At 42.4% G+C, this 61,964-nt stretch overlaps 2 protein-coding genes across 2 annotated transcripts; one reads left to right on the forward strand and one right to left on the reverse strand.

Annotated features, from left to right (window-relative positions):
* The first annotated feature begins 13,920 nt into the window (after positions 1–13,920).
* Positions 13,921–31,878, forward strand: CDC23 (cell division cycle 23). Its single transcript, XM_056854510.1, has 16 exons — positions 13,921–14,066; positions 14,626–14,698; positions 15,893–16,030; positions 16,989–17,031; positions 23,917–24,022; positions 24,213–24,345; positions 24,680–24,857; positions 24,956–25,053; positions 25,925–26,006; positions 26,459–26,612; positions 26,839–26,958; positions 27,638–27,713; positions 28,233–28,294; positions 28,661–28,739; positions 29,309–29,428; positions 31,702–31,878. The coding sequence occupies exons 1-16, from the start codon at positions 13,939–13,941 to the stop codon at positions 31,870–31,872; spliced, it is 1,761 nt and encodes a 586-aa protein (XP_056710488.1). The 5' UTR covers positions 13,921–13,938; the 3' UTR covers positions 31,873–31,878.
* A 2,942-nt stretch (positions 31,879–34,820) lies between these two features.
* KIF20A (kinesin family member 20A) lies at positions 34,821–45,757 on the reverse strand. Its single transcript, XM_056859781.1, has 18 exons — positions 45,605–45,757; positions 44,080–44,166; positions 43,809–43,928; positions 43,263–43,401; positions 42,976–43,163; positions 42,741–42,885; positions 41,940–42,140; positions 41,112–41,223; positions 40,885–40,956; positions 40,307–40,450; positions 39,931–40,096; positions 39,336–39,497; positions 38,812–38,951; positions 38,585–38,687; positions 37,984–38,185; positions 37,036–37,127; positions 36,275–36,412; positions 34,821–35,141 (listed from the first exon to the last, which is right to left on the reverse strand). The coding sequence occupies exons 1-18, from the start codon at positions 45,755–45,757 to the stop codon at positions 34,821–34,823; spliced, it is 2,685 nt and encodes an 894-aa protein (XP_056715759.1).
* Between the last annotated feature and the right edge of the window lie 16,207 nt (positions 45,758–61,964).

A 61,964-nucleotide genomic window follows, 5' to 3' on the forward strand; every position in this document is an offset into this window, starting at 1 on the left:
CTAAAAGAAGAGCTAGCATGGATCCCATGCTTATGTCTACCAAAATAATCAATGGTTAAGGTGTAATCTAGTTATCTCTGGACAGAAGAGGAATTTAGAAACACAAGAGGTTTCTATAAAAACCCATTAAAATGAAGACAACTAACAAAAAACACAGATTGCAGACATAAATGTGCATTACCAGCTGCTATAAAACGACAAAGTTTCTCCCCCCAGTCCTCTTAGGAAATAAGAATTTGTCCGTGAGGAAAAAGTGTAGTGTTGCCCACTTCTGCAAAGTGCTCTTTGCCATGCTCATAGATTATTCCTGGCTGAATCTTTTAGCATAAGCCGTGGGCTTGAGGACTTTAACCTTACAAATAAACCCTTATAGCCCAATAATTGTTGTATCTTCGCAATTTATTCATGTAATGGGCACATTAGCCTTCATCTTTTTATTGATCCTTAGCCGCTTTCTTGCTAGCAGGTTATTCCAGAGGAGAGCAGAGATTATTAGTCTAAAATCAGACTGCTGTGTAATGATGTGATGAACTAACTCCTGCTTTTCCAAGGGCTCCTCACTTAATGTCAGCTAAGTTAATCTGCAGCTCTCTCAGATGTTATCGGCTTCATGCACAGAGTATTTAATTAGCCTCCTGCTTTAAAAGCCAGCCCTGGGTGTCACTTAAAAGATGCATCTATTACACAGCAGAGTGACAGAATGAATTATGAGCTCTCATTATGAAGCCAGTCTGGAGAAATTGGATTACTGAACTCTTAGCAATCAGTACCCTTTCGCCCTTTTCACTCCGGTTTTCAAGGAAAAGCCCAAAGCGCCATCTTCTGCTCAGTAACTGGAACCAAAAATTATGTGAGCACTCAGCTCTGTCCAAGGGGAATTGCTAAGAGAATGGCCTTATAGATTTAGAACTAGCATCTTGACTGTCAGTTGAATCACTTACCTTTTCTGCTTACTTGTATAAGCCAGTTGAGCCAAAACCTTCAAACTAGCTGCCTATGTGGGAGTTAACCAGGGAGCTGATGAAAATGGGCAGAAGGCCCAAGGTTCTTTCTATTGGGGGATCGGGGCCCCAGTTCCTGTAAAGGGAACCCCGATCTTTAATTTATCTGCTACCAAATCAGAGGGAATGGATCGTTCCTCTTGAACTATGAGAATTGAGATCACACACACGCACAAAAGAGGCAAGACGCATTTGTCTTGAAGTAAAACAATCTTTACTCTAACTCAGGGTAGGGAAAAAGTCACTGGGATACAAAACAAATAATATCTGTCTACATTCTATGTTTCCTATACTTGCCAAAAGCCTTTGGCAAGGCACTAAGCTTACTTACGAGTAGGCACCCTTAGCAAAAGGAGAGCCTCTCTCCATCCTGCCTGTTCAGCAGTCAAGCAAGGAGAAAGTGATCAACTACTTTCTCTTCTAACAAAGAAATCGAAAGCAGTTGAACATGCAAAGTAGTTGTATACGTGACCCTCGGGGCACGACTGCAATGGCCACTACACTGACCAAATGGTCAGTTACAATATTAACCCTTTAACTGTCTGACATGTAACAAAGCTCGCTCTCTAATACCCAACAATCCCCTTTTCGAGGTTTAGTTACATTCAGACATATAAACACAATGCATCACGTAAGTATTCAAACTGTTGTCTAGGCAGTGGCTTCATCAGGATGTCGGCCACCATCTCTTTACTTTCACAGTACTTCACTACTACGAGACCTCTTTCTTGTTTGTCCTTTACTGAGTCCATTTTGAGTCGAAGAAGTCTCTTCCCTTTCTTAGAGTTCTCGCCATTCAGTAGTGCTATACACGATTGATTGTCCTCAAACATTGTAGCAGGTGTCAGTTCATCTAGTCCAAAGTCGCGTAGCAGTTCAATTATCTCTTCCAGCTCTGTACATGCGCACTTGGCTGCTATGCATTCTGCTTCAGTTGAAGATGTTGACACAACTTGCTGTTTCTGGCTGGTCCAGGAGATCAGGTTTTCTCCAAAGTAGAACAGATATCCACTTGTAGATTTGCTGTCTGTTCTAGTACCACCCAGACTAGCGTCCATGTATCCTATCAGTTTCAGCTCAGTATTTGGAGTTATCTTCAACTTCAAATCAATAGTTTTCTTTAAGTATTGTGTGAGGTGTTTAATTGCATTCCAATCATGTTCTGCAGGTGTGCTGGTCCTTCTACTTAGGATTCCAACTGCTGCACTTATATCCGGTCTACTAACGTTGCTCAAGTATAGAAGTTTTCCAATAGCTTCTCTGTACTTGTGATTGTTAGGCAATAGTTCACCTCCGTCTAGATCCATATATGAAGGGTAAAGTGGAGTGTTCTTGGTCTTGCACTCCTTCATATTCATGAATTGTAGAAATTCCAGTATCTTGTTCCTTTGATTGATTGAAAATCCATTGTCTTGGTTTCTTTCAATCTCCATTCCAAGATAGTTCTTTACTTCTCCAAGTAGTTTCACTTCTACTGATTCATTCAGTTTGTTTGCAATTTCTTTTGCAGCTTCTTCAGTGTCAGAACAAATCAGAAGATCGTCTGCAAAGGCCAAAACAAAGTCCCATCCATCATCTTTCTTCCTTCTGAATAAGCATTTCTCTATATTTCCTTGTTCAAAGCCTTGAGCTTTCAATAATGAGGTTAGTTTGTGGTTCCATGCTCTTGCTGACTGTTTGAGCCCATATAAAGTCTTTTCAAGTTTACAAACTTGATTTTTAGTATCACAGTCCTTTAATCCTGGTGGAAGTTCCATGTATATTTCTTCTGATAAGTCTCCATTCAGGAAAGCTGTTTTGACGTCGAGTTGCAGTACCACTTTATTCCTGGAGGCGGCTATACTCAGCAAAGTCCTTATAGCCGTGTGACTAATCACAGGTGCGTAGGTTTCTGTGTAGTCAGTTCCATACTTCTGGGTAAATCCTTTTGCAACTAGTCTTGCTTTGTATTTGTCAACAGTTCCATCCGAATTTTTCTTGACCTTGAACACCCATCTACATCCCACAGTCCTTTTGTTTGGTGGGAGTTTGGTTAGTTTCCAGGTATTATTCTTCTGCAGTGAGTCTAATTCTTCTTGAATTGCCTTCAGCCATCTCGACCGCTCCCCATCGGGCAACTTTTGCAGTTCGTCCCAACTTGAGGGTTCCACGTGGCTGTCAATTCTAGTGAAAAGACTCAGTTTCTCTGCTGGTATTCCTTTTGTAGTCCTTGTAGATCTCCTTAAGGTCTGAGAGGGTTCCGCTGTTCCATCAGCACCGGGATCAACCCCTTTTGAATCTGCAGTCTCTTGCTGTTCCGCAGGAGCAGGTGGATTGCAATCCCATGCTGTAAATGGAATCTCTATGGTTTCCTCTTCACAAACCTCTGGATCATCAAAGTTATTAATTTGTTGATTATTAATAACATTTCTTTCATCTATATATACTGCATTCAATATTTGTAAATTGTAAGTCTTAATGTCCATTATCCTGTACCCTTTTGAGAAAGGATGGTATCCCACAAGAATTCCAAGTTCTGTAGTAGGATCCATTTTTCCCCTTTTCTCCTTTGGGATGTATGCAAACACACGAGATCCAAATGCTTTCAAGTGTTTCAGACTAGGCTTCCTGCCATTCCATCTTTCATATGGAGTCATGTTGATAGCACTTGAAATTGTCCTGTTGTAAAGGTAAGCTGCTGTATTTACACATTCTCCCCAGCAGGGGTAAGGCAAGCCTGCCTGTAGCATTAAACATCTTGCACTTTCCATCAGAGTTCTGTTAAACCTTTCTGACAACCCATTGTTCCTAGGGGTATATGCAACTGAGGTTGCATGCTCTATTCCTTCAGATTCAAGAATTTCTTTCATTTCTTTATTAATGTACTCACTTCCATTGTCAGTGAACAATAACTGTATACCTCTGTCATGTTTATTCTTCATCAGGGCAACATAAGCTTTAAACTTTTCAGCTACTTCAGTCTTTGATTTCAACAAATACACATATGCAAATCTTGAGGCGCTGTCTATGAAATGCAGAACATATTTTGCCCCTCCTGCTGAAGCCTTGAGTGGGCCAATCAAGTCTGAGTGCACTTCTTCCAAAATTTCTGCCTTAACACTGCTTGGCCTCTGCACGTGCTTAGGCGCTGTTCCCTTTCCTCTGAGACACACTTCACAACGTTCTTTGTCCTTAAAGCATTCCTTAACTGGCATTCCACAATCAATCAGCAGTTGCTTCACTGACTTAAAGTTTTTATGAGCTAGTTTCACGTGCCATTGGTACAAACAGTCCTTGTGGTTACAATCTGCAGCCTTCTGCTCTGTCAATCCTTTATTAAAAGCAACTAGGCATTTTGATTCTTCCTCAACATTATCTTCATTTCCATCAAAATCACTTTCATCAGAATCAACATTGCTCTCAAAATCACTACAAGCATATTCCTCCAATTGACTTGCAACATTCTCCAGGCAATAGTGCGAGCCTACTGATAGCACTGGGTATTCTCTCCCATCAGAATCAAATAAGCGACATTTGTCTTTTGTTATAGACACTTCAAAGTCTGCATCCACTAATTTATTCACGGACAGTAAATTTTCATCTGAATTAGGCATTAGGAATACGTCTTGTAAGGTCAAATGCATTACATTTCCACAATAGCTTTGAATTGCAATAGAAACTTCTCCTTTCTGAGTGCATAGAAATCTTTCTCCACAAGCCATAACTAATGTTTCATCACAAGGCTCTAGAAAGTCAAAAGCTGATCTCAAGCCAGACACATGTACATCTGCACCACTGTCCAGAACAAATGTATTTACACGCCTTAAATAATCTTTGGTTGAAGCTGTATTCGAGACTAGATAAGCCTTTGGGTGACTGTGCCATCTGGGCTTCCCTTGGCTTGTACTTGGGCTCCCTCTTGTGGACGATTGGGGCTGTTGCCTCCCATTTCCATCCCTCTCCCTTTGTGAGGATTTGGCGGGCTTTTCTTCCCGGCGAGAGGGGGGGGGAATTTCTCCCTTTGTTTCACGTCTCTCACATTGAAACGACCGGTGACCATGCCTTCCACACAAGAAGCATCTGATTGTGGATTTGTCATTTACACGCAGTACAGACACTCCACGAGACAATTCCCTCTCTTGGCTCCTGTCTGCTTCAAACTGTTTAAGTGCAGTCACCAGCTTAGTAAGGGTTAAGTCCTCTCTACCCAAAAGATTCCTTTTTTCAGCGTTATATTTAAAATGCAAACTTCCCAGAAATAGTACAAGAAACTCTTCTTCACCGATTTCCCCTCCTACAGCCTTTAACTCTGATTCCATATCTTGCATTTTCTTAAGGTGTTGCAAGAGGGTCATATCACCAGACATTTTATTTGCATACAGTCTAGTTTTTAAAATCATTTTCTGGGTTTTTGACACAGTTCCAAATTTCTCATTGAGTGCATTCAGCATTTTTCTGCTGGTATCATTATTCAAAATTATTGCAGTTTCTTCGGGATTAATCGCATTGGAAATCAAATTCATTGCCTGGGCATCTGAAATCTTAAATTTCTTTAGGGCTTCTCTATCTGTGTCAGCTGGCGGGTCTTCATTCAAAACGTGATTCACCCCAATTGCTGTTAAAGCATTTTCCACCATTCTCTTCCATACTGGAAAGGAGGCTTGGGTGATATGGGGGACAGAAACGGATTGGGGTTGTTTTGAATTCATACTTTCCTTATCGTTGCTCATTCCAGTGGCTCAGGGCTGCTTTCTTCCTCACAGGATTCAAGCGCGGCGCGCGGGGTTAAGTTTCCTGCCGTCCTTTGCAGACCAGGCTGCTGGCTCCGTCACAGGAAAAATTCCCTCTGGGCGTTTGTAAATCCTTTCGTCTCCAGTGAAGATCCCAAAAGCAAAAAAAAGGAGTGCGGTGTGATCCTATCTCAATAGCCAAAATAAAAACCAAGCGTACTCAGCTACCACTTATTGGGGGATCGGGGCCCCAGTTCCTGTAAAGGGAACCCCGATCTTTAATTTATCTGCTACCAAATCAGAGGGAATGGATCGTTCCTCTTGAACTATGAGAATTGAGATCACACACACGCACAAAAGAGGCAAGACGCATTTGTCTTGAAGTAAAACAATCTTTACTCTAACTCAGGGTAGGGAAAAAGTCACTGGGATACAAAACAAATAATATCTGTCTACATTCTATGTTTCCTATACTTGCCAAAAGCCTTTGGCAAGGCACTAAGCTTACTTACGAGTAGGCACCCTTAGCAAAAGGAGAGCCTCTCTCCATCCTGCCTGTTCAGCAGTCAAGCAAGGAGAAAGTGATCAACTACTTTCTCTTCTAACAAAGAAATCGAAAGCAGTTGAACATGCAAAGTAGTTGTATACGTGACCCTCGGGGCACGACTGCAATGGCCACTACACTGACCAAATGGTCAGTTACAATATTAACCCTTTAACTGTCTGACATGTAACAAAGCTCGCTCTCTAATACCCAACACTTTCTCCTGCCATATAGTTTTGTAGTTGGTGTAAGATGTTCAGTCACTAAAGGGGTAATTACACAATCAACTTAGGATCAGTATTTACAATACTAATCAGTGGCTATATGATTGTACCAAAATGTTTGTATAATCCAGTTTCACATGTGTTACTGATCAGACAAAAAAAAAAAAGTCAGGAGCATTCAGGCATAGTGTGTTGTTTGGTCATGTAACAGGACTTACTGAAAATGAAATGTGCGTGGTTACTAACCTCCAACAATACTGAAACTGGATGCAAGATAGCCCCAACTTTAATCACTCAGTTCACACACAGTGCCTGACCTCCCCTCATTTGATTCCCTGTTTGACTGATATTTTATTTATATAAATATATATATATTCATATCCTGCTTTTCTCTCCAAAGTAGCTTACTTGAATCTCCTCTCCTCCATTTAATCCTCACAACAGCCTTGTGATGTAAGTTAGGCTGAAAGAAATTGACTGGCTCAGAGTCACCCAGTGGTTTCCATGATAACGTGGGGATTCAAACCTGGGTCTCTCAATCACTACACCACACTGGCTCTCCAGTATTTAGCCTACTGAAAACTAAATAACTGTATGAAAAGGGGGAAAAAACTAGGAGAAAGCCATGTTCCTATCCTCAGCTACAACAATTACAGCACTGAGAAGGGTTGTGTGGCATTCTAAAATGCAAGTACAGTAACAATCACCTTAACGCTCCTACCAGCGCAAAGATAATCAACACCTATTAAAAATTACAATACAGATCAATTAAACATGTGCTCGTATCTTTATGTGCTGAACAGAAAGTGACATTTCCAGAACAGATAGCTTTATCCTCTACAGAACTTGAAACAATGAATGTTGAAATGTAACAAAGATATGAAAGAAAAAGCATATATTAAAATGGTCCCCACCATTCAAAAGGCTGTCACCTGCTTACACACCTAAACTTATTGAAATCAATGGGCATAGGCATAGCTAGTTATGCAGAGGAATATGCTTTGAAAGCCTGGGTTTTTTTGTTTGTTTTGTTTTTGCCTTGAAGATAGATTAAACCATCAATTTCTTTCAAAAGAAGGCAGAGGAACCAAAATTATAGCCCCACCTTATGCACAGTCAGGCATGTCTAAACCAATTGAAATCAATGGGCTTATTAGGCCTTTTAGGATCAGGGTGTAAATCACACAAACCATCTGTTTTTAAAAAATATCTAGTAAGGTGGGTTTGAATCATAGCACTCTTTGCGAATACAGTATCAGTGTACAGCTCTCAGATAGTCCACATAGATTCAGATACATGTTTGATATTCAGCAATAGGTGCTTTAAATGATCACAGAATATTCCCCCATAATGATAATTATAAGCCAGCCTGGTGACATCATGCTAATCAATGTTCTTCTTTTAATGGAAGGGATCTTTAACCCAAATGAACACACCTGTGACCCTGTGATGGTGTTAAATTAGAATTTTTATGACAGTGATAAGGCGATGACAGTATCAACATCATTTCTGAAGCAATGTGAGGAAGGGAAATTCATAATGTTATTTCTTCTGTCTCTATGGAAACACTGATATTTGCCAGAGGTTGCAAAATCAGCCAGTACTCTCTAAGATGAAGACTGCCTTTCGGATGAGACAGAGTATGGGTACTTTAAAATATAAATATATGGAAGAAGATTTTTATAGGTGGCATACAAAAGTTGCCCCACCCAGCCAGTCCTTAGATACTCATTTGCAGCTTTACAAAGAAATACTCTCTAGTCTAGGCCATCTGCTGACACTTCTAGGCAAATATGAAACCACTTAACCCCATATGTATCCTCTAAGAATGTTATGGACAATATAAAACCAATGTTAGATGAAGAGAAGAACAGAAAAGGAAACCAAAATCAGTCCATGCACATTAACTTTCTGGACACACGCTGAAATTCTGCAATAGCCATATATAAGACAATTTATATCACGAACCCAGTAAATGCTACCAGCTCCCCCAGGGCAAACTCCATTATACATTTGATGCACCAAAATGTTATTATGTTTTATTTACAAAATTACATTATAAAACCATTAAAATAAACCTCCCTCCCAAGCATACCTCATTAAAACAACTTTTAAAAGAGTTAAAAAACAGTTAAAATCTATATAAAACCGTTAAAATACATATAAAACATAAAACATTGGTTAGGAAGGAGGGATCATTGAGGGAATGCCAAAAGAAACAAAAAATCTTCACCTATTGGCAGAAGATGGCAACAGAGGGGGAAAGACAAACCTCCTTAGAAAGAGAGTTCTAGAGCTTTGGTGCCATGATAGAGAATGCCCTCATCCGAGTTGCCACCCACCTAATCTCAGAAGGCTGGGGCACCCAAAGATGACTGTAATGGGCAGGTTTCTAAGGGATTCGGTGGTTCTTCAGGTATGTCCCAAGCCATATATTCCTGCTATATCTAATCAATGGGTTTAAAAGAAGATTGATATGGCCAGATTGATACCAAGGGAAGATTTTGTGCAGCAGGTAGAACACTTCATATATCCTAAAGTAGTTAAGATTCTGAACTCAAGTACTTGACAACAGTGAAAACAGGGCAGGTGTGAATAAATGGAAACTTAATCCAGACAAGACAGTATTGTTGGTATGTAATGTAACTAGTGCTAGTTGGGTTGCAATTCCTTTGAAGACACACTGGTTTACCATTCGGGAATGTTTCTGGACCATTTTTAGCAGGTGCAACAGGCTGACCTACCATTCCCTTTCCTTGACAGTACGGATATGAACAGTTACACAAGCTCTGGTGATTTATATACGGCTTTACTACAATATGCTATTTGAAAGGCAACTGAATAGCATTATGACTGCAACTGGCATTATGCTCATACTGGAATGTTCTTAATGCTAGGTTTGCTAACTTTTAGTTGAGAAATGCCTGGAGATGGGGGGGGGGAACCTTAGTGGGGTATAATGCCATAGAGTCCACCTTTCAAAGCAGCCATTTTTTCCAGAGGAACTTATCTCTGTAGCCTGGAGATCAGTTACAATTCTGGGAGACTTCCAGGGCCTACCTGGATGTTGGCAGTCCTATCTTAGTCTTTAAGGTGCCACTGGACTTCTGCTTTTTTTACTGCAATAGACTAACACAGATACCCCAATGGCATTATAAAATTAGCCTTATATTGACTGAATTGGCTTTCTTTTTTGTCAGTTCTGAAGTTTGATTGTAGCCCTTGAATTAATTATTTTTTTACAGTCATAAGCTGTGGCAAAACCCCAAGTGTTTAAAAAGGTGGGGCATAATATAAAATTTGCAAGTTAGGTCTAGCTATCAAGGAAGATCCAGAGCACAGACCAAATATAGCCTTGATAAAGCACCTAGAGTTTCCAGTTAAACCCACTGAATTATCCGAAGTAATTCTGGAAAAACACAATTCTCCAGAAAGACCATCATCTATTTCCATATAATGTAAAGCAGGGGTCCCCAACATGGTGCCAGCCAACAACCTTTCTGGTGCCTGCTGGAAGTGACATCACTGCATTGCTGGCCACGATGCTGAGACCCTAGTGTAGTACTCCCCTGCTGCCACTGGCCCCCCGCTGGCCAGCTGATCAGTGGGGGGGCAGGATCCCCCACCCTCAGCAGGGGGTTGCCAACCCTAGGTGGGGCTTTTGCCCAGCAAGGTTTCTGATTGAGCACCGGAGATCTGATTAGCTCTGCAGCTGCCATGACAGCACAAGAATCTTCACTGTGTGACTAAAGATAAGCTGTAGCTGCCATTTTGTGGCTGGCTGCATCTCCTGTGGCAGCCATTTTGTGACTGCGCCCACCACACTGTGTCCAAATTCTAAAGGTGCTTGTGGATTCAGAAAGGTTGGGACCTCTGATGTAAAACGACTCTGACATTTGTATATTTTCCTGTTTTCCCTTTTCTGCTCCCTCCTTTATGTTGCATCTTTCTTTTAATTTGCACTGGCATGGCCCTGTTGTAGTTTTCTTTGTATTGTGCTTTAAACAGCCTTAAGTGCTCAACAAATAAATAATGCCTGGTTGTCTGGCCAGCTGGATAGTCCCTATATAAAAAGTGAAAGGGTCCACATTCAACATGGAACAATATAGAATTTACTGGAAGAGGACACATTTCTCTCTAGGGGACTCTTGTGTGCAGCAGGCTAAACCAGATAAACAATAAAACAAATGTGGTAATTGTCACGATTCTGACATATTACATTAAATTAGTATTAATTCAACCCTGTGAGGTTGCTTAGGCTGAGAGGGAGCAACTAAAATAGGCAGAATAAAAATAGACACACTACAGCAAATAAGCCTAAACAAGATATGCTGATAATCATAGGTGATTGGAACGCAAAAGTAGGAAACAAAGCAGAATCAAATGTTGTTGGCAGATTTGGGCTAGGAGCACGGAATGAAGCAGGAGAACGCCTTGTAGAATTCTGTGAAGACAACAATCTGTTCATTGCAAACACATGTTTCAGGCAACCAAATAGACGATTGTATACATGGACATCACCAGATGGCCAGTATAGAAATCAAATAGATTATATAATTGGAAGCAGAAGATGGAGAAGCTCTATTCTCTTGGCAGGAGCCGACTGCGGTACAGATCATGAATTGTTAATATCGAAAATCCAGATAAAGCTTAAGAAAAATACCAAAGCATTCATAGCATCGAAATACAATCTAAGCAATATTCCGGAAGAGTTTAAAGACCATGTAAGGAACAGATTTGCATTACTGAGTTCAAGTGAATGTAAACCTGAAGAACTATGGGTGGTAACTAGAGATATTATCAAGGAAGAATGTGCAAAGACTATTCCTGTAGCCAAAAGAAAAGAAAAACCTCGATGGATGTCTGAGGAAACTTAAAATTGCCAGAGATAGACGAGAAGCAAAAGTAGAAGGTGACAGAAATAGAATCAAAAGTCTAAGTGCAACGTTCCAGCAACTCGCACGTAGAGACAAAGAGACCTATTATAATAACCAGTGTAAAGAAATAGAAGAGAACAACAAAAAAGGAAGAACAAGAGATCTGTTCCACAAGATCCAAGAAATCAAAGGGAAATTTAAAGCAAGGTTAGGCATGCTGAAAGATCAGCATGGAAATACATTAACTGAACAGGACAAAATAAAGAAAAGGTGGGAACAATACACTGAAGAACTATACAAGAGAGATGAAAGGATAAATGATTCTTTCCAAGAAGAATCTTTTGAAGAAGAACCTACAGTTTTAGAAAGTGAAGTGAAAGCTGCATTGAGAGCAATTGGGAGAAACAAATCACCAGGAGCAGATGGGATATCAATAGAGCTATTCCAAGCCACAGAAACAGAGTCCATCAAAATCTTGACAAGAATATGCCAACAGATATGGAAAACAAAACAATGGCCCACAGACTGGAAATGATCCATTTACATTCCAATTCCCAAGAAAGGAGACATCAAAGATTGCAGCAACTATCGGACCATCGCATTAATTTCTCATGCACGTAAAGTGATGCTCAAAATCTTACAGCAAAGGCTGTTACCATATATGGAAGAGAAATGCCTGCTGTTCAAGCTGGTTTCAGAAAAGGAAGAGGCACTAGAGATCATATTGCAAATATACGCTGGTTACTGGAGCAAATGAGAGAATTTCAGAAGAAAATCAGCTTGTGTTTCATAGATTACAGCAAAGCTTTTGACTGTGTGGATCATAAAAAGCTATGGCTGGTTTTAAATGAAATGGGTGTGCCACTACATCTGATCATTTTAATGCGCAACCTGTACTCTGGACAAGAGGCCACAGTTAGAACAGAATATGGAGAAACGGAATGGTTTCCAATTGGCAAAGGTGTCAGACAAGGATGTATTTTATCTCCCTATCTCTTCAATCTATATGCAGAACATATAATTAGGAAAGCAGGATTAGATTTAGATGAAGGTGGGGTGAAAATTGGAGGAACATTAATAATCTGAGATATGCTGATGACGCTACATTATTGGCAGAAAATAGTGAAGATTTGAAACGACTACTGCTAAAAGTTAAAAGAGAAAGTGCCAAAGCAGAACTATAGCTGAACATCAAGACAACAAAAGTAATGACTACAGGAGACAAGAAAAGTAATGACTACAGGAGAATTACACAACTTTAAGGTTGACAATGAGGAAATTGAAATTGTTCAAGACTTTCTATTCCTTGGCTCCACCATCAACCAAAAGGGAGACTGCAGCCAAGAAATCAGAAGGAGATTGAGACTGGGAAGGGCAGCCATGAAGGAGCTGAAAAATATTTTTAAGTGTAAGGATGTGTCACTGGCCACCAACACTAGATTAATTCATGCCATTGTATTCCCTATTACTATGTATGGGTGTGAAAGCTGGACAGTGAAGAAAGCTGATAGGAAGAAAATAGATTCCTTTGAAATGTGGTGTTGGAGGAGAGTGTTACGGATTCCGTGGACTGCCAAAAAAACAAATCAGTGGGTTATAGATCAAATCAAGCCTGAACTGACCCTAGAAGCTACAATGACTAAACTGAGGCTGTTGTATTTTGGTCACGTCATGAGACGACAAGAGTCACTGGAAAAGACAGTCATGCTAGGAAAAGTTGAGGGCAGCAGGAAAAGAGGAAGACCCAACAAGAGATGGATGGACTCAATAAAGGAAGCCACAGCCTTCAATTTGCAAGATCTGAGCAGGGCTGTCAAAGATAGGACATTTTGGAGGACTTTCATTCATAGGGTCGCCGTGAGTCGGAAGTGACTTGACGGCACTTAACACACACACAAGCATTCACAGCGCCAAAGACTGAACTACCATACTTACATGCACAGTGGAACAAAATACCATAGTCACTTACTAAGAAACCCACCCATTGATAGGGTGCAAAAATGTAATAACCAACATAACCTCCTGTCTCCTTATTCGGGTTGCCAACCTCCAGGTACTAGCTGGAGATCTCCTGCTATTACAACTGATCTGCAGCAGAAAGAGATCAGTTCACCTGGAGAAAATGGCCGCTTGGCAGTTGGACTCTATGGCATTGAAGACTCCCCTCCCCAAACCCCGCCCTCCCCAGGCTCCACCCCAAAAACCTCCCGCTGGTTGTGAAGAGGGACCTGGCAAGCCTACTCCTTATCCACAAAGTATTCTCTGTCTCTCTTGGCAAATATGTTGAAACTGACTATTTTGCTTGCCTCTGCCTTGTTGAATGTACTCCCAACCTATAATCTAGAATCGAGCAGAGCAAAAAAAGCACCTTCCAGGGATCCAAACCCACTGTATTCGCGCCCGCTCCCAGCGCTGTCACCTCTCAGCCAATCACCGTTTTCTCATTCTTTTGCTCCCGTTCATCTCGGGAGGAACAAAAAGCTGTTGTCCAATAGGAGCTGAGCTCTACGTCTCGCGCGCTCTGAGTGGTGTCTCGAGATGGAGGGCCGGCTCTGGTTGGCTGGAACTGGTGCCCCTGGAAAGATGGCGGCGGCCACAGTTGGGCCCGGCTCCGTAAGCGCGGATTTCTCCGATCTGCGCGGCATTAAGAAACAGCTGCTGGACGTGGCAGAACGAAGTCGAGAGCGCGGTTTGCAGCATAGTGGAAAGTGGTGAGGCTGGGTTGCGTGAAGTGACGCTCTCGTCTTTTTTTCTTGGATGCATGTTCTTAATCCTGTTCTAAACTTACTGGGGCACTGCAGGCCAAGAACGTCGAGGAGCGTGCAATATCGTGAGAGTGAGATGTCTGCTTTTAGGGGACGCAGAGTGATGGTCGTCTAAGGGTTGGATCAGCAAGTCTTCATCAAGGCTTTGGGCCCGTGGAAGTACCACATGGCACCACTGTGGTACGAGTGAGAGCATCCTGCCTCTCATAGGGAGATAATTCACAGTGGGTCGCCGTGTTAGTCTGTCTGCAGTAGTAGAAAAGGGCAAGAGTCCAGTAGCACCTGAAAGACTAACAAGAATATTTTCTGTTAGGGTATGAGCTTTCGTGAGCCACAGCTCCCTTCTTCAGACTCCCTTCAGCTCACGAAAGCTCATACCCTACCAGAAAATATTGCCCTTTTCTACTCTCATAGGGAGAGAATGTGTGTCTGTGTGCAATAAGTTACTATGAACCAGGATTGTGAAATGTGGTGCTGTCTAACATAGTGAAATCTCTTGTTTCAGGGCATCAGAGCTGGCTTTTGCCTTGGACCCACTGCCACTGAATGAATTGCCCCCTCCTCCTGTGCTCACAGAGGTATGGATAGTCAATAACAGTTCTTTGTAACAGTCCAAACTCACTGCACCCTGTCATGTTATTGTGCACTGAGAAGTTGAAATTTAAGCTGTGATGGTTGTTAAAACAATAATGTGAAATAAACTAATAGTCTCTGTGCCACCAACTCATTCTGCAAAACTCAGATTATTGATTGGTGACTTGTCTGTGGAAGGAAGGAGAAACATGAAGACTTAATACATATTACATTTATGTGCACATTTTTATTTAACACTGAGTTAATTTGGTCTTCATTTGGCCATGGTGATGCATGCTCTGATTGTATCTAAATTAGATTATAATAATTATACTATAATTATAATAAACTCCATGTGCTTTTGAAAATTGGGCCAGGGTACTGTCCAGCTCACCAGCTAATATATTCCTTACAACCCCTGCTTTCTGTGCTCCCACCTTTAGAGTTGAGGTGGGTAGTGACTAGAGACAGGTTATGTTCTGTGCTGGCTCCCTCCTTGTGGAATGCCTTTCCTTTTGAGGCTCACCTGGCACCTACCCTACTCTCTTTCAGGTGCCAGGCCAAAATATTTATCTAGGCTTTTAATTAAGAGGTTAGTATTACTCCTGTAGTCTTTTAGCCTGGGATCTGTTTTAGGAGACTTATTTTAAGATGCTTAATGTTTTGTACTGCTTTATGCTCTAGCTGGATTTTAATTGTTAACAACTATTATTGTATTTTATTATATTTTACTTCCTAACCTGCTTGGAGAAGGCATAGAACCTTTTAAAAGAAATACATAAATAATTTGTTGGTGTTTGTAGTTATGTTAGAGACCTGTAGGTGCAATTGAAAGATTAAAGATCAATTAATTTATAAATCCTTAGTAGTATTGGAAATGAGAGTCATTAGTAAGGATCTCTAATTTTATGCAAGCATTTTGCTTCTTAGATCCAAATGGTCTTTTCCTTAGATCTGATTGCTCTTTGAGATTTAAGTCAACAACAAACACCAACAACTGAATTTTAATTTTCTGTTAATTATTTGTGTAGAAGCTCAAACTTTGTTTTCCAGATAAGGGGATTTGGTGTGATATAATTGGAGCACCCCTTAAGTTTTGATGTGAGGATATTCTTGTTTGAAGTCAAAGGAAACCATTTGGTATCTTACTCTGACCATTTCATTTGAAATATAAGAGGTGTTTTTCCCCCTTTCCTTAGGAAGATGCTCGTGATTTGGATGCTTATACACTTGCTAAGTCTTACTTTGATTTGAAAGAATATGACAGGGCTGCCTACTTTCTACGAGGCTGCAAGAGTCAGAAGGCCTATTTCCTGTATATGTATTCCAGATACTTGGTGAGCCAATAGGGTGAAGCAATCTGGTTTCTTTTATTTTTCTTGTTTTTATCAAGGACCCTGATTTCTAGGTTTTTCTTTTTTTTCTGTAGCAACATCTAGGCAGCTAATCCTGTTATTTTCTTCCTTTTTGTTTCTAGTAGTTGGGTGAGTTTCACAACTAATATACAGTGCTATGAAATTGTTAGAGATGTGGGGCAGAAATGGAAATTTTTCCAGTGCTTTATTTTTCCATGGAAATTTTTCCATTTCTAAAGATTCATTGTTTCATAACATTAATAACAATTAATGAATGCTATTGCCCATACAATATTAGGCTTGGTTGGCAGTTTCAGATTTGTAATTAATGACTTTCAGATTATTAATCCCAGAAATTGCATGTAGGAGTACATGCCTATTTTGTTGATGGGGCTACATGGGTAAGGTATAACTGATAATTTTAGCTTTGATTTTGATATCTCCTCTCACATAGTGGAATGGATATTGTAATTGCCAATCTATTATGTAACTGTGAGTTGCCCCAGTGACCTCTGAGGATGAGAGTTAAATTCTGTTAAAACAGATGAATGGGCAACCACATCCAACTTACATTTAAATAGTGTTAGGGAAGTATATGTACTGTCTGTACATTTTTACAAGTATTATTCCAATAAAAATTATTTCCCCATGCTTGAATGTGTTTGAAAATAACATTTAAACCGCGCTAGATTTTTTTTGTCCTAATCAGATATTTCATATGAAGAATGTGTTACTGTGGGTACATAAAATTAACATGAGACACATTTAAAATTTATTTACTCAATATAAATAAAAAATCAGCATGCTAAATTAGATCACGCTTCATTTAGGACACCAGATGATTTCCCTTAATACCGGTACTTTCCATTTCCATTTTTTTTGGAAAAGCTCTTATCACTGGATATTGCTTTCTCTTAAATTTACTTTTTTCTTTGTGCAGTCAGGTGAAAAAAAGAAGGATGATGAAACGGTGGATAGTCTAGGTAAGGAACTAAAATAAAAATTTCATCAATGTGGTTTTGATACATGTCATAACCTATATGCTATGGTATTGTAGCAGTAAGAATCTACCCTGCTGCACTAGTATTCTAGGAATTGACAAAATGCCAGGTGTGGCATTGTACAAGGTTATGTGACACAACAGCAGACTGAAACAGGGGGAAGAAAAACTAGAAGCAATGCATCTGTGCCTCACTTTGCTCATTTTCCAGCTATCATAGATCCAGCTACATTGATGCAAGTCTATTTACTTAATTCTTGTTAGTAAAGAAACAAACCATAGTAAAATGGACCTGTCCCACTTGGATCAGACAAGATGTTGTCATGCTTGCAAGTTGTTTGGTGTGCTTGACAGAGATAAGCACATGTTTAAAATCAGAAAACAGTGATTCTAAGAAGGGTGGGATTGATAGAGCATGATTTGTAAGCAATCTTTTGTAAGCTTCTCAGGTACTTTAGTAACAGACAGAATGGGGTTAGACATACAAACAGGAGAATATATATGTTTAGTTTAATAACAGATAAAGATTTATATTAAAAGATCTTGAACTAAAAAAATACATTAAAATACAAGATGTTTATCCTAGGCTGGTGATACTCACTCACTGGCTAAGGAGCCACATGTGGCTTTTTGACATGTGGCCTGTGGCTCTTCTGAACACTGTTCCTCAACATGGCCCCTGCTCCATGTTTCAGAAAAGTAGGCAAGGGGCCCTTGCTAGTGGGGATTATGATTGGTAGGTGGTTCCCACTTTGGAACAGCTATTGACAAAAGAACAGGTAAGCGGCAAATCTATCTCAAATGCAGGATTCATCCCAGTGATGGCAATAAATGTGGCTTTTGATTAATGCTAAGTACTAATGTGGCTCTCCCCAAGCTGTGGAGTGAGTACCACTGTCCTAAGCCATTATATTATTAATGGCTTCCCCACCGTTTTTCCAAGGAGCTCAGGGCAGCATATGTGGTTCTCCCTATTATGGACCAATAGTTACAATTTTCGGATAGCCCAGGCTGTTTGAAGTGGGCAATAAGAACTCAAGCTACATTCCCATTTCCTCTGATGGATGAGGAAAAGGAGAAGTAGAACTGACGTACTGATTTTGCCCATTCGGTCATCCTGGCACTGGCACTGATTAAGTATTCCTGGTCTTCACCTTTCTGCACCCAGCACTCTGGTTTACCCATGACACTAATTTTGGTGAATAGTGCAACAAACCTTTCATCTGTACTTTTGAACTGATTTGCTCAAAATTCTTCTCAGAGGGAATTTTTGATCTATATCCCAAGTTCTGATTGGCCCAGGAAGGGAACTCCCAAACTGCGGGGAGCCCATGAATAGGAAAATCTGGGGTGCAGTTCTTTGTTCTTAACCCGTTCAAGATGTATGCATAGGCAAAGATTTTTTGAACTATTATGTTTAATAGGCAAAGATTTTTTGATCATGCTAATAAACCTGGCAAGTTGTTAGCCTGGCAGATTAAGCAGAGGGAGAAAAAGGTGCCAATAGAATAAGGAAAGAAGGCAAAACAATAACTGATAAACAGAAAATAATGGAGACATTTGTAGATTATTATAAAAATTTGTATAGAGAAAAACTAGCTTCAGATAAAGAAATGGATGTGTATCTGAAACAATTTGATTGGAAAGGTATATCACAGGAACAGAAGGATTTTTTAGATTTAATTATAACCCCTGAGGAATTAAAGAAAGCAATTGGTAAAAGTAAATTAAATAAATCACCAGGATCAGATGGATTCACGGCATTTTATTACTAAACTTTTGAAGAACAGATATCTCCACACTTATTGAAGGTTATGAATTTATGTTTACAAAATGGTTCTATTCCACAAACTTGGAATCAAGCAAATATAGCATTAATACCAAAATTGGATACAGATTTACTGGAAGTTAAGAATTATAGGCTTATTTCGTTATTAAATAATGATTACAAATTATTTGTTGATATTTTAGCCACAAGGCTAAAAACGGTATTAAATGATTATATACATGAAGATCAAACTGGTTTTTTACCTGGTAGAATGATTAGTCAAAATGTTAGAACGGTGATAGATTTATTAGAATATTCAGAGTATACTCCAACCCCAATGGCTATGATCTTTTTAGCTGCAGAGAAAGCTTTTGATAATGTAAATTGGAAATTTATGGGGGAAAATGGAATATATGGGATTGGGTACTGGTTTTAAAACAGCAATTGAGAGTATATATACTCAACAAACAGCTAGACTTATGGTTAACGGAGTACTATCACCACAATTAGAAATTCAAAAGGGCACCAGGCAAGGTTGCCCTCTTTCACCTTTATTTTCATTTTAGTTTTAGAAGTATTATTGAATAAGTTTAGACAAGATGATAATATTGTAGGTATAAGAATTGGGAGAAATCATTGTAAAGTAAAAGCATATGCAGATGATTTAGTGTGTGTTCTGACTAATCCCAATTGCCAAATGGAAAAATGGAATAACATTGTAGAGGTCTATGGAAAGCTTGCAGGATTTAAAATAAATAGGAGTAAAACGAAGATTTTGGTAAAGAATATGACTCTATCACAACAAACAGAATTAATTAAAAAAACAGGGTTTACTATTGAATCTAAAGTTAGGTATTTAGGAATATGGTTAACCCCAAATAATCTTAATTTATTTCAGGATAATTATGTAAAAATTTGGCAACAAATTGTTAAAGATCTTAAGCAGTGGGAGAAGATTCCGTTATCACTATGGGGACGGATCTCAGTAATCAAAATGATGGTATTACCAAAGATGCTTTTTTTATTTCAGAACTTGCCGATTATAAAAGGAGTAAAGATCTTTAAAGTTTGGAAGAAGGAAATTTTGAATTTTTTATGGGGAAAAGAAAGACACAGGATAGCTTATCACAACTTAATTGAATTAAAAGAAACTGGAGGCTTGGGTCTTCCAGATCTAAGAATGTATTATGAAGCAGCTTGTTTTGGTTGGTTAAGGAATTGAATATTAGAGAATACTAGGTTGTTGGAAATGGAAGGTTTTAATATTAGATTTGGTTGGCATGCATATTTATGGTATGATAAAGATAAAGTAAACAGAGATTTTAACTCTCATATTGTTAGGAATAGCTTGTTACAGATTTGGAAAAGGTATAAAAGATGCTGGGAACTTAAAACACCAGGGTGGATTAATCCTATAGAGGCATTTATGAAAAGGGGAACACAGCTTAATTTGGATATAGGTAATTATAGGGATATTATTGAGATTAGTGGTGATATTTGGACTCTTAAGAGAAGAACTCAAGATTGGAGATTGGTTTATGTATTATAAATTAAAGGATATATTTAAGAAAGATAAATTAATAGGGTTTAATAGAAATAATGGATTTGGAGAAAATGATTTGGAGAAAGGTAGTAAGGGAGACAAATAATTTAATTAATATCAAAATAAATATGGACCCAGCTGTTTGTTTATTAGGAATTCCTAAAGATAATATGAATAGGAATAGATAGTTATATGTCAATATAGTTTTGCAGCGGCAAGGATTATTATTGCAAAATCCTGGAAGCTAGCAAATAGACCTCTAATTAAGGACTGGAGAGAAAAATTATGGTTATATATGCGGATGAATCTTTTGAAGAAGAACCTACAATTTTAGAAAGTGAAGTGAAAGCTGCATTGAGAGTAATCGGGAGAAACAAATCACCAGGAGCAAATGGGATATCAATAGAGCTATTCCAAGCCACAGAAACGGAGTCCATCAAAATCTTGACAAGAATATGCCAACAGATATGGAAAACAAAACAATGGCCCACAGACTGGAAACGATCCATTTACATTCCAATTCCCAAGAAAGAAGACATCAAAGATTGCAGCAACTATCGGACCATCGCATTAATTTCTCATGCAAGTAAAGTGATGCTCAAAATCTTACAGCAAAGGCTGTTACCTTATATGGAACGAGAAATGCCTGCTGTTCAAGCTGGTTTCAGAAAAGGAAGAGGCACTAGAGATCATATTGCAAATATACGCTGGTTACTGGAGCAAACGAGAGAATTTCAGAAGAAAATCAGCTTGTGTTTCATAGATTACAGCAAAGCTTTTGACTGTGTGGATCATGAAAAGCTATGGCTGGTTTTAAAGGAAATGGGTGTGCCACTACATCTGATCGTTTTAATGCACAATCTGTACTCTGGACAAGAGGCCACGGTTAGAACAGAATATGGAGAAACGGAATGGTTTCCATTGGCAAAGGTGTCAGACAAGGATGTATTTTATCTCCCTATCTCTTCAATCTATATGCAGAACATATAATTAGGAAAGCAGGATTAGATTTAGATGAAGGTGGGGTGAAAATTGGAGGGAGGAACATTAATAATTTGAGATATGCTGATGACACTACATTATTGGCAGAAAATAGTGAAGATTTGAAACGACTACTGCTAAAAGTTAAAAGAGAAAGTGCCAAAGCAGAACTATAGCTGAACATCAAGACAACAAAAGTAATGACTACAGGAGACAAGAAAAGTAATGACTACAGGAGAATTACACAACTTTAAGGTTGACAATGAGGAAATTGAAATTGTTCAAGACTTTCTATTCCTTGGCTCCACCATCAACCAAAAGGGAGACTGCAGCCAAGAAATCAGAAGGAGATTGAGACTGGGAAGGGCAGCCATGAAGGAGCTGAAAAATATTTTTAAGTGTAAGGATATGTCACTGGCCACCAACACTAGATTAATTCATGCCATTGTATTCCCTATTACTATGTATGGGTGTGAAAGCTGGACAGTGAAGAAAGCTGATAGGAAGAAAATAGATTCCTTTGAAATGTGGTGTTGGAGGAGAGTGTTACGGATTCCGTGGACTGCCCAAAAAACAAATCAGTGGGTTATAGATCAAATCAAGCCTGAACTGACCCTAGAAGCTAAAATGACTAAACTGAGGCTGTCATATTTTGGTCACGTCATGAGATGACAAGAGTCACTGGAAAAGACAGTCATGCTAGGAAAAGTTGAGGGCAGCAGGAAAAGAGGAAGACCCAACAAGAGATGGATTGACTCAATAAAGGAAGCCACGGCCTTCACTTTGCAAGATCTGAGCAGGGCTGTCAAAGATAGGACATTTTGGAGGACTTTCATTCATAGGGTCGCCATGAATCGGAAGCGACTTAACGGCACTTAACACACACAACACACATGCAGATGGCTAAATTAACAGACTCCCTTCATGGGAAGGATGTGGAAGAATTTAAAACTATGTGGTCAAAAGCCTTTGCATTCTGGGACAAGCTGGCAAAAATGAATTTACAAATATAGTGAACGAGTTGTAGATTCAATTTTTTGATAACTTAGATTATTGTTAAAATAATGTACTGAATAAACTGTTTAGACACTTCTCCGGAAGTTCAACACGGTGGTGGGAGGGAGCACACTGGTGGAGGGTGGTGGGAAAAAAATGGGTAGCATAAATGTAATAAGAATGTAACAAATGTATTTCGGCGTTTTTAAAACTTTTTATATAGATCATTCTTATTATCTGGCTTTCTATATTGTCATTTTTTTTTGTAATATTTTTTTGTATGTTTGAAAATATAATAAAAAATTAATAAAAAAAAGATGTATGCATAGGCACGTTCGGGCTAGACAAGTCAAGTGTCTAGCAGCTTCTAGGACAAGCCTCAGAACACTTCTCAACAAGGTGTTATGCCTTGAACCCAAATTGTTGTTCCCAAATATCTGTGTTTTCTACTATGTATGATTAGTTTGCTTGGTTTAGTTAGTATGATTGGTTTGCGGTGGGAGAACTTTTAAGAATAATACAGTTTGGTCACTAACCAGCTTTATTTACTTTGAAAAGAGGTTCTGAAACAGAACAAAGACAGGATAAAGGGGAGGGGTAAAGTCAGGCCTCTTTCCTCAGGCAAGCATATGGGCTCGCTTGAGTTTATATTCTAATTAGGGGAATATAGGGACTGACCAGAAGCAGCCTGGACCAGTATTAGTACTGATCCAATATTGAGCAAACCCAATAAGATTATTCTGGTGTTAGCAGCTACTGACATTTGTCCTGAGGCAGAGAATCAGAAAGAGTAAGTTTTAAAAAAACAGATCTTACTCCTAGCATCCTTAGCTGGGGTCCCTAGTATGGTGGGGAGTAAGCAGCCGAAAGACTAAAAATGAAAGTCTGTAACACTCCCATCATTTTGTCCTTAGAACAACATGAGGTGCATTAGGCTAAGAGAGGATGTCTGGCAAAAGGACATCCAGCGAGTTTGATAGCTGAGCAGGGGTTTGAATCTGCATCCTAATCTTGATGCTGTCACCACTGTATCACATTACTCTGATCTGTATTACTGTATTTTATCATATTAATTTTTAATGATCACATTCAGCATTCTAATGAAAATAGTTCACAAAAGCAGTACTAGTATTATGAGCTTTGGAAAAACTACTTACATAAGGATAGCTGCTCACTATTTTTTTCTAAGATTGCCTGGGATCACCTGAGGTAAATGTGACCAGGGACATTTTTGCTCTGCTCACAGGTTATGTTTTTTAAGCCTGTTTGTTTACAATAATGATGTATATTTTGCATGGAAGATTTTGAATGTCTGGCTTAGAAGTACAGAGCAAATAATGTCAAGTACAAATACCAAATGGGGCTGATGTGAAGCATGGAAGACCAACAGAATTCATCTGTATGGGCTAAATGTAGAGATCAGTGAATTGAAATCTATGACTTTGTCTGCAAAAGATTGTCTTGGGTTATTGTAGCTGTTCATTCTAACCTCAAGATCTGTTCAGTATGTGTCAATGCTATACACATTTAAATTTTGTAGGTGTCAGTGTGATATAGAAGGCTGATTTCTTTCCTTACAGGTCCGTTAGAGAAGGGACAGGTAAAGAATGAAATTCTAAGAGAGTTACGGGTAGAGCTTAGCAAGAAACACAAAGCACGAGAGTTGGATGGATTTGGCCTTTATCTGTAAGTATCAAAGATCTGCTTTGCTATACAGTGTGGAGAGTGCTGTACTTTGGTATCAATATATGAAGGTGGGGTTGTGAAAGAAGAAGGGCTTTCTCTTGGTGTGTGCAAAATGTCAAATTAGAGCACAGTGCTAGCATGCACACACTCTAGCCTGGTTGTGTTTCTTTCACTCTTTGCACCCTACCAGGTATGGAGTGGTGCTGCGAAAGCTGGATCTAGTGAAAGAAGCCACTGATGTGTTTGTTGAAGCTACCCATGTTTTGCCGTTGCACTGGGGAGCCTGGCTGGAGCTTTGTAACTTGATCACAGACAAAGAGATGGTAATTTGTGGATTATTCAGGGTGGTGGTAATAATTTCAGCTCTCTCTCTCCCCCCCCCCACTTTGGCCCAAGATCCATTAACTGTGCTATGGTTGGCATTGTTCTTGATTATATTCCTGGTTCAAAAAACATTCAGTTTGGCATGCAGATCTTTGGTGGGTGAGTATAACTTGCAGTCGTTCCTCTTCATTTTTTCTCTGGGTCTATTCAAGTGACTGGGTGGTTGGAACTGCCTCCCCCCCCCCCCCCGTTCTTTGCTTTTCCTGCTGTTCTTGGGGGCTGCTCCAGTAATATTCTCCGTGTGTCCCTCTTCTGTTTGGTGGTTGTTGCCAGCTGAAGTTCCTGTCCTTGCCAGATACCTGGATGAAGGAGTTCTTCCTGGCACACATTTATACTGAGCTTCAGTTGATAGAAGAGGCTTTGCAGAAGTACCAGAGTCTCATCGATGCAGGCTTTTCTAAGAGCACCTACATTATCTCCCAGATTGCAGTGGCCTATCACAATATCCGAGGTCAGTGAACCCCACTTCAGGTCTGGGTAATATTATATTTTTTTGGAAAAAAATCCCCTCTGCTGCTCTTACTGCAGTGTGTGATTTTCTTTCTTCAGATATTGATAAAGCTCTGTCCATCTTCAATGAACTAAGAAAGCAAGATCCTTACAGGATAGAAAACATGGACACCTTCTCTAATCTACTTTATGTCAGGGTAAGTATAGATTTCTTGACTACGTTTTCCTGAAATGCATCATACCTACCTTACCTCAGTCATAAATGAACCATAATACAATAATTTGCATTTCGAATTTGTTAGTCTATATCTCCAGAATGTTTATAACTGTATAGGACACTAACAACATGATTCCAAGTGTGTTTCCTTTGAAGTTCAGTAGGACAACTCCTATTAAGTGAGTTTAGGACTGCAAACGTAAATGCTTGGGCATACAGATATGTTGGACCCCAACAGATACATTTAACCGGGTTAACAGGAAATTTTTGACTATAGCGAAATATTGATGGAGAGATCAAACAGCACCAAGAAACCATAATTCGTTACATTACTTCCTGGGATTAGTTTATTATGGCACTGTAAGTGTTTCAGGCAATTGCCTGAAGTGTTGGTGGTAAACATTGCTTATGACTTCCAGACTTCCCAATTCACTAATATTTTTATCATTTTTTTGTTTGCACTTAAATAATAGAGTAACGTGACTAAGCTGCTTCACCTTAAAAGTAACATTACATTATAAGAGATATCTGATATTAGTTTATAATGTAGTCTCTATTTGATCCTAGTGTTTCCAGTGCTTTATCCTTGTGCTTTATCCTTGTGCTTTATCACCCAGTAGGAGCAGATGACAGCATTATTTCACTAGGCCTCATTTTGAATAGCGGTCCCTGCGGTTTTGAAGGTTCTGCAGCTCAGTTCTGTGTCTCTGGGAGCAAAATGCTGACTTAGTGGAATAAACCTTACTAAATGCCAAACATCTGAGACATGAAGTACTGTTTGTCCTTCACTGCCCATGGAAGGGTATGATTCCATCCCCTTGTCCTCATGTTTATTACCTTTCTCCCACTAGAGTATGAAGCCTGAACTGAGCTATTTGGCTCACAACTTGTGTGAGATTGACAAGTACCGTGTTGAGACCTGCTGTGTGATTGGTGAGGGACTTTTCTTCTCACTTGTTTGAAGGGGGATTGGAGGAAGTTACTTGATCCTTTTGTGACATGATGTGTTAGTAGCGCTGTTGAGTCCAGCTCCTACATTGAAGAAGAGTTGGTTTTCATATGCCGACTTTCTCTTCCACTTAAGGAAGACTCAAACCAGTTTAATATCACCTTCCCCTCCCCTCCCCACAACAGACATCCTGTGAGGTAGGTGAGGCTGGGAGTGTGTGACTAGCCCAAGGTCACCCAGCTGGGTTCATGTGTAGGAGCGGGGAAATAAATCCAGTTCATCAGATTAGCCTCTGCTGCTCATGTGGAGGAGTGGGGAATCAAACCCGGTTCTCCAGATCAGAGTCCACCACTCCAAACCACCTCTCTTAACCACTACACCATGCTGGCTCTAAACATATTGCTTTATGTTCACTGGCAATTTTGCCTTGCTGTAGGCAACTACTATAGTTTGCGCTCCCAGCATGAGAAAGCAGCCCTCTACTTCCAGAGAGCATTGAAACTGAATCCTCGGTATCTTGGAGCATGGACTCTCATGGGGCATGAATACATGGAAATGAAGAACACATCAGCAGCTATTCAGGCATACAGGTGTGTACAGAGGAGCAGAAGATGTGTTTAGCTCTGGCTTTTGCCGAGGGTGGGGAATGGTTTAACAATGGTTTCCCCATGGTTCCTCTTTTCCAAGTTCCTTCTGCAGACTAATCTGTTTGTGCCCTCTTACAGATTCAGGCCATTATGTACATTTAATTGTCTGTCTCCATGAGTGCCATGTACCTTACACTTTCAAAGAAGTCCTGTGACTTTCCCTCCTCAGACACGCCATAGAGGTAAACAAAAGAGACTACAGAGCATGGTATGGTCTGGGGCAAACATATGAGATCCTCAAGATGCCATTTTACTGCCTCTATTACTATCGACGAGCTCATCAACTCAGGTAAAACCGCCCAATATATTTATACTTTTCACCAGCCACATTTCAATCCTCCCACAGCTACCACTGTTGGTGTGGAGTCAGATTGCTACGAACTAACTGAGGTTTTTATTTGGAACATCTGTTTGGAATATCTGAGGTTTTTATTTGGAGCGTCTAATAGTGCTAGTGATGCGCCTTACTGTGGCTGTCTACCATTCATAAAATCTTGCTGTTGATTCAACAGACAGAAAATGTTAACTGTCATTAAAAGAAAACCAATACCCTGATTTTCATTTTGTAGCAAGACTTTGGCCCATAGTAAAACTCCAATCATCTTCATACTTCTTGCAGGCAGTGTCCAGACTCCAATACACTAAGTTTTTAGTATATGGTTTTTTGTTAGATATCCTGAGTCTATGAGAAAGGTGGAATAAACATGAATCAATAATTACATTGGGGGGGAGGGAATCCAAGTGTTAAAGAAAGAGAAAGCGCTTAAAATCAGAATAACTTGTTCAAGTAACAAAATTTGGATTTTTTGGTGCCAAATTTTAGATCTTTTACTCTCTGGTATTGGGACATAGAAGAGAAAACTTGGTGTATTAATGAATTTTGGGCTGAGATGTAGGTTAGTCTAAGATGACGTTACAGTTCTGAGTTTGTTGGGTCTTTTGTCAACTCTGTTCTCTGTTTTTTGCAGGCCAAATGATTCTCGTATGCTGGTTGCTCTTGGAGAATGTTATGAGAAATTAAATCAGCTGGTAGAAGCTAAAAAGGTAAGAAGGCTCAGATTTACTGTGAAGGAACAAGTGGGACCTCATGCCATTAATTGCAAGGGCCTTAACTGGAATAGATTTTTACATCCAGTATTTCAGATACTCTCAGTGTTCTCTCTTGAGAATGAATTAGTTTAATGTAACTTTAGATGGCTGAACATATACGTCACAATACTAGTTTTTTGGCATCCTTCATCAGGTAATTCCTGAAATGGAATGGATGCTTTGTCTATAAACTTCCATGATCTCACTGTGTGACAGGGATTGGTCATTCAGATGGCTTCCTTGTTGGCTGCAGTCCTTAGAGTTCTGAAAAGGACAGTGAGATGCAGTTTTCTCCCCTAGAACTCTTTAAGTTATATTGGAGCAGCAACGGCAGAACAATTCTAGTATTAAGGTGTCTCTGATATGCTTTATTCTTTCACCTCTGATGGAAGGGGAGAGTAGAGAATAGGTATGAACGTTGTCTCTATTCTGGACTAGTCACTTCACATTTGTTTTGACTATTCTTTCTGACAGTGTTATTGGAGAGCATATGCTGTGGGAGACGTTGAGAAAATGGCGTTGGTGAAACTAGCAAAGTGAGTAGTGAATAGTGTTTTTTACTGTTTCTAATTGTGTTGGACTGCAGGATAGGTCTCTGGTAATATCAGCATGTATGCTGTTCAGCTGAATTTATGAATGCAGCCTTTTGGAAATACTTTGGTGAGGCAAACGCAAGCATTTGTAGTGTTTTAACAGTGTAAAGTACTATTTGGGTCTATGAATGGAGGGTCATATCTGACAAACTCTGTGGGCTCAGTTCTGCCTTATAATGAGATGTAGAGTTCAGATCTGTAAACTCCATACTGCAAGTAATAGATAGTTTCTGCTTTGGTGGGTGGGAGCAGGTGCTGTGTGTATCATATAACCAAGGACAACCTCCCCCCCCCCCCACCGCCTTTTAGGCTGCATGAACAGATGAGTGAATCAGAACAAGCTGCTCAGTGCTATATCAAATACATCCAAGACATCTATTCTTGTGGGGTGAGTCAGATCTTACATGACTTTGGGAATTAAAGAGACAAGGATATATGGCCCAGGGGTGAAATTCTGGGTGAGCCTAATCTACCTAATTATTATTTTGTGTGGATTATTTAAACCTTTTACTTGTGTTTATCAATATTTAACAAAAGTCCAGTAGTACCTTAAATGCTAACATTTATTTCAGTATGAGCTCATATTGTGATAAAGATTAAGACTTTGAGGCACCACTGGAATTTTATTTTACTGTAACAGACTAACATGTCTACCTCTTTGTAGTCTCAATATTTAACCTTTTGCTTGTATTCAGTCAACAGAAAATTAAGAAAAACAGTTTATTTTAATCAAAAGACTTTAAACACCCCACACCATTAAATAGACAGTTAAGCTAAATCATTGGGCTCTGGACATATTTCTGATCCTTGCTATGTGCTTGTGACACATTGTCCTCATCTGAATTATGGTGAGTTTATGGTTGTTGCTTCAGATTATCTGTGGGGACCTACCTAATTCTTGAGTTTGAATTCCACCTCCACTACAGACAAAACTTAAATGCCTTTCTCCTGCTCTAGGAGATAGTGGAGCACCTAGAAGTGAGCACTGCCTTCCGCTATCTGGCACAATACTACTTCAAGTGCAAATTGTGGGACGAAGCTTCAGCCTGTGCCCAGAAATGCTGTGCATTCAATGATGTGAGTTCTCATTGTGTCTTTAGCAGATGACTTTACAATTGAAACTTTTGTCTCCTTCAAGTGTTACCCATAGTGAACTTTGTCACCATCTTGACATCATTCTCAATAATACAAAGGCTATTCAGGTGTGGTTAGAACAGTAATTGCATATGTCACAGGGACTGGGAGTGTTATGGTAGGAAGGGGGGGGGAAATGGTGCCTTTCCTTGCTGGGAAACTCCCTTTGACCAAGGGTTTGACCTTTGACCAATTTTCCCCCTTCTCCCATTACTGCTGCACCCCATCATTGGTTCCTTTTGTTAGTGAGGCTCTCCCAGTCCTCATAGAGGAGTTTCAGGACTACTTGTTTATACTCTGGTGCTCTCCCTAGTGGGGAGCCATGTCACAAAACCACCCTCTCGATAGCGTTGCCTGGTGGGCTCACACTAGGAGGGGGGTTTGGGCAAGGGGCAAACAAAGCGAAAGGAGGAAGTGTGAATCCACATGCCTCAGGTATCGCTGCCATCAGTCCCCTTGACTACCTAGCCAGCCAGAGACCAAGGGACCAAGCCTCCAGCCCTTCCCAGATCTAAGCAAGAAACCAACCCTGTGTGGTTGCACACTCACAAGGTGAGTCCCAGCGCAAGTTACTTACGTAGCAGTAGCCAACTTGGGCCAACGTATTGGATTCAGATTGAAGCCTCCTGACTTCAAGAACACACCAAAATATAATTAAAGTGATATGTAATATCACTTTATAGTATAATTAAAGGGGTTTGTTAAAAGGATGTACAGAAATATGCAATCAACAAAGAACAGTGACAATAAAACATAACTAGATAGCTAATCCTAGATATATACAATGGTAATCTAATCCAGAGGGTACTTAGCAAGGCAAAATCCAAGATTGTTTCAAAGTCCAAAATCAACAAGTGTTCGGCAGTCCTGACTCACCCCTGTCAAAGTGTCCAAAGGCAAGGCCTTGGGAAAAGAACTAAAACTAGAATAAAGGATCTTTGGTTTATGTCTCACGGCCTGAGCTGGCATGATTTAGGCTAGCCAATCAAATGTAGATGCAGTGATGTAACCCACTGACCATTGGTGTTACTGGCCAAGTGATGTAACCAATCAGGTGAGATTGCCCATTAGTATCTGTGTTGTACAGTTACATCTGATCCAATTAATGAGCTCCCATAAATTCTTGCATTAACTAGATGGAATGTGTAGGCCGCTTAGGGTGGCCTTGAAACGGTTAGGGCTGAAGAGACACCCTTGCACTTTTGGTCTGCCTCCCATCCTCCCTGGTCTCACTCTGAGTCACTGTCACCTTGACCTTGATTCTCAGAGAACAGGAATTTTCCATGTTCTGCAGGCCTCATGCCTGAACCAAAGTTTTGAGTTTGAACAAGAGACTATGAAAGTGGCTTAGTCTCTTGACAACCCAAACTGTCTTACAATATTGTTTTCCCCATAACCATTTATCCTCACAAAAATCCTGTGAGGTGGGTTCAGCTGAGAAAGAGATTAGTACAAGGTCACCCAGCAAGCTTCCATGGCAGAGTGGAAATTTTGAACCTGGAGTTTTCAGTTCTTAGTTCAACACTCTAATTACTACACACCTTATACTGAATCAGATCATTCAGTCCATCAGGGTCAGTATTGTCTACTGACTGGCAGCTCTCTAGTTAGGAGTCTTTCACATTACCTACTCCTTGGTTGTTTGAACTGGAGATTCTGGGGACTGAACCTGGGACCTTCCACATACCAAGCATTGGCTCCACCACTGAGACATGGCCCTTTCCCCCTACACCATGCTTGAAGAAGGGAAAGGTGGTGAAAGATTACCTCCATTAACCCCTTCCATTAATTTTTACAACCTTTCATGTTTCTATGCTATTTTTTCCTACTGTCTGACAGGTTGCTCTGATTGGATTGACATCAGCTTTATTTGTTCATAATGTATTTTTGTGTTCTAAGCTGCTTCAAGCAAATTTTTTGGTTAAGAAATGCACAAAAAAAGTAAAGGCCAGTAGCTTGTTTAAATCTAAATCATTGACTCCGTATTGGAGTCCAGAAATATGATTGTTTAAACATTTACAAGCTTTCTACTAATCCCTAATGACCAAGGTGATTTGCAGTGTATTTACCAGTAAAATATAAAATAGCAAACACCACTAAAACAAAAAAGGTTTGTACCATAAGCAACAGAGCTGGTATTGCTCAGGAAAAGTTCATGTAACCTGTTTTGTTATGAGTTTTATCCTTTTGTAAATGTAGTTTTCTTTCTCCTCTAGACAAGAGAAGAAGGGAAGGCTCTCTTGCGGCAAATCTTACAGCTACGCAACCAAGGGGAAACGTCATCCACAGAGATTGCCACGCCCTTTTTCCTCCCTTCTTCGCTGTCTGCTAACAATACTCCAACACGCCATGTGTCTCCATTAAACTTGTCTAACATTACACCATAAATGGTGCCTGCCTCTTATGAGTTGGCCTGGGTAGTCCAGCTGAAAACTTTGACACCATCTCTCTAGGGAAGGGTCTCAGTTTGAGTGCTGTCTTCATCAGAGGGCTGAAAGCAGTTATTGAGGATAGCTGTTGTACTGCTCCAGTCAAAGATGAGTGGCACAGACTGGTCCTCTGTATGGAGTACGTCAGTGTAAGAGACTTCTTTCTCTGTGTTGAAATTTAGTTGGAATTGCTACTCTGCCTTTGTCACCTTCACTATATCCCTTTTCAAGGCATCATAACCACATGAGTAAACAATCTCTTCAGCATAAACAGATTGGTTCTCATTGGGAGGGTAAATAGTGCCTTACACTAAATGACACAAAAGAAATAAGTCATGACCCCTCATCCATTTGCTGGGTGCTTCTCAGTTTTGGAGCAGAGCAGCTGCCTTTCGCTAGCTGGAAGGTTAAAAACCCATTCAAATAGGTGTGAGAGGAGAAGAAGAGTCATAGTGCAATGCTGTTTCTGTGGACAACAAATGCATTTGGGACCAATGTAAGAGGGCATGGATGTGGGGAGGGAAGCTAGCAATTGCATAGGAATTAAGCCTGTGCTGAAGCTGTTGTGCAGCCTAATGACACAGCCTAATGTGATAATGCAAGTAAAGGATGATCTATCAGCATTTCTTTAAGCTACTGGTACAATGTTGTCATTGTTTTTTCCATGTACACTGGCTGTAGAAAGGTCAGCTGCTTCTGGAGAGGCAAAACATTTCAGTTGCCTTTTTGCCTGTCAGGAACACTTTAGAGCAACCATGTTCACTTCCCCTGAACCAGGAACTGATGTGTTGTAGAGCTGAATATGATCTTGCAAACTAAAATAATGGTTGTGATCAATCTTAGCTGCCGCAGACCAGTGTAGGAGAACAATGGTACAGCTTTGCAGCACCCAACAAGGATACAGAACGAAGACTCGGTGTGCGTTTTAATGGCTGACTGCCTAGTAGAATTAAGCAGCCTTATTGCCATCACATTTTTATCAGTGTCTTTATCCTATTTCTGTGAAACAAATATGGCTTTTTCATGTGAAGCAGATGGAGAGGTTACGATGGTCTGTCGTATTTTATTGATTTGATGCATTTTTGTGCTGCTTTTCATCATTCACCCCCCCTCCCGCCCTGTGTTGAGGGAGTCATTGGTGGCTGGGTGAGGCACTTAACCATATTTTCTACTAGCCACCTGTATGGGAAAGAACCACCACAAGGTAACCTATAATGGGTAGATTAATCAGACCTATTAATAAAAAGGACCACAATTCTTTAAGCAAATTTTATTTTGTTGTTTGTAAATCAGTTTACATCAGTGGATGGATAGGCCACTGCAAACTTTGTGAGAGAGCCCACATGGGGCAGTGGTTAAGAGCAGCAGACTCTAACCTGGAGGACCAGGTTTGATTCCCTGCTCCTCCACATGCAGCCTGCTGGTGACACCTTGGGCTAGTCAGAGTTCTCTCTGAACTCTCAGTCCTACCTACCTCACAAAGTGTCTGTTGTGGGGAGGGGAAGGATTGTGAATGTAAGCCACTTTGAGACTCCTTAAGGTAGAGAAAAGCGGGGTATAAAAACCAAATCTCTTCTTTAATAGATCCCCACTAGTCACCAACCAGACATAAAATGGCACTTCATGGGGAAAAGCTAGACACAAGCCTGGGAGGTGGGCTGTATTGTCAGAACTATCCTTTTGTTTTAAGATATTCACAAAAAACTTTTACAGCTGACCTTTCTTCTCCTCCGCATTCTTCTCATAGTACAAATAGAATTAAGAGACCGGTTGCTTCAGAAGATAACTAGGAACAATTAGTGAACCTTAAGATAAAAATTGCAGTTAAAGAAAAGAATTATAAGACAAGTTGTGGCAGCATTTAAAAATACAAAACAAAAAACAGTAGCATTTAAGGAGAGAGTTGCATTTTGAAGCTGAGGAATACTGAAGTTGATACAGGAATACCTCCCATAAAGCGGTTTCATAATGGTCTTTGTCCTGTCTGTAGGAGGGTTGAAAGTGATGCAGCACGGCCACGGGTGGGATGGCCCCAACTATGTTTGAATATCTGTAAAAGACCTGTGTGGCTGAGAAATAGGGCCTCAGTAGGCACAGTGGGGCTAACAGAAAATGGGGCCATAGCTTTCCCAGTAAGGCCACATCTAGAAGGTGATTAGAGATTCTTCCCAAGATGCCTGGAGTTTAACGGAGGCAGTCTTGTGTGCTGAACACTTGCCCTTGCAGCCTCCCGACAGGCCAAAACACACCTGCCCCTGTGGCCGCAGCTCATTTGGGCTGCTGAAAATAGTGCCAGGGAGGCACGGGAGCCCCCCCCTTGTCAGAATTGGGCCCATCTGCGCTTTACACAGGAGTTGCCACTGGGACTTGCAGCAGTAGTATTGTATCTTATTGTGCACCAGAACGGATACCAGGAAAGAAGTAAATGTGGGGTGGGATTTGATTATTTTAAAACTGCTAAAACAAGGCAGCTCTACCTCTTGCATAGTTAGTATTGTGTCCATATTGATTATATCACCCTATTCTGTGCTTATATGAATCTTCCTATGGAACGTTACACTGTATAATCTGCTTTGAATCTCAATGAGAAAGGTAGACTATAAAGACAATAAATAGTGTAATACACATTTATTACATAGATTGAACATGGCAATGAATACAGACTTAGCATGCAAAAACACTTATACAAGGAAATTGTAATAAAAAAGTTTATATAAGTCCAGATTCCATATACACTGGAGTAGCAGCTGGCCTGAAATCGGGGACATGCATAGTACTCATCTTTGGGAAGCCAAGGATTTGTTTACTCAGGCCTTAACATACAAATAAACACATATATACAGAAAATGTAGAGCCAGCAACCAGTTGCTAGCACTGAGTTATACCACAGGACCAAAAAAAAAAAATTAGTATTTTTTGCCAAAGACCAAGGTTTTGAAGGGGGGAGACCTCCGAGAACGCAGGATGCGCGTGTAGGGGCTCTCTGATACGGCAGGCTTTGCTGCTGAGCGAGGCAGGAAGCTGTGCAAGAAAGGTCTCTTGATGGGAGGTTGACTTTGGGGCTGCATGTTTTCGTTGTTGGCGCAGAACCGTTTCTTGATGGCCGTGGTCGGCGCTGCTTGGAGCTTCTGCACAGTGTGGTACTGCTCAGCAATGCATGCTGCCTTCTTCCGCAGATCCAGCTTCACTAGTGTCATATTGTTTTGAAGCTCAGCCAGAGTCTGATCCTGGAAGGAAAAAAGGCACCTGGTGTCATAGATATATTTAAGGCGACAGTGCCTATCAGATCACAGAGAAATAGGGTACTTTCAATCCACTTTCAGTGCACCTTAACGATCGTTTGCAAGTGGATTTTGCCAGTTCTCACAGTAAGATCCACCTTCAAAGTGCACTGAAAGTGCCTTATTTGGGCTGTGTGAAAGTGCCCATAGTCTTACAGCGATTGCACCTTAAAGACCAAATACCTACGTTCGGGACAAGGTTTTAGCTCAACCCTCTCCCCAACATGCGAACTTAGAATGTACAGGGAATTTATGCAGGAGAAACAAACATTCAGTCTCCTCCACAATCTGGCATCTCAAGTGGTACAGTCCAGCAACAGATGCCATGGTTTGGATCCACTGGAATGGATCTCCTCCTGCTGCAGCCCCCCCCCCCCAGAACGGGATTTCAGGAGATGTTTTGAGCCACACAGGGAGGCTATTATTGTCATACTTGGCGGGCAGAAATCCTTTTGACACAGGGTGGTGGGTGCAACCACAAAATGGCTGCCACTGGCGGCACCACCAACCAGAAAACGTTCAGGAGTTAGGTTATGCACAACTAATAATACCTCAACATTTCAGGTAGAAGATATTTCAAAAAGGCATCCTGATAAACAGAACATACTCTTTTTAATTCAGTCACACAATGAAGGGGAGGGGCCATGGTTCAGTGGTAGAGCATCTACTTGGTGTGCAGAAGGTCCCAGGTTCAATCCCTGGCATCTCCAGTTAAAGGGACTAGGCAAGTAGGTGATGTGAAAGACCTCAGCCTGAGACCTCGGAGAGCCGCTGCCAGTCTGAGTAGGCAATACTGACTTTGATGGACCAAGGGTCTGATTCAGTATAAGGCAGCTTCATGTGTTCAAGATCCATGTACTGTGGTGGTAGCTGCTGCCAAGGCAACATTTTAAAAGATCTACACAGTCAATCAGAAGCCATGTTGGACAAGATACCTTTACCGTTGAGTGCCAGACCTTCTCTCTGCATTCACAAGGTACTTTTAAAACATAATACAATCTTACTAGAATTTTGGGTATCAACTACACAGGATAGCCTCTTTAACTGCTCCATGGCTGAAGCAAAATTACTTCCTTTACCTGTTTGACCAGGATATCGTCGCAAGTACACAGGGTCTCGCGGAGTTTCCCAGCACCTGTGCTGTGGCAACATGCTCTTTCTGCTGACTGAAGCGACTCGCCAAGTCTCTGCAGCTCAGAACGCAGCATCCTCACATTCTGAAGGGGAGAACGGTCAGCATAAAGCCACAGATTTCCCTCTACACCCCGCCCCCCTTGGAAACTGAACTACAGCAGAAACCCTAGTTGGAAAAGTGCATCCACCAGTGGCAGATGAGGTATTGGGACAGCACCCTGAATGTTATGGGGAGCGGCTATTCAAAAAGATCCCTTATTCAGAAAGATTATGTTTATGCTCGATGGAGGAGGTAGAAACTACAGAGCACATGCTTCTGAGATGTCCACATTACAAGGAGGCCAGACCAAAATATCTCTCCAGCCAGAATTAGTTGGGCTTCTTGATGAATCTGATATGGCTAAACGAATATTTGTTGTCTGATAGAAACCACTGGGTATCCAGACAAGTAGCCAATTTCTGTCTAGGGATACATAAGACACGGGAAAACAATACTAAAGCTGATGCAGACTTTTAAACCCATTTGACTAGCTCAAATGTTCACACAGCTATTTTGTTGTCGTATTGAACTATTGTTGTTTTAATGATGTTTTTGTAATACTGATCAAGGACTGCAATAAATTACTAATGGGGAGGGGGCACATTGTAAAGAGTAATGCAAACGGGAGCAGCAGCCAGACCCCATTTACTCAGGAGACACCATTACCTTTTGACCTTCTTCCAGCTTCCGGTCCACATCCATAGTGATGGCCTTTGCCGAAGGTGGTGGCTCCACCATTTTTCGGTATTTGCGTAGCTCTGGAGAGGGCAGAATATAATCACAGCTTAACCCAGGAGCTAAAAATCTACGCCAGAGCTCGCCCTTGAAGTTGGTTTCAATACTGAATTGTGGATTATGAAATCACAATAAAGGAACAGGACACAAAATATATGCAGTGCCTTTCCTTCACCAACTAAGCACAGCCAATTACAACACACCTACCAAGTGAACATCAAGAAGGCAGACTTGAGCCCTGGCAATTTCCACCCCCCTTTTAAGAAAGCAGTTGAGAACTGATTGAGTTCCTTTACACTACAAAGTGAAGTCCTATAGCCACAATACCATTTAGGTTTCTGACCAGAAATTACAGACAACCAGGAGCAAAATAGCTCTTATCATGGGAACTGGTAAGAATTTAGGATACTCCTGGTCTCTGTCTACAATGTTTTGCTGTCCGCTGCCTCAAATTCTGTCAATCTTTGCCCAACTAGTATTGCAATAATTGCGATAAGCAGTTTTGTAAACAAAGCTATTCTAGGGAAATCTGACCCTTCCCCCATCATACCTGTCCAAATTCTAAAGATGGTAACTGGGGTGGGTAGGTGGGGGAAACAAAGCAAGATCTAGAGGCCGGAAGTGATCACGAAGCTAAAAAAAAACCCTCTCACAACAGTGAATGGTAAATTACCCTACTCCAGCAGCACAAGAAATACCAAGGGTGCCCAGGGCTCCTGTTGGGCAAACAACCCTATCTGTGCTCCAGCACTGACTGACACATCACTGACAGAATCCAGGTTTCCTAGTTATTAGAGCAGTATGTTCTTTGTGGCTCGTGCTGCATGGATTGCTCTCTTGCTACAGATCAGCTTGGAGGCTACTGGATTCATTCCTCACCTTCTCTGGTTGTGCTCAACTCAGCCTGGCACTGCTCTAGCTTGGCTTTTGTCTCCTGCAGTTCCTGTTGCAGGGCGGGTGCTGCAGCCACCCGTTTGGATCTGCGCTGTGTCTCCTCTGTCTCTTGCTGCTTTACCATTTGGAATTCTTGTTTTGCTTCTTGCAAAGCGGCTTCCAACTCTTCTATTTTTTCATCCCGGTCCTGAAGAGGAAAAAACACAAAACTGACATTAGAGAACGGACCCCTGAATACTAACCGTGAGGGTTCCTCTGAGGTAAGGAGGGCATCTGGAGAGACGCCTGACTACAGGAAGGGGAATCACCTGTCTCTCCAGATGCCCTTCCCCTTAGAGCAAGAAGAGGAATCTGTATTTGTAGCGCAGCCTGTCTGCTTGAGACAGCCAAGGGAAAGCAGACAGCCATATACAATATGACCGAGGCAACTCTGGGGAACCTCTGAAAGACTGACAGGCTGCAATAACCAAAATCAGCGGAGGTGGGTACAGTCTTCAAAGTAGTTTGAAAGATATACCCCAACCCTAGAGAAGGGCTCTCGCAGGCCTCATTCCCACAGCCATTCCATCCTCTCTCTCTCACATACCTCAATCTCCTCTTGATAGTAATCAGTCAACAATTCCTTTAGATGGGTCAGCTTATCCTCATACATCTCCTCCAGAATCTCCTTTTGGGCATCCGCCTGCTCACTGCAGGAGACAAGAGTAGAGGTGTGAGAAACAGCACCCACATGAAACAGCAAATGACAAGGCAGGAAGCAGAAGTTCAACACAGAGGCTGCCTGGGATGGGGAGAGGCTGAGAACTGCCGCACCTGCTCGACTGTTGCCTCTCTTGCAGGAGCTCCGTCATCTCGTTGCAGATCTCATCCCGGAGACGCATTTCCAGCTTCAGCTTCTCCTGGCGCTCCTTCAGCAGCAGGCTTTGCACAGCCTCAACCACACGCAACAGGTCCTGGGGGTGGGGTGGGCACAGAATGCAAAGCACATGACAACCGCGGCCTATCAGAACAGCCGATGTTAACAAAGTGCGGGATTCCATCATTTGACCGATTAAACATTTAATTAGCCTTGAAGGCTCTTCCCGAAGACCTGAAATGCCTGGCTTGACATCGTAAGAATCTTGACATACTTTCCTGGATGAGACACAAAAGGACAAGAGCTGAAGCTCAGACCAAGCCTAGCGGTCTATCCCTTGCTCAGTCGTCTGACCTTGGACACATGTGCTGGTCTGGGGTAAGCAAGAGGAGTTCTAGACACTCCCAGTCCAGCGCTTGCCACCCACCAACTCCTCATGGTGCAGGTTACCTGTGGCAACAAGGCACAAAGCACCACTCACTTCTTTGTCATACATGGTCACATCCGTTTCATCCTCACTCTCTTCATCGGTTTCTGTTTCTTGAACCGAGGCCGCTGCAGGGGCCCCGTTTATTCTAATGCTCCGTTCCTTGAGAAGAGACTGGATGGCCAGCAGTCCCACCTTCGAAGGAGCCTGTATAAGCTGGAAGGTAAGTTTTGCCATTAGCATGTAAGAGCACACGGTCAGCCATTCCTGTCCAAAGCAACAGAGTTGCCATGCTTTGCTAGGACTTTAATCCGAGTGCTTCATGAACAAATTGCTTTCGTGCCCACACAGAACAATCTTGCTGAAGGGCTTTTGAGTATTTCGAGAAGGCTTTCTTTTAACAGAAGCAGACCTTTAAAAAAATCAAAATCAAAGTGATGCAGCAAGTGCAGATTGTCTCCTGAGTACCACCATCTTTTCTTTTTTACATTCTCCCATTTTAGATAATAGGACATTAATGAACAAAATGACAGAGGGAGAGAGAGAGGGAGAGAAATAAGTAATGTGCTAAAAGGTGGGAGTAACAGTGACCCAAATCCGTGCGGCCATGCGGCTAGCCATCATATGCCCCAAGCGCTTCTAGTCTCACCTGGCTGGCAATAGCAGAGAACTTAGCCACGTGAAGAGTCTCATCATACGAGGAGGCACATGGGTTCATATTGACGATCATGCAGGACTGCCCTCGCCCTGTGAAGAATCCTTGGAACACACGGGTTAGCTTGCTGTCGCGGAAGGGCACAACACCTTGCTTCACTCTGAGAAGAGACGATTCGGTGAGCTCCAGAAACAGCGATAGAAAGCTCCAACACTACCTCCGCCCCCCCCCCCCAAAAAACCCCTACAAGCTTCAGAGCACCTGAATGCAGCCAGCAATCTCTCGAATAGCACTGGAATCGGTTCAGAAGAATGTCCTTTTCCTTGCCCTGATCAGGGCTAGAAAGACGCCGGGTACAGCCCCAGCTTACCTGGCCTGCTGGTTCTGGCGCAACACCGTGAGGCAACGCCCCAGTGTGTGCAAAGAGGTGTTGATATTATTCGCCTCCTTCATGCGCTCCCCAGCCCTCTGTTCTTTGCAGCGTTCCGAGCCAGCAAGGTCACACAGCGACAGCCTGGGGAGGGAGGAGGGCAGCATCAGTACCGGGGTCAAGGATGACCAGCCCTGTCAGTCTGGCCTTCCCCTTCCTTCGTTGGGCTTTCCTTCAGGTTAGAAACCCCCCACTACACACAGCCAGGCAAGACCCAGTAACAGTTCTGCTACCCAAGAATTTCAGGAGTGCCATGAGGTTGCTCTTCCTCCAGATGGGCACAGCACAGAGGGCCACCTCTGGCATGTTACAAGGACAGGGGAAAGCCTCTAAAAACTTTTACACTGACCCAGTGTAAGCTTGTCATTTTCAAAAATGCTTCCTTGTTATACCTTTGATAGTCCCCCCCCCCCAGTTGTTATTGCCATGGACACACAGTGGAAACACTGAATCACCCTCCCCTTCAGTCAATTAACAAGGGCAGACCCACAACTCCCCTCTTCTCCAGTGTGACTCACTCGCTAATCTTTGGGTCCATTTCGCCACCACTTCTCTGTAGGTGTAGAATTCGAATGGAGAAGATGCTGTGACTTCAGGGAACCAGAGAGAACGAAGGAACACAAATTGAGACACACCCTTACACAGCAGTTGGGGCCTACTGCCTTATACCCTTTCATATGCAAAGAGCATTTCCCCCAATTCCAAAGGACTTGCTCCACCCCTCATTACCAATCCCATTGCAGACCTGCGGCTAGAATTCTGGTTCATGTGGGTGCTGGCAAAGCTTTGGTTTCTACGACCCAGTTTCAGCAGTTTCCAGGCCTCATCAGCGTCTTGAACATTGATCCAGTTCAGATCTAGAACAGGAAGCAGAGATCAGCCATCTAAAAAAGTTGGGTTCTATGGGACATTCCCTGTGGTTTAGTGGTTAGATTGTCAGACTAGGATCTGGAAAACCTAGGCCCACACACCCCTGGATCACTGTCTTTTGCTGCAACATCTTATTAATAAATAAATGGATCATCTAAGCAATTATATGTGGCATTCATCGATCTTAAAGCTGCATTCGATTCCATCTCAGGATATCATTTATGGAGAAAATTAAGTAATATGAATATAGATCATAGATTGCTAGAACGTATAAAAGGCCTTTATACAGACACCAGTTTATAGATCAGACTAGGTGTCCATGGCCAATTGTCTGGCTCAGTTAAAACCACAAAAGGGGTCTGCCAAGGCTGTATTTTGGCCCCACTGCTTTTTAACCTATACATAAATGATATGACTCACACCCCAACTCTGCCATTAGGCTTGCAAGATGACCTTGGGCTAGTCATTCACAAGCTACCCTCCTTCAGAGGACTGTTGAGAAGATAAAAAGGGGAAAGGACAACCACATATGCTATTCTGAGACCTTGGAGGAAGAGTGGAGTAAAATACTAGACAGATACAAGGAAACATCTATGAATCACTGTTCAACCCAGCAGGAACATCACAGCTCATCAGAGGAGTTATATTTGTGCTATTCTACAGCCCACATTATAAGTACGGTGACCACAAAGGTGATCTCTACCTTTGATGTAGGGGTTGCCAGTCTGATCCTCACACAGTCGCAGTGTGGGCCTCTTGCGGGATGGACCAACCACAGTCATGTCCAGCAAGTCATAAATCAGCTCGTTGTAGATCTCAAAAAAGGAGATCCAGACTGAAAATTGCACATCCTCATTAGCCAGCAGTGAGGTATTATCTGGGTCAGCAAAGTGAGGACCAGTCTCTGTTGATGAAAGCCAATAAAGTTGGTGGTTAAGGTAAAATGCCTTAAATAAATTCAACAGATGGACTCTCTGAAAATCTATCCCAAACACATGTTGTCATTCCTCTACCTAGGGCTTGGCAGCCCACAACTGCTTTTCTCCAGTCTAACATATATGATGCCCACTAAAAGAACACATTTTTCCTTATGAAGTCTCTCACATGCCTGATTGTTAAAGAAAGGGACAGCTTCTAGTTTAGGAGATCCTATGCAATTCAGATAGATTTGTCCTGGTTTCCATATTATTTAAATTGCTCCCAGATGTTTATAGAGGCATATTAGTGATAGAACAGCTTTATTATAAACAACATACAAGCCACTGAACAGAAGCAATCCAAAGGCTGCCTACGCAAAGCATACTAATGTGTCTCCACAACCTGCCCTACAACAGTAAAAGAGTTTCCCTTGGACTTTATCATTGCTGGAGAGTTTCTTTTATTTCACTCTTTGCTTTAGGGCTTAAGTTTTGAGGTTGTGTATCTCTGTGTACTGCTGTACCCTGGTTATTTTTTTAAGAGGAAAACCCTTGCCCCAAAAATTGAGGTTCAGGACAGTAGATACCTTCTAGCAGGTTACAGGTTGTTTGACTGGTAAAGTGGCAGGTAGATGAGAGTCCGCCAACACCACTGTCGATGCTACTGCCTGTGTCTGCTTGAAGCAGAGATCTCGTGCTGCAACTCTTATTCAAAGAAGTAATCAACTCCTCCTACAAAGTCAGAAGAAAAAGAGCACTGAGTCCCTGAATGTGGTACCTTCTGTGTTACCATAGACTCCATAAGGGGCATGAGGTACGCACCTCCTTCATCTTGCCACACAGCAGGGCCTGCTTCTTGGTTTCTTCCTGACTTATCTGTTTGCTGTCCAGCCAGATTACTTCACAGGAGAGGTAGGGCTTCAGATCTGTGGCCCGGTATAGCCGTGTCCCAATGCTGCTGAATATGGTTGCCAAAGAATGAGGAAGGATCCCCCCATCAGTACCACTTCCTACAAGCCAAGAAAGGAGAAGTGGGTTGACAATTCTTGCCAAGTAGCTTGTGTTGAAGACAGTGTTGCTCGCAACAGAATGGACTAGATGCTTCTTACCCTGGACGGTATAGGTCTTCCCAGAATTAGTGACTCCATAGGTATAAACAAGCCAGTTCTGCCCATGGAGCACATCCTTCACTACTTCCTTCATTGTTGCATCAAAAAAAGCTTTCTGGCCAACCTCTGGCCCAAAGACCTGCAATCCCAAATCCACATAGGTTAGTTCCCTTTTGTTAGGTTAAAGTGTTTTTTAAAAATCAGGAACTTAGGGTTACTCTCCATTTTCCCACTGTATCTCTAGTGCCCCTTGCTGGGGTTCTGCAAAAATCAAGAGGATTGTTGGAGAGCTCCTAAGAGAACTTAAGTTTCAGAGGGTAGCCAAATACCCCTCCCACCTTTTGACTGGTATATAAGTCTCAGAGATCGCCATTCCAACTTGTATCTGACAAAGGGAGCTTTGACTCTCAAAAGCCTACACCCCAAAAATCTTGTCGGTCTCTAAGAAGCTATTGGAGAGAACTGGAGAGCTGTTGTCCATACTGGGGGCCCAGTACAGTTATGGGCCCGTATCTCCTGGGCACATCACTAAATCCAAGTACATACCTGGGTGAACGTGAATTTATGCACTGCCTGGCCAATCCCTCGTTCAGTGCTTTTCATGGTGAAGGAATCCTTGGGTGCTTTGAGTAAAAGGGTCTCGGAATTCTCAATACAGATGCAGCCCTAAGTAGCAGAGTTAATACTTAAGATTTGCTGTTATCTGCCACAGTAGGAAAGGTCACTATTGTAGGCATGTTGCATTTGCTCAGTAACATCCTTCCCCTCCACGTTACACAAGGGTGGTTACCAACCCTACTTTGTCCCAGCCACTCACCTGATCCTCATGTTTTTCCACCTCAGCTGGATTCAGGGGCCTCACTCTTGCATACACTTTCACTTTCCCATTGTCACCAGAAGCAGCCTGCAGAAAAAGTTGAAGAATTATAGATATCCATTAGGCTTACACAAAGGTATGCCAGGTTACACTGTCCTGGTTTTGCTTGTTATTCTGAATATTTTAAAAACCCATTAAGCTGGTAGAATAAGTAGGATCACATTTCAAGCAAATTCTAAACAAGTAATACTGTCTCTATTTGCAACTGGATCACCAACAGGCAGACTTCCCAGGAATAAGAAAAGGAGGGAGAGAATAGACTCTAGCCTTACAATGAAATATCTGTTGGAATCTCCCCCACCGTAAAAACTGGTATGAGTTGAACATTACCCTCACACTACCAGTAGCTGAGTGTAGTGCTGCCCCAGCTATCCGTGGCTGGAAGCTCAACAGGGAAACAAGTAGCAAGCCTGGGGCTTAAAGAGGAAAGAAATTTTAGGCTCAGAACTTCTCTCCCCCACTCATTTTCTTTCAAGGGTGGGGATCACTCCAGCTTCTGTGAGGAGAAGCACTGATTTGTGAGTTTGGCTAAGGTCAAAACCTCAGCCCACAGCCATTTCCTTCTCTGAGACTGAAGGCTGCTTATATTGTTTTTCCCCCTCAGGCCATAAGTCCAAAAACCTTAATCAAGTTTTTATAAAATGAGAACAGAGATGTTAGGTACATAAATACAGTCCCATGTCAACCCAACATCTTTGCATGACCTTTTCAGGAACAGGAAACTTCCCTCAAGGCCTTTAAATGTGACTTCAAATCGAAAATGGGTATATTTTCCACATAGCAATTAAGACTCCTCTAATTTTAGCAGGTGAAGTTGCAGGGTAAACATCACCTTTCTATATTGGTTTTTAAGTATTTCTCATGCTCTACTTTTATATTAATTCCTTGGCCAAATTGTATGTCTGGATTGTATAACTGTATATAATCTTCTTTTAAAAGGGCTTAGCGAACCCATCAACGTACAGAAGTTTAAAATATATTTCTCATTGAAACAGGGTTGCCAGGTCTCCCCTGGCAAATCTCAGCAAGGCCCCCTGGCAACCAGTGATGTGCTGATATTGCCAACAACGTGCTGATGTCACTTCTTGTACACACTGGAAGTGACATCAGTGGTGGCAATGATCTGGCATACAGGCAAAACTATGGTTTAGCCACCGTGGGGAATCCATTCTGTTTCCATCTTGTTATTTACATGATTCAATGTGTCAGTCTCAGTCCAAGAATTTCACAAATTCGTTGGCTTCTTCCACTGTCTTAATGCCACTTACCTACTGAACTCAGCAGGGCACAAACAGGACTATGCTGCATATTAAAGTAGCCCCTACTAACACTAATCTTATGAATTCGGAGCTTACTGTGGAGGCCAAGGCCCATCACCAGAAGCTAAGTGGCTTTTCCTATCAGTACAAGTCGTACCAACCGCCTTTTGAGTCAAAGATTTTATGCCTCACAACATTAATCTTACCTGCTCATGGCTTAAAGAGATGGACGAGAAATCCGGCAGAAGAGCTCTGCACAAGGCAGCCCCACATTCTGCTGCAGTGGATTCCAGGACAGGAGAGGCTGCAGCTTCATCATCAGAAATCAGCTCCCCATGGGAGACAAGTCCTTGGGCCATAGCAACCACTGGCCAATTCTGCAAGAGAGGCACAAAAAAAAGAGTCAAAAAGGAAGCAGAAGGATCCACTCAAGCTTCGGCCATCCAGTCTTCATGCTCTTTTCCAGGTCCAACAGCAACACTATAATTACAAAATAGGAGTGGAAAATATCCCTCTCCCCAGGCCACAGGAAACTCATCCCATTGAAAAGCAAAAGGGGTTGCTACCTAGAACCCAATACTACAGCAAGTTTCCATATCGCTCCCTTACTTCATCAAACACATTCCCTCCTGGTATGCAGAGATGGGGTGCAACAAAACTCAAGAAAGTTCAAATAACATAAAGCCCACTAAAAACAGTATGGGCAGGAAGTGAAGGGGGGGGATTCCTTCTTGGCCTGCCCTTTCTCTCCTCCTCCAATGTCATGGGTTTCCACTACTGATAAATCTAGCTCTAAATCTAAACGATATATGGGGAGCGTTTTTAACTGAATGTAAGGCATTTGATGAAAACTTTAGAATGATTTTTGAAGTACAAATAACACTTAAAAAAATTAAACACAAGGTTGATAAGCCATTGAATATAAATCTGAAGAACATAAAAAGGGCAAATGATACAAAGAGCAGGCAAAATCTGACAGGAACAGAAAGAATTAAGTAAGCAAGCAGATAAAGCTGTGTGATAACAGATTAAGTAGAATAGCAAAAGGCTAAATTAAAACTAGGAGTATAACAAAAAACGCTGATGGTGATAACCTTTATTTAATGTCTTGATCATCCTATTGCTTTAGTAATAGGCTTGGATTCAGGTAACATTAGGATAACGTGTTTTCAGCTTTCGCGTGTATGAGATAGAAAGCTAGATAGATCTTGGTAACCTATTCTAATATAAATTCTACAGAAAGAAGCAGAAAATGTTGTGGAATGATCCAGATATTAAAACTGGTGGGAAATTGGTTGAATGTCTGAGATTTATGCAATGGAAAAAAATAGAGAAATTTGACTGAAAGACATCAAGGGTACAACAAACTGAACAGTGAAAGCCTGAGTTAAATATTAACTTGCATACCCCAAAGAAGGGCAGCAGTAAAAGTGCCTTTGATTCCTTTTCCCCTTATGCTTTTTGTAGCTTATGGTCATTCTTTTTAAAAAAGGTATCTCATATTGGGCTAAAAGAATTTATTGTTTCTCCTGGCAGTATAGAATCCTGGTAAGTGAACTGAGTTATTAAGGATTTAATCATCCTGTCAAGTGGGGTGGGGGAATCCTTCAGCTTCTTAAAAAGGAAGGTGGAGACATTATGGCTACATTACAATGTAATGACAAACCACGACTATGGGGGCAAGCTCTGAAAGTTCTTGGATTCAAATGCTCTAGTTACTTTCATGCAGGGCTTAGAGATGAGAGTCTTATGCATTCTTGACAAGCTGAATGTGTATCCTTCAATTCCTGAGCCACATGGGGATGAAGAGAGAATTATGAGCCTCAGGACTTCCCAAGCTCATTCTCCTACCTGACACAGTAGGCTATGTCCCATTAAAGTGCATATTGAAATAAATGTTGTCTTCAAGGTGCCACTAGATTTTTCTTTTATTTTGCTATAACAAGATTTTTTGTTTTGCTGAACCTGAATTCAGTTGCAGATATTTACAGGACAGCCATATGAATTACTTGGTTTATCACGTCATTTCCGACTCATGGCGACCCTATTAATTAATGACTTCCAAAATGTCCTATCATGGTCATGTCTTGCAAACTGAAAGCCATGGCTTCCTTGATTGAGTCAATCCATCTCATGTTGGGTCTTCCTCTTTTCCTGCTGCCTTCAACTCTTCGTAGCATTATTGTCTTTTCCAGTGAGTCTTGACTTCTCATGATGTGACTAAAGTACAATAGCCTCAGTTTAGTCATTTCAGCTTTTATGGAGAATTCAGGCTTGATTTCTCCCTAGAAGCTAAAATGACTAAAGCGAGGTTATTGTACTTTATCTGAAATTAGGTACAATTTATATTGCGTTTGCTCCCACAAAATCTAAATACCATAAATATTAAATCTAATGAATAATTTTTCCCATAGTAGGTTTGGCAAACGTATGTGCCATAATCAATAGCAAGCAGAGTTCTATGACTCTTTTTATAAATCCTTTTGTTGAATATGCAGTAGCCTATTATATGCTTCAGAGGGTAGCTGTTTTGGTCTGCAGTAAAACAGCTAGATCTGAGTCCATTAGCCCAGGGGTGGGGAACCTTTTTCCTGCCAAGGGCCATTTGCACATTTATGACATAATTCAGGGGCCATACCAGGTGTAGATCTCCTGGTGGGGGGGGAGGCTAGGGTTGCCAGGTCTCCAGCCACCACCTGGAGGTTGGCAACCCTGGGGAGGCCACACAGAAAAGGCTTGCAGGGCGCCCCCCTCCCCCCTCCCAGGCGGGGGGCAGCCAGTAGTGGGCTCGAGCAAATGAGGCGCCAAGGGAAGGAGGGAGAAAGAGAGAAAGAAATGGAGAGAGGGGGAGAAAGAAAGAAAAGGACGGAGGGAAAAAAAGAAATGGAGGGAGGGAGACAAAGACAGAGAAAGAGTGACAGAAAAAGAGGAAGAAAAGAGAGAAAAGCCTCCCCCCCACACACACACACATACCCGCACGCCGGCCCCACGCGACCAGGCCCCAGCCTACACGGCAGGGCCCCAGAGCTCCCGAGGGCCACAAAAAATGTCCTCGGGGGCCGCATACGGCCCCCGGGCCTGAGGTTCCCCATCCCTGCATTAGCCCCTTAGTGACCAACAAGATTTTCAGGGTATGAGCTTGCGAGAGTCAAAGCTCTGAAAAAGTGGTATCTGAGGAAGGGAGCTTTGACTCTCAAAAGCTTATATCCTGAAAATCTTGTGGGTCTAAGGTGCTACTAGACTCAGATCTAACAGTTCTATTATATGTTGGGTCCTTTTTGGAAGGGCCTGCTGTGGCAATCACTGAGTTGTGAACAAAGGCTCCTATTCCTGACATGGGATGCTGATGCCATATGCTTGCAATTTTGTGGGCCTCGTGCTGGTATGTGGGGGTTAAAGGTAGGTCCTGGTCTGGAAAGTTTGAAGACCACTGTGCTAAACAACAAGCCTGGAAAATTTTGTTTGAAATGTTTCTTAAAATAAAGAAAGAGGGGCTTGGCTTCATTGTATTTTGTTTTTATAGTAATCTCAAGCTAAACAAACCTGAGCTACATTAGGAAACAAAGTGGCTGGGTAGCAGTAATGTGTGTGTGTGTAAAGTGCCTTGAAGTCACAGCCGACCTATGGTGACCCCTTTTGGGGAGGTTTCATGGCAAGAGACTAACAGAGGTGGTTTGCCAGTGCCTTCCTCTGCACAGCAACCCTGGTAGTCCTCGGTGGTCTCCCATCCAAATACTAACCAGGGCCGACCCTGCTTAGCTTCTGAGATCAGCGAGATCAGGCTCGCTTGGGCCATCCAGGTCAGGGCGACAGTACCAGTAATACAACGCACAAAACAGCTTTCACCGTGGAGATATTATGAGCAACAAGGGTCAAGTAATGGACGTTAGCTAGCTAAACAGCTGGATGGAATGAATAACCACATAACAACCCGCATCAACGGGAACTGTTTAGAGACGCTATATGATTTGAAGAATCAAACAAGGCTATTTCAACGGCCAGGTGTTTTTAAAAAACAAACAAACCAGAACGTCCTCCCTATTTAGCCGGCACCTAGCAGATATACCCTTTCATCTTTGGAAATTACAGCAGCTTCATTCATGCAGAAAAGCCGCTTTTCACAGGGCTCAGACGCAAGCAGTAGCCCAGAATCCGGATTCCTCAACTCCGTCTAAAAAGGCAAATACGGGACTCTGGCAACGACTGGGCCAAGCAAGGACACCTTCCCTCCAGCTCCAAAACCGGGAGTGCCAAATAGGGGCAGTCCCCAGCGTCTCACCCAGCCTGCCGCCCGGTCAGTCCCCCGCCGGATCCTCCCGTTTCTGCGAAGGGCACGAGCGAGACCGCCTCGCCGAAGAACCTTTTCTTCTCCTTGGTTCAAACCGCGCGGTCCGCCCGCTAAACCAATTAGAGCGCAGGAACCATACGTTGCCCAATCACAGGACGAGGCGAGGCCCCAGAGACGAGCCTAAGGGAGGAAGGGGGTGTGGCTAAGCGGCTCCCTTCGAGCTTGGTAATTTCCGGGTGACTCTGGAAGGGCGATCCTAATACTTGGGAGGAGCTGTCGGGGCTGCCTTGATTTCTCGTCGGCGGTGGGAGTTATGCGGGGGTGTGATGAAAGGCAATTGCAGGCAAGGGACCAAGAGAAACGGCCGCCGGAATTCTTTCTATGCTCTAGCTCACGAGAGCCCAGGAGCTTACTCTATGAATTGCATTAAGCGGATTGTGCACGCATCCCCTCCCGGAACGTGAATAATGGAGCCACGCCGAACCAGATTTCCAGAGCTCCACAAATCGTTCTCTCAGTAGGGTTGCCAACTCTGGGTTCGGAAAGACCTGGGGATTTGAGGGTGGAGCCTGGGGAGGGACCTCAATAGGGCATAATGCCATACAGTCCACCTTCCGAAGCAGCCATTTTCTCCAGAGGTGGAATAAATGTTTTAAATAAGCGATCTATGTGGTGCAGAGATCCGTTGTAATTCCAGGAGATCTCCAGGCCCCACCTGGAGGTTGGCTACCCGACTCATAAGCCACACTTTCTTCCTCTGCCATAATTCCAGTCATATTCAGAAAACACACACCCTTCAAATACAGCCCTACTGAAATCTGAGGCAAGGAGAAAGCTCTAGGTTGGATCTAGCCAACTATTTTGCTTAGTGTAATGTATTTAGTTGGTGCAAGGACTATGCTGAACTATTGAACTCAGCTGTGCTGAACTGTGTTGAGTTTCAGGCTCTGTCCTCTGTTTCTCCTATTGGATGGTGGACTTTGGCTGTCCAACCATGGACTGGGGTGGTGGTGGCTCCAGGTGGCTGAGAACTGCATATAAGTTGGGGTGTTTTGCAGTTAAGTTAGTTCTTTCTTCCCTGTTAACTGAATAAAGGGATTGCTGTTGGAACTCTGTCTACGGCCTTGTATGTAACCCATGCATACATAATAGTCTCACACCATTCCCCTCCTTTCATGTATGGCTTCCATCTATGCAGAGCATGTATTCCCCGACATAGCCTTTTTGGTGGTCAAAATCACCTTTTCCTCCAGTGGATAAACTGGTTGGATCCAACCCTCTGCTTCAAGTTTGCTAGACAAGCAATATTCTCCAGCCCCTCCTCAAAGCTGTGACTTAGCCATTGTCTTGATTCCATGCCGTGTAATAAAGGAACAGCACTCATCCAGTCAAAGAGGCAAACAAGCCTCATCATCTGTCCATAGCAGAGACAGGCTGGCGTTGACAGCTTGATTGTGGAGTGGTGTTCCAGGGAGCCAAAACTGGTTTCATTCATGCCAGTACTGAATCTCTTCATCATCAACTGCTGAAGGAGTCCTTTTTGTTTTTGCTGCAAACAGACTGGCATGGTTACCCCTCTGGAATGTGTGGATCATGCCAGTGATGTAAGCAACAAAGATACTTGCAAGGCTAAAGGTGTCATAATTTTATTCCCCAAATAATACTTAAAGGTACCTGTATGCTTCCCTCTGTTCTGCTCAGTGACAGAACACCTGCCTTGCATGCAGAAGCTGAAATCTAGTGAGCAGATCCTGGCTTTCACTGCCTCTGACCACGGGAAGCCCGGACCCTGCTATCAGTAAGAGCAGACAGTACTGAGCTAGATGGACAAATGCTTTGACTCGTCGCAAGGTTCATGTATTCAGTTTTAATGTTTTCTTTAAAAGAAGCCAACAAGGCTACAACAGAATGAATAGAAACGCCTGGAGACAGTCACAGACAACACTTGCACTGAATCCAGTTCTGTATTTCTACAGAGTAAGGACCTTGCAAAGTCCATGCAAAGATCCCCACTCTTCTGGGCTCTCCCCTCGCCTCAGCAGCCATTTTGACCATCAGTGGAGCCCTGCTCACACAAGAAACTGGAGGGAATGATTTCAACCCCTTCCACTTCCCCATGACAGCCTCCCAACCTGAATGGCTATCACTCCCCATGTTGGAAATAGCCCTGCCCTGATCTCCCCTCCCTCCAGCAGCCGTGTGTGCTTTCTGCTGGATTGCAGGATCTAACCCGTACATTGCTACCTGCTCACATAGAAGAGGCCTTCATGCATGCACCTAGCAGACTAGCCTTGGCTTCTGCTATAGCCTGGTCTTTTCCCTCAGGGGCAGGTGGGGCTGAGTGTGTGAGAGAGCGAAACAGATAAATCTTTAGTCATAAACAAACAACTTTCCCCCAGAGAAAGATTCAGGGTAGCAGGGTTGAACTCTAGCTTCTTAGCCATGAATTAGCCATATTTGTCTGATTCTTCAGCACCTATAAAGAAAAAGAAGACAATCAATCTCCTAAATCACAGTGTCTCAAAACAGCTTCTGTCTGTGTTATATGTGCCCCTTTCATGGGAGGCAGTATTAGGATGAAAGTTTATACATTGTTTCTATCAGAAACCACATCTGTACCTTCTAGACTGGAAGGTTGCTCGTTACTGGGAAAGCCAAGGGGGTTTTCATCTTGTGATGAGTATCAATGTAATCCTAAGAATACTTTCCCAAGAATAAGTCCCATTTCATAGCCCTGAGTAGGATTCTAAGTAGACCTACTTAGGATTGTTTTCTATGCCTCACCTCTGGGAGACTCAAGCAAGGGTGCTGTACCTAAGGCTATCTTGCAAACAGTTTGGATCTTGGCCAACGTTTCTTCTGGCCATGAGAACATGGCAAGAGAATAACTGATGTGACTACTCCCCATCTACCTCTCACCTTCTCACAAATGCTCGCATCTCTTCTGAGCACAGCAGTGCCTCCCCCAGCATCTGGAGCTGCTCCAGGACTTCCCGTTGCATCTCCACAGCAATGCGGTGTATGTGGTGGTTGGAACTGTTGTACATGACTGCATTCTGGAACATCAGCATGAGGTCACGTTGGAATTGGACCATATTTTGAATCAGGCCCTTAGAGAGGCTTTTTTTAATGGTGGAAAGATCCACTGGCCTTCGGAAAGCAAGAAGAAGCAAATCTCAGTTCATAATAACCCACATAACATAGCAACCTACTTTGACAGAGCTCCCCAAAGCAACTGGATGGTAGATCCCATGCCCTGTCCAAACCAATGTTCAGTGAAGACAAACACATAATGAAAAGTAAGCGCAATGCTTAAGAGCAGAAAGGAAATGCATAGGATTTATCCCAGGTAAAAGCAGAATTAGGGGAGGAGATTTCCCACTCCCCCTATCCTTCCTGGAAGAAAGAAACGAGGACAGAAACTCTGGTGCTTGAGGCTAAAAGGGAGGGAACACTGCTGCCCTGCTGGTTCCAGAAAGGAAGCAGTTAGCATGAGCACTGAACTGAAAGACACAGACCAGCTGTTAGTCCTGTAAATGGAAAGACCCACTGAAAATCATGTTCTTCCCCAGCTCTCCCTCCTTCTTCCAGCTGACCTTTTCACTACATCTTTGTATCCAGGAGCTTGCTTCTCCGACACCGGCTTCAGGAATGGACCGCTGTATCTAGACAGGGAAAGCCAGATGGAATGAAGAGTCACCTTCTTCATGTACTTTGCCTTCCAGTCAATATGACACAGGGCATTGTGCTTCATCACTGTCAATTAGGAATCCTGATCCACTCACAGTAAAGAGATGGGTCAAATGTGCAGGACAGAATCTATTGTACTCTTGTACTGGGCAGCTGTGCTATGCATGCAATTGTGGGACCCAAGGAAACTGGCAATAATGTCACTGGTTCAGTGCATTGGATTTAGGCAAAGGGATACATTTAACAGGTGCCCTGAGTTTCATTCTTAATCTGTAGCCTTAATCTGACTTTTCAGTTTCTGCTATTCCAATCCTGGGCTCCCCAAATCTTCATACATAGATTTGCCAATCCCCTTTAAGCTTGATCCACAGCATCCCTATTCTTCTAGTCTACAGATGTGTGCTCATGCTCACACACACAAACACCACTTTTCAGCTCTGGTGATTCTTGTCAGAGTTCATTTAAGTCTTGTCAAAATTCCTTTCATTTCATCTTTGTGCCTCCCTTGTCCAGTACTAATCTCGGCATGCTGCCTGTATACAACTGCTTCTGCTTCTTCAGTTTCCAGGCTCAATTTCCTCACTGTGTGTGTAAAGTACCATCAAGTCACAGCCAACCTATGGCAACCCCAGCAAGGGGGCTTTCAAGGCAAGTGAGAAGCAGAGGTGGTTTGCCATTGCCTTCCTCTGCAGCGTCTTCCTTGGTGGTCTCCTTTCCAAGTACCGACCCTGCTTAGCTTCAGAGATCTGACGAGATCAGACTATACCATGCTGCCTCCCCCACCATTCTCTCACTACCACCTTCTTAATAAATATTGGATGTGTGCAGCTGTTCCTTTCCCCCTAGTCTGATGGTGAATGTGATGTAGTTTGCAAACAACAAGCCCGCATGGGTATTAAATTTTGAGAAGTAACTGGATTTGGGGATCATGAAGCACGCCTGATTTAAAAAACTACTGAATAGCCCAGGCTAGCTCAATCTCATCAGATCTTGGAACCTAAGCAGGGTTGGCCCTGCTTAGTGTTTAGATTGAAGACCACCAAGAAAATCCATGGTCACAACTGTGCAAAAGAGTGTATCTTTTACATGACAGGTGAGCCTTTGCACTCAAACTAACAAAACAGTGACAAATCATCACACTGCACCAGCTCTTGTGTGTAATAATCAGTTACAAAGGACAACAAGAGAACTGCTAAACTGGAGGCACCCTTAAGTCCCCTTCCTTTACTTAACCCCAGTAACGCACCTGTGACCGGCTACCATCTTCCAGATGGACAGTAGAGTCTTTTTGAAAAGCAAACGCTGTTGGAGGGGGTCATCTTGGCTCATGTATACCCTACACAAATAAGAAATATAGCAAAGAGGTGTGGGATGTTGGGATGACAGCAAACGCTTCTTTTTGCATTCTAAATTGTTATAGGAAAAGTTGCAGTCTTTGTTCCAAAAAAGAAAGAGGAAATTGCTTTGACGATAACATGTTATCGGACCATTTGACAGAGTAGGATTAGCTAGCCCATGGCTGCAGAAAAGATCTGTGCAGCTCAAAAACATAAGTGGTCTCGTTAAAAACTACCATTTCATTATAAATAAATACTCATAGGAATCTATGGAGTAAGAATTTCTGCATGGAAGATATGTCCTGCCCTGTCATTTGCCACTCCCAAGAGGGACTTTATATACATCAATCATCCTTGCTAGGAATACCTAGTATTTTATTTCTAATTGACAGAGCAGCTTTTCCCTCCACTTTAGCAAGAAACTACAGTGCAGTTCATGATGGGTAGCCGTGTTAGTCTTTCTGAAGCAGTAGAAAAGAGTAAGCGTCCAGTAGCACCTTAAATACTAACAACATTTCTGGCAGGGTGTGAGCTTTTCTCCATCACAGCTCACTTCTTCAGATACAGCTAAAATATTAGTCCATCTATCCTTAAGTAGAGAAGAGTGAATTAGGACACCCAATGGCAACGGCGTGTAAATGTCAAAAGCAAGTAAATGACACAGCAGGCGTGATCGGATTAGGTGTGAGATGCAGAGGGGAGTTCATGTGCAGAGTGCAGTGCATGTCACCGCAGGTGTTTTGCCAGGTTCTTCACCGGCTCCTTGGGAGTCCTGACTTCTGCTGTTTTTCATTCCAGGCTTTGTCTGCTCTTGACCTATTGTTCTTTAGGCACTCTCTTCTTTTATAGACTGAAAGCAGGACACCTTTCACCTTAGGAAGGTTCTGACTGCGATATGGAGATGGGCCAATGTTTATACTACCAGGGAGGCTGGGAAACCCTCATTTCTCTCAAAAGTTTTCATACTCTGTGAGGAAGTGAAAAACTGATGTCCAAACACCTGTCTGTTGGCTGGTGGATTCCGGCGGGTCTGTACAGTCAGAACCCAGATTGACTGGAACCTTTCTACACAAGTGAGGGGAGAGAACTGAAAAGGAGTGCTTCTTTGTCTGTGTGAGAAACTGTGGGGGAGTGCATCCATGTGAATGACAGTGGCAGCATCCTCTTTACACATGCAGCCATCTGCATCTTCCAGGTGGGAGGGGAGAGCAGATACCAGGTACTCTGGTTTTCCTACTTAGGTTAGAATTCTCTCTACGTTTCATTTCCTTTGTTAGGATCAACACCTAATTTCTGTAGCCTGTATACCCACCAGAGACTCACAAGTAGAATATAGCTTTTATTTGTTTAAGAGATAAAGAGATTGCCTTGATTCCTACCTGCGTGCCTTACTATGGCTAACATTACCAAAATAGCCCCATCTTTATGCTCCTCCTGGCATCAAACCAGTGAGGGGTGTGGTGGCTACCGAAGGAGAAGAGTTGGTTTCCGTCAACCAAAACTTCCAAGCAGGGATGGGTCTTGCTCATTCACTTGAGAGCTGATTACCCCAGCCAGGAGTGAGAGGGGACAGGCAGATGCTGGGGGTGGAGAATGTTTATGTACAACTTTGGATGTTTCATCGCTACCAAAGGGGAACGTTTCCATCTCTCCTCACTACGAATTGTACACACTGTCCCTGCCTTGGGAGCTTGAGCATCTCACTGCCTGGGTTGTGTGCACAAATGTTCTATTAGGGCATGGGACATCACAGAAGAATGGAGTACAGGACGCATGAGTTAACTTGCGCTTCCTCTCTTACAATGTGTATCATTAGAAAAGAGTAGGAGTCCAGTAGCACCTTAAAGACTAACACAATTTCTGGCCATTTGAAGCCACTTAGTCTTCAGAAAGCCAGAGCAATTTCCGACCTCACCATTCTCTTTACTTCCTTGATATCAATTTCTCTAGCCTCTGTTGGTCAGTATATTGTGTAAAGTTGCTTACATCTTTAGTGTGAGCTCCTCTTTGTTAATGACAGCGCAAACACCTGGAGTGTTTGTGACCCATTTCAGAACTTTAGACAAGCAATACTCACAAAGGCAAGGAGACAGTACTTGTAGAAGGAGAGCTTGTTGTGGAAATTTCACAAGGACTAGAGTCTTCATTGCTGTAACTCAGATGGAAGTCACTATCCTTCCAGTCCTCAAGTTGCTCTTCAGAATTTCCCACATCCATCTCCTGTAAATAAAAGGGATCAGATCATTTGGCAAAGCAGTACTGGGAATTCCCAAACCAAGGGCCAGAGGCACACGGTGAAAGGTGCAACAAGGATTAAGATTAGGGGGATGCAGGACTCCACATCACTGAGCTTCCAACCCTAAACCCAGCTACGTCCCCAAGCAGCTTGCTCTCATCTTCCTTCTTCCCACTAACAACCATTTCTTATTGCTAACCCTCAAAATTCTTCTTCCCCATGCTCTTTGCTGGCTTCCTCAACATGGATCACATCATATCAACTCTTGCAGAAGAATACACTAAATATCCTTAGATGAGGAAATGAGGCACTGAGACAGGGAATAACTTGGTTTGTTCATGCATGCCAGGCCAGAATAATCTACCGCAGCGATAGTTTTCTAAGCCCTTTTCTTGCTTACCTCAAGGGTTTGTGGAACCTCTTCCTTCAGTGTTCTCCAACTGAAGGAAGCCTGGTTCATAAGCTCCGACGAGTCTGCCTCATCTTCATCCATTTCCCCTGCACTCTCCACTAAGACATGAAGCTCCTTCTTTTCTGAGTCCTTTTCAAGGACCTTGAGGTCACTGTCCTGAATCTTTCCTGCTTCCTCACATAGATCTTGAAGTTCTTCAGTTTTCTTTGTTCCCCACCTGAATGGTAGCTCTTCCAAGACCTGCAGTGTCCACTTTTCCCTTCCCTGGGGAGATTTCTCCCTTGCCTGCTCTTTTAAGACCTGTGATTGACATTCTTCCTTGAATTCCTCCTCTTTGGGAATTGGTGATCCTCTTGCATCTCTGTTGTGAGCCAGGGCTCCGTTTCCTTTCTGCTCCCCAGCACTACAAAAGGCTTGAGGACTCTGGGCCAGAAACGTGTTGCTAATGCAGAGTGGCTCCATCAGGTGTGTCACCTGCAATGAAGGATGACATTTTAACAGCTTAGAACTATGTAACAGAACAAATGGTTGATTAGTGATGGGAATCAAGAGTAGGTGGCTCAGCTGTGGTTCTTTCCATTGAAATATTCTTTCCTCCTAATAGGTGTGTTTTGGCAAGGTCGTTGGGATAATATACAAAGCCAAAACATAAAACAGCTTGATATTAGTATCAGATGTGCTTCAGTATCCAGGCAGAGAAGACACCCCTCTGTTCAGCCGTGCCTTTAAAACCACTGTGAAGGCATCCATGACATTTATCCCTCAGCCTTTGGATGTCTCTACCATACTGCAGACAACAAGATCTCTACTGGACAAGCTGTCACCTTGAAAGAAAGCACCAGCATTTCAGATCTCTCCAGCCAGCTTGGTCAAGTGGCCTGCAACTCCATTAAGAAACCATCACCTCTTATTCCTATCCAGTCACCTACTCCAGCAGTCATACCTCTGACAGGAACCTCAAGAGAACATCCTGTTTGAACTTTCCTGCCTCTTCTTCGTCCTCCTCACTGGCACTACCCCATGCCAGGGGATCACTACTTTCCATCTGGCTATCTTCCTCTTGGCTGCTGCTTTCCTCTAGCTCCTCCTCAGCGGTTTCTTCAGTCTTTCTCCAGCGGCTCAGATCCAGATCAATACTAGAGTCTGGAGAGCCAAGAAGGGACTGGCAGGAGCTGCTCTTTTCAGACTCTGTGAAGAAATCATCACCTTTGGATTCCAGCCATGTCCACACATGACCCATCTGCAAAGGTTCGTGAGACAGAAAGAGGGTTTTGTCACTCACATGCTAGTTTCTGCTCATATCACAGGTGGCAAAGAAGGCCCCGTGGAAGCCAGACTGATTCCTGAGCCCAGTCCTTGGAGGACACCTTTTGCTGTTGTAAACAACATTTTCAGCTGCATCTCGTGGGACATCATTTATCAGAATTATACTCAGCTTCTAATCTACCTTGATTCTTAGTAAAAAAGGTGAGCTATAAATAAGTGAAGGGATAAGCAAGCTATAAATACATACTTGTCAACAGAGCACTTTGCCATCCAAAACCGGCAAAAATACTCATTCTGTTACAGGAACTCCAAATAGGGAGTAAAAATACTCCAAGTGGGTTATTAGAAGCTTGAGAGTAGGTTACCACATTTGCAGAACTGAAGATAACACAATTCTAACAGCTAAAGAAGTTTTCAGGGGGTGGGATTAAGAGGAGATGAAAATGCAATGATGACGCTATTTTCTTAGCCATCCTCAGAATTGAAACCCTTATCTTAGTCCTAGTTTGATAGATTATGTGTAAAAATACAAGTAGGACCCACATTAACTCTCAGGACAACTGTACATTGGGAACACTGTAGTGATTGTAACTGGCTCATTTAACAAAGTAATCGCAAACTTTTATCCCTTGATTCTTCTACAGAACAATGCTAGAAACAAGTTTTTGCTGACAAAGCTGGCAATTTCCATTAAAAGGTACCCAATTTTATTTTTGTCTGTGGGGATCCTAATTTTAGTAGGACTAAACTGATGAGATGTGTATATTGCTGGAAGATACCACGCTTTAAAATGAGGGCCAGTCACTTAGCATGGTAGGAAAATACAGAAAATCACATACCCATTAGGACTCCAGTCTAAAAAGCCTTGTGCACAGCAAGGAGAAGAAACATACTGAAGATAAGTGAGCAGGCATAACATTCTCAAGCTCAGGGTTGGCCATGACACTTGGCAAAGGTTACTATCTGGGGTTGAAGGATGCTTTAAGGGCCCACTAAGCCAAAGGCTGAATTTAGTGTAAAACTGGATTCACTGTCCCTGCTGTTCATTGTTGAAGTAACAGAAGTGGCAGGCTGGTGCTGGGAGAGGCCCAGATCTTTTGTGGGGACAAGGGGGGGACTTCAGACCTTCTTACGAGGAAGTGAAATAAATGTTTAAAAATAAATTCCCCAAGGGTCCACAAGCGAGCGGTGGCATTGCACAGAAGCGCCATGAACTCCTGAATCATGATGTTAATATAGCTCTGAAGGCTGTCCTGTCGGAAGCGATGCTATAAGCCAGTTCCACCAGGTTTCCTTGCACTGGGAGTGGTGGCCTGTGGGCCATCTGCAACTCCTTGCCCTGTTTAGGCACTTCAAATGTGAATATAAGCAAGAGCATAAACAGTATACTCCCTGTGTATAAAGCAGCACCCAGGAAAGGAGCCAGAATTTATTCTCCACATCAATTCTACAACAGAAGTACATGCCATGACAAGTGAACGAGGGATACCCTGAATTAAACACATACCTGTTAATAACCGCAAGAGCCTCAGATTGTATGGGAACTAGACAATAAAAGCCTATTGTTACTCATGGGAAGGCAAATACTCTTGTTTATGGTGATGGGAGGGACCATTTGCCATACTACCAGGAAAACGCATGATGAATGGTTAGATGCCAGCTTGGGGACTCCCCTCCCCCCAATTTCTGGACAGGTCAAACAAAGCCTCTCCCAGCTGGGGGGAAAAAAGAGTTAAAAGATTCAGCTCACTCACTGCACACTGTGGAAACTGACAGGAAACGGAGAGTGAAGGACTATTTTCTGTTTTATAAGCCCCAGCTGTCTTGTGCCTATTTCTCAGGAAGAAATGCCAAAGTAAGATCAGTGATCCAAGAAACCTATTTAGCTCTGGGTTACTGGTTCTTTTCTTAGTTTCTGTTAACAACTGTAGCCTTGTTTTGATATATATATTCCCATGCCTGTGTTCTCAGTTGATAGGAGTGCTTACTAGTTAAAGATCTTTTCCTTTTCAAGATCTAAGACTGACTAAACTGCTCACATGCGGAGTCTGGCTGGTGGCAGAAATTTACCAGGGCAAAAGGAAAGAGAGTTAAGAGTTGCCCTATAAGCAACTCTATGGTCATGTCCTCTCACAACCACGATAGCCTCAGCCGCTCAGAGGCTATTAGCCTAGGAAAGCAGGCAGGAGGAATGATCAGGATTAGTGACCTTAGCTGAGGGAAAGCTCTGTAGAACTTCCCACTGAATTAGGGCAACTTGCTAGTGTGTGCAGATACCTAGGCTTCTCCTCTGTGGAAACGGTTCAAGCAGCCTACAGAAACATGAATCTCTGCAATCTCTCACTAGATGAGCACTTTCTGACAAAGTTTCAGGGAAGCTAGAAAAGGAGCTATCATTAGCCATCAGTATTTTGAAATTAGAATAATTTTCTAGAAGGAACAGACACATGCCATTTCACATGCAGATGAACACACACACCATTTGCCTTATACTGAATCAAACCATTGATCCATCAGAGTGAGTATTGTCTACTGAGACTGGAAGCAGTTCTCTAGGGTCTCAGATGGAACTTTCACATCACGCCCACCCCCCCGACCACTTTAACTGGAGATGCCAGGCATTGAACTTGGGACCTTCTGAGCCACACCTCCTCCCCCTTATTTCAACAGCTGTAAGGCTCAATCCTTGGTTCCTCCAGCTTGAAGAAAAGGGGTTCTGAAGTAACAGGGCAGTAAATGCTTCCTGGGTACAGCCTGGAATGGTTGGTGCCAGTCAGGATAAACAGTGCTAGCTTAGATGGCCATATGATACAAATTAGTATTAGGCATTTCCTTATCATTTTTTAGTCCTGATTTTCTTCTGAGGAAAGATGCATAAGCACATGGCACCAACTGGTACATTGACAACATAGCCACTGCACAGGTATATAAAGCAATCACTTCTTTGGCCTGTGTGCTGTTACTTAATCCCATACATCTCAGAGCCAATTCAAATGTTCAGAAATAGCACGTGATACTGTCCTCATTAGAATATACTATTACTCAACTGGATAACCCAGGCTAGCCTGATCTCATCAGATCTCAGAAGCTAAGTAGGGTTGGCCCTGTTTAGTATTTGGATGGGAGACCTCCAAGGAACACCAGGTTTGTGATGTGAAGGCAGGCAATGGCAAATCACCTCCAATCATCTCTTGCCTTGAAAATCCTATGGGATCTCTGTAAGTCAGCTGTGACTTGACAGCACACACACATACACAAAAAGACTGCAGCAATGAAATTACAAATTGAAATACTCCTCCAGGTTTTTTAAAAACCCTATCTGTATATAGAAAATGAG

The sequence above is a fragment of the Euleptes europaea genome, chromosome 1, assembly GCF_029931775.1.
Source record: "Euleptes europaea isolate rEulEur1 chromosome 1, rEulEur1.hap1, whole genome shotgun sequence".
Lineage (NCBI taxonomy): Eukaryota > Metazoa > Chordata > Lepidosauria > Squamata > Sphaerodactylidae > Euleptes > Euleptes europaea.

Bases quoted from the DNA above. Each gene is read 5' to 3' on its own strand.
- CDC23 (XM_056854510.1), top strand. From the start codon at position 13,939: ATGGCGGCGGCCACAGTTGGGCCCGGCTCCGTAAGCGCGGATTTCTCC. The intron at 24,858-24,955 runs GTCAGTGAACCC...TTCTTTCTTCAG, and splicing joins GGCCTATCACAATATCCGAG to ATATTGATAAAGCTCTGTCC. The intron at 26,613-26,838 runs GTGTGTACAGAG...TTCCCTCCTCAG, and splicing joins GCAGCTATTCAGGCATACAG to ACACGCCATAGAGGTAAACA.
- KIF20A (XM_056859781.1), bottom strand. From the start codon at position 45,757: ATGGCCCAAGGACTTGTCTCCCATGGGGAGCTGATTTCTGATGATGAA. The intron at 39,498-39,930 runs GTGAGACTAGAA...CTTACCTTCCAG, and splicing joins TCTCTGCTATTGCCAGCCAG to CTTATACAGGCTCCTTCGAA. The intron at 37,128-37,983 runs GTGAGGAATGAA...TGCCCTCTCCAG, and splicing joins GTTGAGCACAACCAGAGAAG to AGCTACGCAAATACCGAAAA.